The sequence below is a fragment of the Gossypium hirsutum genome, chromosome A06 (genome assembly GCF_007990345.1).
Source record: "Gossypium hirsutum isolate 1008001.06 chromosome A06, Gossypium_hirsutum_v2.1, whole genome shotgun sequence".
Classification (NCBI taxonomy): domain Eukaryota; kingdom Viridiplantae; phylum Streptophyta; class Magnoliopsida; order Malvales; family Malvaceae; genus Gossypium; species Gossypium hirsutum.
Genome location: NC_053429.1, coordinates 111,177,966 through 111,250,054, shown reverse-complemented (window position 1 = coordinate 111,250,054; position 72,089 = coordinate 111,177,966). Strand labels below are relative to the sequence as shown.

Genomic DNA, 72,089 nt, shown 5'->3' with positions numbered 1-72,089 from the left:
CCAAAGGACAATTTTCCTTTGCCACACATCGATACTTTAGTAGACAACACGGCAGGATATTCGTTGTTCTCTTTCATGGATGGTTTCTCGGGGTACAATCAGATAAAGATGCATCCAGAGGACATGGATAAAACTACCTTCATAACCTTGTGGGGTACCTTTTGCTACAAAGTGATGCCGTTTGGGTTGAAGAATGTGGGGGCAACATACCAACGGACCATGGTGAACTTGTTCCACGACATGATGCATAAGGATATTGAGGTGTATGTTGATGATATGATTGTCAAGTCGTGAACAGAAAAAGAGCACATTGAGGTCTTGAGAAGATTGTTTTTGAGATTGAGAAAGTTTCAGTTGAAGCTCAATCTAGCAAAGTGTACCTTTGGAACTAGATCAGGAAAATTATTAGGCTTCGTAGTCAGTGAAAAGGGAATTGAAGTTGACTCAGACAAGGTCAGAGCCATATGAGAATTACCTCCACCACAAACTCAGGAGGAAGTTCGAGGATTTCTAGGAAGACTGAATTACATTGCTCGGTTTATTTCACAACTAACTGAGAAGTGTGATCCCATCTTTCGCCTCCTTAGAAAGCATAATCAAGGTACTTGGGATGAGGAATGCCAGAATGCTTTTGAAAAGGTCAAACAATACTTGTTGAATGCTCCGGTGTTATCTCTGCCCAGTCTAGATAGACCACTAATACTGTACTTATCAGTATTCAACAATTCCATGAGATGTGTGCTTGGTCAACATGACGAGTCGGGAAGAAAGGAGAAGGTGATATACTACCTTAGTAAGAAATTTACAGAGTGTGAGATGAAATATTCACCAATTGAGAAATTGTGTTGTGCTTTAATCTAGACGACTCGAAGGTTAAGACAGTACATGCTATATCATACTACGTGGCTTATTTCAAAACTTGACCCTTTGAAGTATATGATGGAGTCAACAGCGTTGAATGGGAGAATGACGAGATGGCAAATTCTGCTTTCAGAGTTTGACATAGTCTATGTGAGTCAAAAGGCTACAAAAGGAAGTGCGATAGCAGAATTTCTGGCTAGTAGAGCTCTAGAAGACTATGAGCCATTGAATTTTGATTTCCCAAATGAGGAGTTGATGTGTGTAGCAACTACAAAGGATTGTCCTTGGAAGTTGAGCTTTGATGGGGCATCCAATGCAGTAGGAAATGGAATTGGGGCAGTCCTGATATCTCCAAATGGTGATTATTATCCATTCACATGCAAGTTGGATTTTGATTGCACAAACAATATGGCCGAGTATGAAGCGTGCATCATGGGACTCCGAGCAGCTATAGAGCGAGGAATAAGAACCTTGGAAGTATATGGAGACTCTGCATTGGTAATTTACCAGCTTAGAGGTGAATGGGAGACCAGGGATCCTAGATTGATCAATTATCAAAAGATAGTTTTGGGATTACTTGAGGAGTTCGACGACATCATTTTCAATTATATCCCGCGAGATGAAAACCAAATGGCAGATGCTCTAGCAACCTTGGCTTCAATGATTAAAGTGCATAAATAGGAAGAGATGAGACCCATTCAGATGAGTATCTTTGAAGGTGTAGCTCACTATTGTAACATTGAGGAAGAAGAAAAGGATGATAATCCTTGGTATCAGGATATATTGCGATATGTGAGGGATCGTAAATACCCAGAACAAGCAATTGAAAACGATAAGCGAACTTTAAGGAGAGTGGCCTGCGATTACGTTTTGGATGGGGACATCTTGTACAAAAGAAGAAAAGACCAAGTACTGTTGAGATGTGTTGACGCTGTGGAGGCTAAGTTAATCTTGGAAGAAGTTCACGAGGGTGTTTGTGGGAAGCACGCTAATGGTTTTACAATGGCTAGACAAATCATGAGGTTTGGATACTATTGGTCTACTATGGAAGGGGATTGTATCAACTACACCAAGAAATGCCATAAATGCCAGATCTATGGAGACAGGATTCACATACCACCTTCACCTCTACATGTTATGACTTCTCCATAGCCTTTTTCCATGTGGGGTATGGATGTCATTGGGCCAATATCACCAAAAGCTTCGAATGGACATCGCTTTATTTTTGTGGTCATTGATTACTTCACAAAGTGGGTAGAGGCTGCTTCTTATGCGAATGTTACTAAGTCGGCTGTAAGTCGGTTCTTGAAGAAAGAGATCATTTGTCGGTATGGGATGTGAGAGGATCATATCAAACAATACATTGAACTTGAACAATAAAACGATAGCAGAAGTTTGTAGTCATTTCAAGATTAAGCATCATAATTCATCTCCATATCGCCCAAAGATAAATGGAGCAGTAGAAGCTGCTAACAAAAACATCAAGAAGATAGTGGGGAAAATGACTGAAACCTACAGAGATTGGCATGAGAAGTTACCATTTGCACTCTTAGCTTATCGAACGTCCGTCAGAACTTCTTCAGGGGCAACTCCTTTCTTATTGGTTTATGGGATGCAGGCAGTATTACCCATTGAAGTGGAAATACCGTCTCTTCGAGTCTTGTCAGAGATAAAGTTGAATGAAGCTGAATGGATACAATCGCGATATGATCAGTTGAACTTGATTGAGGAAAAGAGGCTAAAGGTCATTTTCATGGTCAGATGTATCAGAAGCGAATGATGCGAGCTTACGACAAGAAAGTCCGACCAAGAGAATTCCACGAGGGGGATCTTGTGCTGAAAAAGATCCTTCCTATTCAGAAGGACTTTAGAGGAAAATGGACGCCGAATTGGGAAGGGCCGTATGTCGTAAAGAAGGCTTTCTCTAGGGGTGCATTGATCTTAATGGAAATGGATGGGAAGAGTTTACCCAATCCAGTGAATTCAGACTCAGTCAAAAAGTACTTTGTCTAAAGGAGAGGAGAATTCAATGTGAAAACCCGCAAAGGGCGCCTTGAGTTTTCAAAAAAAAATGGAGAGGCCAAGGTGAAAACCCGCAAAGGGCGTATTGCGACCAAAGGGGTGTTGAGTTGAAAACCCGAAAGGGCAGCTCAAATTTTGAAGAGCACATGGTAATCTTGCTATATCTGATTCAATGAAGAGTGAAGCGCGTTACATATCGGGGCGTCAACAAAGTACTTTGGATCTTTTAAACACATGTTGAACTCAAGAAAGTCTTCATGGAGCTGGCGTATAAACGCTCAAGCGGCGATATTTAGGGTATCTAACTTTTGTCCTGTTTGCTATCTTTAGATTCTCTTTCTTCTCAAAGATAGGCTTTCAGATTAATTTCCTTTGTATTTTGTGACAAATTTATTCAAATCTAATTATTCTCAAGATTAAATTCATCTTCCATTATTCTTAAAGGGTGTTGCATTAAATAATGATAGATGAACTAAATAATTTTCACAAATGAAGTGTTACTTATTACTCTGAAAATTTCTAGATAATACAAGAAACTAAAACGGAACAATTGTTCAAGGAATTCACATAAGTGAGGTTCGAAAGAACTCGAGGAAATTCTTTCTTTAGTCCAAAATGATGATTGGGCAAATCAAACAATTTGATCCTAAGAGAGGATTATCTTACAGACAGTTTTGGTGGGTCATAGCATTTGAAGAATGGTACAAACCCACAGGTTGAGTAGGAATGATACTTTGAGAAAAATAAGGATAAACTTCAACAAAAGAATGAGTGGTGACGTCTGGAATAGGGGTCATGTTCATAAACATTTTGCATTATAACAGGTTTAATTAGGAGCATTTGATTCACTTCAATCATAGCATCCTAATCATTAAGCATGAACTCATACACATTATACAAGTTATGTCCTTCAAGGGACAATGAAGATTGATGCGCCTTAACCCTCAAAGCAGTAGGGTAACAGGTTAAGACATAGCAGATCTGACCTTCATTAAAGCAGATCCAAAATGATTTGGCGTCTCTGTATTAGATGGGGAGCAGATCGAAGAAACAGCAGATCTGACCTTTATTGAAGCAGATCCAAGATAATTTGGCATCTTCATATTCGACGGGGAGCAGATCGAAGACATAGCAGATCTGACCTTCATTGAAGCAGATCTAAGATGATTTGGCATCTCTGTATTAGATGGGGAGCAGATCGAAGAAATAGCAGATCTGGCCTTCATTGAAGCAGATCCAAGATGATTTGGCATCTCAATATTCGACGGAGAGCAGATCGAAGACATAGCAGATCTGACCTTCATTGAAGTAGATCCAAGATGATTTGGCATCTCTGTATTAGACGGGGAGCAGGTCGAAGACATAGCAGATCTGACCTTCATTGAAGCAGATCCAAGATGATTTGGCATCTCTGTATTAGACAGGGAGCAGATCGAAGACACAGCAGATCCGACCTTTTTTGAAGCAGATCCAAGATGATTTGGCATCTCTGTATTAGATGGGGAGCAGATCAAAGACATAACAGATTAGACCTTCATTAAAGCAGATCCAAGATGATTTGGCATTTCTGTATTAGACGGGGAGCAGATCAAAGATAGTAGATATCGCCTTCCTGAATTGCAGTGAAGCAGATTGAAGCTGTCAAGATGCCATTTAAAAAAGGATCATGGATCAAGAACTCAAGACTCGGCGAGCCCGGGCAAAATTGGTCCTTTTATAGTCTTTGCTCTATTACCGTTACATGACAATGAGCAAAGAGGGGCAGCTGTAGTAACCCATTTATGCCCGGGCCCATAATTAAATAAATAAAACAAAAAAAATAAAAAAAAATTTATTTTAAACCGTCCATTTACAATAAAACAGGCCTCAAGGCCTGATAAGCCCAAATACCTAAACCCTATGTCCCTTTGTAACCTGATACACCCTTAGCCCAAAATATACAAGGCCCGGATGGCCCAAATGGTTAGCAGAACACGGAAAGACCTAGGGTTTCTGAAACCCTAAGCGCCGTAGGAACACCAAAGGTCACAACCTCTCTTTTGGGCGTCGTTCCAGCTACCCTCCATCGGCTCCACAAGCCAGTGCGCAGTCAGTGCCTGGTCCGTCGCCACCATCGTCAAGCCTTCATCATCACCGAGATTCTCGCATTACCTGCAAAAGAAGGAAAGAAACAAGAGCAAACAAACAAAACAAATATGGAAAGAAATAAAAGATTTCTTCCCAAAATATGTAATAAAAACAATGGCCATAAAAGCCTCTTTTGTAACCTGTAAAGGGAGAGGATGGTTGACACAGAGATTCAATAAAAAAACAGAACGCATTTTTACATTAAAAATCAACAGTCAACGAAAGAATACTGAGGTGATTATATTTTTTTCTTTTTTTTCTCTTTAAATACGTACTAATTTGTAGAAAAATAAAAGAAAAAGAACGTACCTTTAATTTGCGTTGGAAAGCAAGGTTTTTTAAACCTCTAGCCACCGTATGCGGTAGGGTCGGTGACGGCGCGTGGGCACATGAGTCTGATGACCGGTGCTCGGCTCGACGGAGACCGGAGCCCGGAGGACTGCCCTCTACTCTCTTTCAGAGAGTTTTCAGAGTTTTTTTTTTTTAAAACTACTAACAAAATGAATTTTGGGCTTAAGTTTTAACATATATAGCATTACAAAAATGGTGTCGTTTTGGCTTAGTTCAATAAGCACTAAAACGACACCGTTTCAACAGAGGATCCACGTGTTGATCCGATGACCCGGGGAGGATCTGCGCGTTTTCGATAAATGGGCAATTTGCTCGATCGATCCTTCCGCATTTTTTAATTTTATAATTACATTTTATTTTCATTTTAAATTAACCTTAACCTTTTATGTTTGTTTCAATTTAGTCCCTCGGGTCATTATAAGGCTTATTCTGAAAACGGTGTCGTTTTGGGATTAGGGTCGAATTACCCAATGAGTCCCTCGACTTCCAGTGTGCGTTTTAATTAGGTCCAAATTTTTTATTATTTTGCAATTAACCCCAGATTCTTCAATTAAATTCAACTTTAATCCTTTTATTTTCAATACTTTATTTTTTTTTAATATTAGTTATAAAATAGTACATATTATTTTATTATTACATTTTTTATCATATATATATATTTGTTTTGTATATTATTTATTCTGTTATATTTATATTTTTATTATATGTTATATATTTTTATTATATATCATTTATTGTACTATATTTTTATATGTAAAATACTTGTTATATCATTATTATTCTATATATCCCTTATCATACTATATTTCATTATATTTTATCTACATATTTTTATTACATATTATATTTTATTATATATTATTCATTATAATATCTTTCTTTCTTTTATATATATTATATACATTTTATTATATATATTTATATATTATTTATTATATGATTTATATATTTATATATTTTATTTGTAAATTATGTTATACACTATATATATTTTACCATATTTCCTTGCATTACCTTTATTTTATTTCAAAATATATATTATTTTATTACTTATTAATCATATACATTCTTAATTTTTTTTATATAAATAAATGTAATATCAATATTTAGTACATTTTTATAGTTATTATACCCGATAGTCTAACCTATATATGTATATATATCATTTTAAAAAAAAAATAGATTCTCTTTTATCATTCTTATATTATTCAACATATTTTTAAATATCTTATTTCTATTTAATTTTTATACATTTTAATTTACTTATTTATCTTTGGTTTTCTCTTATTTTGATATTGTTTAGTTGGTTAAATGTTACATATCATTTATTTTGTATATTAGCATGAAATTGATTATTTATAGTGATTTGCATAAGACATTATCATATATGTATATTGCAATTTATATTTGTTGTATTTATTATGCATTATATAGTGTTTAGCATGGAATAATAATACATGAACATTTATGTTGTTTATGATGATATATGCATAGAGTGATAATGTATATTGTGTAATTTATGCCATTATTACTATTTTTTATACTTTATTTGCATGAAATGATAAAACATGTATATTGTAATTAGATTTATTTAATTCCTTGTGATATACAAAACACATCATTATTTTTAAAACCAAAAGATATATTTCACTTAATTCAAAAAAGAATTTTAAAAGTAAGGTAATGTTTTGATGTTTGGAAACTTCGAGAAAGGTAGTGCCCTAACTTACTGGGTTGCGATTTTTCTTGTTGAGTTCGAATAGTCAAGCACCCTTCTAAGTTTTAAGGTTTTCAAAATACAAGCAACCGTCTTGGAATTTCAAAGCGTTGTGTCCTAACTTACTGGATATGGCGTTTTGTCGTTTCGAGATAGGGATTTTCAAAAAGGGCTAGCTTAGCTTCGAATGTCTTAAAAATATTGCTTCCTAACTTATTGGATGTAATATTTTGATTCATTTGATACAAGTGAACCCTAATTTTCAAAATTAAAATATTCTTAAGAGGTTTGCATCTTAAAACTTTCAAATTTTCGACATTAAAGACACTTGATAATCAATTAGGTACCAATTTTTGGGCGTTACAAGGGTGCTAACCCTTCCTCGTACGTAACCGACTCTTGAATCCATTTTCTCGACTTCGTAGACCAAAATTAATGTTTTAAAACAAAACATTTTATAAGGTGATCCAATCACACCTAAAAAGATTGGTGGCGACTCCCGTTTTCGTTTTTCTTAAAGTCGATTCCCATTTTCCAAAACTCGATTTAAAAATGGTCTCTACAATTAAGTTTTACAGCATGATAGAATTATTATATGAAAGTTTCATTAAGAAATTTTACTGTTAAAATGCTTAATTCGGTAAAAATGACTAAATCGCATAAAGCAAAAAATATGAGTTCTATAAGTTAAAGGAACCAAATAGCTATAGAAATGAATTGAATAAGCCTTTCATGGTAATTATACCATTATTAGAATGGATGGACATATTTATACATTGTTTAAATGATTTTTACATGTTTTAGTTAAGGTTAATTTTGTAAATTAGTAAATTATATTATATTAAGTAAAACAAAATGAAAATTATAGTTCTTTTCATCATCTTGACCAAAATTAAAGAGAAGAAATCAGCTATGGTTAGATTTTACATTCAGCCAAGCTTGAATCCTTGATTAAGGTACGGTTTTGACTAAGTTTTTAAAGATTTTTACGTTTTCGAGCTCATTGCAGCTTAATTTAGCTAGCCCGTCCCTTAATTTTTGAATTCGTTCATGATTATCAAAATTTTCCATTGTTGAATATTTGAGTTCTTTTATGTTTAATCATAGATTATGGAAGCTTGATGATAGTTAAACTAGTTTTGTAAAGTGATTTTTGACAAAAATGCAAAATAGGGATTAAATTGTGAAATTGTAAAATTTTGTGGTTAAAAGTGTGAAATAATGAACGATTTCAACTGCTATTAGCATATTAGAAATTCGGCTGTCATGGGTTATGGTCTAATTGTGTAATTTTGCATTTTTATGTGTTAAGGACTAAATTGCAAAGTAGTCAAAAGTCTAGGGTAAAATTGTAAATTAGACAAAATGAATGTTTTAGGCTAAATTGAATTGAATGAAAGTTTGAATGATTTAATTTGATATAATATAGATCAAGATAAGCCAAGATCGAGTTTAGATCGAGGAAAGGAAAGATCGACGAGTAGCCGATAGTTTTATCCGAGATTTCGAGGTAATTTGGTATAATTAGAATCAAACTTTTCTATACTTGTATTTGCTGAAATGAATGTATATAATTGAAATACTTGAAATATGAATGCCTTAATGATATATTGTATTCGTTACCGATCCCCGTTTGAACTATATGAATTTATTGGATACGAGTGACATGTTATTGGGATTATCGTATTAGTTGAGCTCCTTCATTTGTTGTAGACTCACCACAGCTCGTATGAGCTTACTAATTCAGCTCGTAAAAGCTTACTATTTCAGCTCATTGCAGCTTACAGATTCAGCTCAAAAAAGCTTACTGTTCAACTCAATAGAGCTTACCGTTTTCAACTCAATAGAGCATACTGTTTATTGGCTCAGGAGGAGCTTACTGACCATGACTCGAAAGAGCATGTATGATGATGAATTGATGGATTACTGACTTTGTTCACTCGACTATCCTTTGAAGTTTTAATAAGTTCAACAGGCCAAAATACTGTTTATACGGATAAGTTATGGGTTATACGTGATATTAATTTTATATGTATGATAGGTGAATTTTGAGTTAATACAGAGTATTGTATTAACGGATGATTTATGTCTATGTTAAATGACTAACATGTGATGACTATGTGTGAATAGGTGATGGTTAAATTGAGTTGTTGGTTTGATTATGTATACATGGTAAGTTTAATTCTAAATTATATGGGCTTACTAAGCTATAAAGCTTACTCTGTTTCTTTTCTATGTTTTATAGAGGCTCGTTGCTCGCTTGTTTTAGACAAGTCAGAGTTGCGTGTCACACTATCCACTTTCCGATTGGTATTTTGAACTTGTGAATTTATGTAAATATAGCATGTAAAAGCTAGTTTAATAGAAGTAGTTATGTTTTGGTGTCATGATTTGAGAATGATTTTGTATATAAGTTAAACCATATGATTTGGCTTATTTTGGTATCATGTTTTGATTGCATATATGTGCTTAAAGATGGTATGTTTTGGTATGGTAATGTTTGAGTGAAAATATGCAAGTGAGGTATTGATATGAATTTGATGGGTGAATGGATTATACATGAAGATGGATAGGTATTTGGATATGAATTTGCTATGTTTTGATATGTTAAATATTGTGCAATGAAATGGTTATTTTAGTTGTCAATTGGGTTGCATAATGATAGTAAATGCTTGCGTTTTAGGGTGGCAATATGGCTTTGTAAATGACCTATTTTTGTCCACACGGGTAGAGACACAGGCGTGTGTCTCAGCCGTGTGCAACACACGGTTAAGTTACATGGTCGTGCATCCCCTACGGTACCCTACAAATTAAGTCAATATACCCTACAGGTTTGACACGGCTTAGACACACGGGTGTGTCCATTGGCTGTGTGTGTCACACGAATTCATACACGGGCATGTGATTGACCGTGTGACATAAGTTTGTATGCCCCCTAAATGGCACATGGCCTAGTACACAGGCTTGTGAGGCCATTTTGAAAGGCATACGGCCTAAACACACGGGTGTGTGGCTGGCCGTGTGACCCAAATCAGTATCATCTCCAATTTTTACAGGGCCTGGCATACAGGCGTGTCCTCGGCCGTGTGACACAAGTTAGTATGTATGCCCTGTTTCCACACAGTTTATGGCACGGGCGTATCTATTAGCCGTGTGAGGCATACGGCCTGTTCACATGGGGGTGTGATATTTGAAATGTTGAAAATTTTATAAGTTTCTGAAATTTTTTATATGTTATCAATTTAGTCCTGAATGCATGATTAAGGCTTTGTATGCTTGATTTAAGTATATAATGAATATGAATAAGTGATGTTTATTGAAATGTAATGTTATTTGATAAATTATCATTCTAAACTAAGTTATAAGTCTGGTAATGCCTCTTAACGTATTCCGACAACGGTTACAGGCTAGAGGTGTTACATTTGTTGGTATCAGAGTTACGGTTTAATCGATTCTAGGACTAACATAGCATATGTGAATCTAGCTATACATGCCATATATAAAAATATGATAGTGTGATGTCTCCTGGCATTTCCAAATGTGTTTTTATATAGTAATGGATCCTGAACAAGCTGTAGCAAACGACGTAGAAAGTAATGCGCCAGCACCCGCTCAAGAGACAACGCCTTACTGAATCTAGACCTGTGACGAGTAGTCATGGTGGTGAAGTTAAAGAAGCCTTCTTTCAGATATTGAATGTGTGGTTCACACAGTATATTCGTACGAACCCAGCTATTCTACAACCTCCACCCTTGCCTATTCCCCAACCAATCCCTGTAGCTCCTCAAGGTATCGATCCTTTGCGATTAAATAAACCACCTATTGATAGAACACGGAAACACAAAGCTGAAGAATTTAGAGACACTATTAATGATGATTCTAAGAGAGTCGAGTTTTGGCTTGAGAACACTATTTGGGTATTCAGCGAATTATCTTGCACACCCAAAGAATGTATGAAGTGTGTTGAATCACTATTGAGAGATACTACGTATAGTGGTGGAATAACTTCATATTTGTAGTTCTGCTAGTTGGGATTTCTTTCAAGTCGAATTTAGAAAGAAATACATTAGCCAAAGGTTCATTGATCAGAAGAGAAAAGAATTCCTTGAATTGAAGCAAGGTTGTATGACAGTTACAAAGTATGAGAGGGAGTTTGTATGATTGAGCAAATATGCTCGTGAATGTGTTTCTTCTGAAGCTATAATGTGTAAAATATTTGAGGATGGATTGAATGTAGAAATCAGAGTGTTGGTTGGAATTCTTGAGCTGAAAGAATTAGTTGTTCTGTTTAACTGAGCCTGTAAAGCTGAAGAGATTTGTAAAGAGAAAAGAAAAACCAATTCAGAGGCTAGAGAGTCTAGAAAAAGATTTACGGGCAAATCACATCAGTTAACATCAAAGAAATTTAGAGACTATCATCCTCGTTCTACAGCCTCTATGGGAATTTTTATTAGAGATAGAAATGTGAGACAATCAAGTTCAAAACCTCAAGCGACATCTGTGGCCAGTGTGGGAAGTGTTAGAAATGCTAGATCTGAATGTAAACATTGCAATAAGTGACATTACGGTAAATACAGATTTGTGAGTGGAGCTTGTTTTAAATGTGGATCTTTTGATCATTTCCTCTATGATTGTCCAGAAAAGTTCGCCGCTGAAAAAGAACAACCAGTGAAAACAAGTAACACGACTACTAAAGGGAGACTGCCCTCAAATACTAAAAATGTGAGTGGTAATCGAGGTGCTACGAGAGATTCAACTGTTAGATTTGAGGCACGAGCACCTGCCAGGGCTTATGCTATACGTGCACGAGAGGAGGCATCAGCACCAGACGTTATTACCAGTACTTTTTCTCTTTTTGATACTGATATAGTAGCACTGATAGATCTTGGATCAACCCATTCATATATCTATATGAATTTAGTATTTTAAAAAATTTTACATGTCGAGTCTACATAGTTTGTAATAAAAGTATCGAACCCCTTAGGCAAGTTTGTTTTAGTTGATAAAATTTGTAAGAATTTTTCTCTGATGATCTGGGGTTACTGTTTTCATGCTGATTGGATGCTTCTACCATTTGATAAGTTTGATGTGATTCTGTGTATGGACTGGCTGACTATGCACGATGCAGTTGTGAATTGTAGATAGAAGACTATTGAATTGAAATGTCAAAATAGTGGGATTCTTCGGATTGAGTCTAATGATTCGACTGAATTATCTACTGTGATATCGTCTATGTTAGCTCAGAAATATTTGAGAAAGGGTTATGATGCATATCTTGCATATGTACTGGATACAGAAGTGTCAAAATCAAAGATTGAATCCGTATCTATTGTTTGTGAGTTTTCGAATGTATTTCCAGAAGAATTACTAGGTTTACCGCCAATCAGAGAGGTTGAATTTGGTATTGAATTAGTACTGGTAACAACTTCAATATCAATATATCCGTATAGAATGGCTCTAACAGAATTGAAAGAGTTGAAAGCTCAGTTGCAAGAATTGACAAACAGAGGTTTTGTACAACTGAGTTATTGTCCCTGGGGTGCACCGGTATTGTTTGTGAAAAAGAAAGATGGTACTATGAGAATGTGTATTGATTATAGACAGTTCAATAAAGTGACTGTAAAGAACAAATACCCTTTATCGCGAATTGATGACTTATTTGATCAGTTGAAGGGAGCGTCAGTATTTTCAAAGATTGATCTGAGATTGGGTTACTATCAGTTACGAGTCAAAGAGTCAAATGTGCTGAAAACTGCGTTCAGAACAAGGTATGGACATTATGAATTCTTTGTTATGCCTTTCGGTTTAACTAATGCTCCTGCCATTTTTATGGACTTGATGAATCAAATATTCAAACTGTATTTAGAAAGATTTGTTATTGTATTCATTGACGATATTCTGATCTATTCACGAGATGAATCTGAGCATACTGAGCACTTGAGAATTGTGTTACAAACTCTACGTGAAAAACAATTATTTGCAAAGTTTAGTAAATGTGAGTTCTGGCTCAAATAGGTTGGATTTTTGGGACATATTGTTTCAGCTGACGGTATTAGAGTTGATCCGTGCAAGATTTCTACTATTGTTGAATGGAAACCTCTGAGAAACATATCTGAAGTCTGTAGCTTTTTGGGCTTAGCGGGTTATTATCGAAGATTTGTGAAAGGATTCTCAATGATTGCGACACCAATGACTCGACTATTTCAAAAAGATGTGAAGTTTGGATGGTCAGAAAAGTGTCAGCAGAGTTTCGAACAGTTGCAAACACTATTAACAGAGGCACCAGTTTTGGTTCAACTTGAATCGAGTAAAGAGTTCATGATCTATAGTGATAAGTCATTAAACGGACTGGGGTGTGTTTTAATGCAAGATGGAAAAGTTGTTGCTTATGCTTCCTAACAGCTGAAATCACATGAAAAGAACTATCTGACACATGATTTAGAGTTGGCTGCAACTGCGTTCGCATTAAAGATTTGGCGACACTACTTATACGGTGAGAAATGCCATATTTATACGGATTACAAAAGCTTGAAATATCTGATGTCATAGAAGGATTTGAATTTGCGACAACGAAGATGGCTCGAGTTATTGAAAGATTATGACTTTGTGATTGATTATCACCAAGGAAAAGCTAATGTAGTTGCTGATGCCTTGAGCCAAAAATCATTGTTTGCATTACGAGCCATGAACACCCAGTTGATGATATTTGATGATGAGTCTATTTTAGCTAAATTAAGAGCTAAACCAATATTTCTTTAACAAATTTTTGAAGCTCAGAAAGATGATCATGAACTACAAGCTAAACGAATTCAATGTAAGTCTAATTTTGATTCAGAATTTCATATTGGAACTGATGACTGTTTAATGTTTCGAAATAGAATTTGTGTACCGAAAAATATAGAGTTTATTCAGAAAATCCTATTGATTTTCTGTTCATCCAGATAGTACCAAGATGTATAACGATCTGAAGCAAATGTATTGATGATCGGGAATGAAACGAAATATATCAGAGTTTTTATTGAAATGTTTGATTTGTCAACAAGTCAAAGCTGAACATCAATTTACTGCTGCCTGTATTGATTCCTGAGTGGAAATGGGATAGAGTCACTATGGATTTTGTATTGGGATTGCCCCTAACTCCGAAAAAGAAAGATGCTATCTGGGTTGTCATTGATCGACTAACAAAATCTGCTCATTTTATACTGGTACGTACAGATTACTCTCTGGATAGACTAGCTAAATTGTACTTGTTTGAAATCATATGATTACGTGGTGTACCACTATCTATTATCTTTGATAGAGACCCAATATTTATCTCAAGATTCTAGAAGAAATTACAAGAAGCTCTTGGAACGGAATTGAATTTCAGCATAACTTTTCATCCCCAAATTGACGGTTAGTCTAAAAGAATTATATAGATACTTGAGGATATGTTGCGTTGTTGCATTCTCTAGTTTGAAGGTAGCTGGGAGAAATACTTGCCTCTGATTGAATTTGCTTATAACAATTTCCAAACGAATATAAAAATGGTACCGTACGAAGCTTTATATGGTCACAAGTGTCAAACTCCGCTATACTGGACTGAACTGAGTAAGAAAAAGATTCACGGGGTTGAATTAATCAGAGAAACTGAAGAAAAAGTGAAAATGATTCAAGATAGTTTAAAAGTAGATTCGGATCGATAGGAATCCTATGCAGATTTGAAACGTAGAGAAATTGAATTTCAAGTCGGAGACAGAGTGTTTTTAAAAGTGTCACCATGAAAGAAGATTCTCCACTTTGGACGTAAAGAAAAATTAAGTCCGCGTTTCATCGGGCCGTATGAGATTGTTGAAAGAATAGGGCTTGTAGCATATCAACTAGCTTTACCATCAGAACTTGAAAAGATCCATAATGTTTTTCATGTTTCGATGCTACGTCATTACAGATTGGATCCTTCACATGTGATTTCTCCCATCGATGTAGAGATACAGTCTGATTTATCGTATAACGAAGAACCGATCAGGATTCTGGCTCATGAGATCAAAGAGTTGAGAAATAAACGTATAGCTCTAGTGAAGGTTCTTTGGCATAAACATGGGATCGAGGAAGCTATGTGGGAACTCGAAGAAGCTATGCAAAAACAGTACCCTAACCTTTTCACCGGTAAGATTTTTGGGGGCGAAAATTCCTAAGGAAGGAGAGTTGTAACAACCCATTTTTGAGTCAATTCAGAATAGTAGTTTTGAGACCACAAATCCGAAGTTCAAATATTTATTTTATTATTTTATTAAGGTTTACAGCATGATAGAATTATTCTATGAAAGTTCCGTTAAGAAATTTTACCGTTTAAATGCTTAATTCGGTAAAAAAGACTAAATTGCATAAAGCGAAAAATATGAGTTCTATAAGTTAAAGGAACCAAATAGCTATAGAAATGAATTGAATAAGCTTTTCATGGTAATTATACCATTATTAGAATGGATGGACATATTTAGACATTGTTTAAATGATTTTTACATGTTTTAGTTAAGGTTAGTCTTGTAAATTAGTAAATTTTGTCATATTAAGTAAAACAAAATGAAAATTATGGTTCTATTCATCATCTTGACCGAAATTAAAGAGGAGAAATCAGCCATAGATAGGTTTTACATTTGGCCAAGCTTGAATCCTTGATTAAGGTACGGTTTTGACTCGATTTTTAATGATTTTTACGTTTTTGAGCTCGTTCCAGCTTAATCTAGCTAGCCCGTACCTTAATTTTTGAATTTGTTCATGATTTTGAAATGTGCCATTGTTGAATATTTGAGTTCTTTGATGTTTAATGGTAGATTATGGAAGCTTGATGATAGTTGAACCAGTTTTGTAAAGTGATTTTTGACAAAAAATGTAAAATAGGGATTAAATTGTGAAATTGTAAAATTTTGTGGTTAAAAGTGTAAAATAAAGAAAGACTTCGGCTGTCATGGGTTATGGTCTAATTGTGTAATTTTGCGTTTTTATGTGTTAAGGACTAAATTGCAAAGTAGTCAAAAGTCTAGGGTAAAATGTAAATTAGCCAAAATGAATGTTTTAGGCTAAATTGAATTGAATGAAAGTTTGAATGATTTAATTTGATATAATATAGATCAAGATAAGCCGAGATCGAGTTTAGATCGGGGAAAAGGAAGGATCGACGAATAGCCGATAATTTTATCTGAGATTTTGAGGTAAGTTGGTATAATTAGAATCAAACTTTTCTATACTTGTATTTGCTGAAATGAATGTATATAATTGAAATACTTGAAATATGAATGCCTTAATGATATATTGTATTCGTTACTGAGCCCCGTTTGAACTATATGAATTCATTGGATACGAGTGACATGTTACTAGGATTACCGTATTGGTCGAGCTCCTGCATTTGTTACAGACTTACCACAGCTCGTATGAGCTTACTGATTCAGCTCGGAACTATTTAGCTCAATAGAGCTTACCGTTTTCAGCTCAATAGAGCTTACTTTTTTTTGGCTCAAGAGGAGCTTACCGACCATGACTAGAAAGAGCATGCATGGTGATGAATTGATAGATTACTAACATTGTTCACTCGACTATCCTTTGAAGTTCTAGTAGGTTCAACAGGCCTAAATACTGTTTATATGGATAAGTTACGGGTTATACGTGATATTAATGTTATATGTATGATAGGTGAATTTTGAGTTAATACAGAGTATTGTATTCACGAATGATTTATGTTTATGTTAAATGACTAACATGTGATGACTATGTGTGAATAGGTGATGGTTAAATTGAGATATTGGTATTTATATTTGTGTTGCTTTGATTATGTATAAATGGTAAGTTTAATTCTGAATTATATGGGTTTACTAAGCTATAAAGCTTACCCTTTTTCTTTCTATGTTTTATAGAGGCTCATTGCTTGCTCGTTTCAGACAAGTCGGAGTTGCACGTCACACTATCCAATTTCCAACTGGTATTTTGAACTTGTGAATTTATGTAAATATGGCATGTGTAGGCTAGTTTAATAGAAGTAGTTATGTTTGGGTATCATGATTTGAGAATGATTTTGTATATAAGTTAAGCCATGTGATTTGGCTTATTTTGGTATCATGTTTTGATTGCATATATGTGCTTAAAGATGGTATGTTTTGGTATGGTAATGTTTGAATGAAAATATGCAAGTGAGGTATTGATATGAATTTGATGGATGAATGGATTATACATGAAGATGGATAGGTATTTGGCTATGAATTTGCTATGTTTTCATATGTTAAATATTGTGTAATGAAATGGTTATTTTGGTTGTCAATTGGGTTGCATAATTGTGGTCAAATATGATTGTATATGCTTGTGTTTTAAGGTGGTAATATGGCTTTGCAAATGGCCTATTTTTGTCCACACGGGCAGAGATATAGGCGTGTGTCTCAGCCGTGTGCGACACACGGTTAAGTTACATGGTCGTGCATTCCCTAGGGTACCCTACAAATTAAGTCAGTATACCCTACAAGTTTGACACGGCTTAGACACACAGACGTGTCTATTTACCGTGTGTGTCACACAGATTCACATACGGGCGTGTGATTGACTGTGTGACATAAGTCTATATACCCCCCAAATGGCACATGGTCTAGTACACGGACGTGTGAGGCCATTTCGAAGGGCATACGGGCTAGACACATGGGCGCATGGTTGGTCGTGTGACCCAAGTCAGTATCCTCTCTAGTTTTCACACGGCCTGGCACACAAGCGTATCGTCGGCCGTGTGAGACAGGTTAGTATGTATGCCCTATTTCCACACGGTGTAACACCCCTTACTGGTGTCCGAGGCCGGGACAGGATATGAGGCATTACCAGACTTAAACATATATAATCACATAAAATCAACCATAAAATTTTGTCTAAATCAAAAATGTTCAAACATATTTATAACGTCCCTTAAACGGGCTTATGAGGCCCTATACACGCATCAAAGATGATTCAGGACTAAACCAGAAACTTTAAAAACTTCTAGGAAAACTTAGAAAATTTCTTCATGAAACAGGGTCACACACCCGTGCGGGTAGGCCGTGTGGTCACACATTCCCGTGTGGCTTGGGACACGCCCGTGTCCTCAGCCCATATAACTCTCTATTTATGACATCATCACCAAATTAGGGGCACACGGCCAAAGCACACGCCCATGTCCCAAGGCTATGTCCCTCACACGACTGAGACACACAACTGTGTCTCCACCTATGTGACCAATTCGAAGTTAAATTATAAGATGCAGGGGACACACGGTCGGACTACACGCCCATGGGGGCAGGCCATGTGTCACATACAGCTTTGACGCACGCCCGTGTGTCTATCCGTGTGGACAAATACAAGGCTATTTTCCAAGCCATTTGCCACCAATAGTTGTACACATACACTTATACATCTCTATAGCAATTAATATACTTAATTGAGAAATTATATATCCACAATCAAGGCTCAAGCATGGCAACCTCACAACAACACATGCATGCACATGACATTTCTCTTATTCAAGTCCAAACTTACCAAAACACATATAATATATATAATTGGTTTACCTCCAATTTATTCATTTATATCATGATTATCAACATGCCAAAAAATCTAATTTAAATCTTCAAGCATTCATGCCTTAAAACAAAATCTATGCCTTCAAAGCATTGGCGCATACATGTATACAAAATTTGATTTACGACCATTTAAGCCATATAAGCAAATTTGCATAGCTACCCACAACATCAATCTGTTAACTATTACAAGCCAATATATTTGGCTAACTTATAAAGACATATTCATAAAGTGACTTAGTCCCTATACATTCCATAAACTTAAGAGGGTTGCATCCATTTTTACCCAACGTGATAACTTGATAGTGTGATGACATCTCCGGCAATCTCCAACCTGAGCTAGCAAAAATTAACCTATAAGAGATGGGAAAGGGAGGGGAGTAAGCTATAAATTTTAGCAAGTTCATATGAAAATAATAAGAAATTTTATTAATATGCTTTTACCAAATTCTTACAACATACGCTCAAGGTATCACAATTATAATTGCATATTAATCCACAATTTGATCAAATTCCAGTCAAGCTGTCTACTCGAGTCATAAATACTAAATTATTTATATATGGATCTATGGAGATCCAATTTAATATCTGTTAATTTTCCCTAAAACTAGACTCACATATCTACACCATAAAATTTTCATGATTTTTTGTTTATCCAATTAGTACAGTTTATTCTTCAAAGTTACACCTTTTTCACTGTTTGACAATTATAACCCCTCTTCGCTAAAAATTAATTATCTTCTCATACGGGATTCGAATGATGTTCCCGTTTGATTAATTTGAAAATAGACTCATTAATTAGTCTAAGACTATAAATTATAACTCATAATTAGTTTTGGACAATTGTTTATGAATTTCCCAAATCAGAACAGGGGATGTCAAAAACATTCTGACTCTGTCTCATGAAAATTCAAATATCTCATAATATGATATTCTTTTTCTTATATCATTTCTTCTATGTGAAACTAGGCTCAATAAGATTTAATTCAATACTTTATTTGACCTTTAACTCATTTTCTATTATTTTTGGTGCATTTTCAAAGTCAGACTACTGCTGCTATCCAAAACTATTTTAGTATAAAATAATGATAACTAAGTCAATAACACTTTTACCAATTATTCCAACCATCATGGTATAAATACATATCTTACTCATTCGTATCCTTACCAATAATGCATCATAAACCGAATTCACTTCACATGAGTTATATGTAAATACCTGTACCACTCGTAATACGGTCACATACCTTCTCATTTTGAACGTACCCGTTCGATCATTCAGAATACCAAGGGTTACTTGGAAATCTCATACATATAGTATCGTTTCAATGTCATATCCCCGATATAGTCTTACATGAAATATTATATCAACGCCATGTCCCCGACAAGTTCTTATACAAAATCACATACCGAGGCCATATCCCGGATATGGTCTTACACAGAATCTTAATAACCTTATTGTTTTGACATTTGTACCATATTCATCTCTGAGATTCATTCGAGATTTCTCATTCATCGGAACTTCATCATAACCATCATTGATAAATTTCATGGAAAAAAATGTACAATTCATGCAATATCAAAACATAAAATACATAACATAAGATAGTATCATTTACATATGAACTTACCTCGACACCAAGGTTATCAAAAAAGCACCTAACCATCCATTCCTCGTTTTCCCCCCGTTCTAGGTCTGAACCTCAATTTTCTTGATCTATAATGTCACATTTAGTCTAATTATTGGTCACATTATTTAATGTGATCCAAATATCATATTTTAGAAAAATTACATTTTTGCCCCTAAACTTTGTCATAATTACATTTTTGCCCTTAGGCTCGTAAAATGAAATGCACTCAATTTATTTGTTACCCAAGCCTAGCCTAACCATTTCCATAACTATAGCATCTCAAAATTTTCATTAAAACACACTCTTACTACACTTTTTATAACTTTCTCAAAACGGTCCTTTTGGACGTTTTCATCGAAAATTACTTAAAAAAAGATGTTTATCTAACATCCAACATTCATTTTCTACCATTAGACATCAAAACACATGTATGTCATTCATGGGTAAATTTTTAGACATAAGCCCTAGCTTAAAATAATGGTAGAAATAGGTAAATCGAGTTACGGGAACTTCAAAAATGTAAAGAACTTTGAAAACGGGGCTAAGGATCACTTACTATTGAGTTTGGAAGTTTGAACAAAACCCTAGCCATGAATTCCATGGGGGTTTCGGCTGGAGCAAGAAGATGGAGGCCAATTTTGTCTATTTTGGGCTTTTAATTCATTTATTTACTAGATTAACTAAATGCCCCTAACTAAAAAAATTTATTCATTTCACCTATCTCATGCCCATTTTTGTCCAACAAATGTCCAATGGTCCAATTACTATATAAATACCTCTAATTTAAAGTCAATATCAATCTGACACCTTTAACATCTAGAACTCACATTTTGCACTTTTTACGATTTAGTCTTTTTGACCAAATTAAGTGCCTAAACGTTAAAATTTTTAAACGAAAATTTCATGATTTTATTTCGTGAAATCGTGGACCATAAAAATATAATAAAAATAAAGTTTCTTATGTCGGATTTGTGGTCACGAAACCACTGTTCTGACTAGGCAGAGAAATCGGGATGTTACACACGGTCTACGACACAGGCGGCCTGTTCACATAGGCATGTGATATTTGAAATGTTGAAAATTTTATAAGTTTCTAAAATTTTTATATGTTATCAATTTAGTCCCGAATGCATGATTAAGGCTTTGTATGCTTGATTTAAACAATGAATGTGAATGAGTGATGTTTACTGAAATGTAATGTTATTTGATAAATTATCATTCTGAACTGAGTTATAAGTCCGGTAATGCCTCTTAACCTATTCCAGAGACGGTTATGGGTTAGGGGTGTTACATTCATGACATAATACATGTGTATATTTAAATCATAATAATCTACTTAAACATACCAAAATGAACTATTACTAGCCATTCCAATGGCTAGGTTACAAAATGACATTTTCAAACCACTATTGGCTAAGTTTTCCTATACATTCCATTATACCAAAATGATTTTACTAAGTATACCTAAAATGATAGTTGATAGTGTGACGATGGTTCAATGATCTTCCAACCTTCACGAGCTTCCAAGCATTATAAAACAGGAGAAAATAAAATGGGGTAAGCATTACATGCTTAGTAAGTTCGTATAACGGAAACTAAATTTACCAATCTTGTTTATTAAAATCTAGGTATACAATGTTTTGTTTCTATCCATTTGGCTAATTTGCCTAATCACATACATCCAATCAAACATGTTGGTCACAAATTTTCCATAATTAGCTTATTAAGCAATATTCTTTCAAGTTATTAACTCAAGATTTTCACGCCATGTCAAGAGTTTGATATCCGTTGAATCATTGAAATTCTGATGGATGCTCAAGTAGTACACTCGTTGTGTATGATTCAATAATCTGTCAATTTCTTATTCAAGGGTACCCATTAGGGCACCTAACCAAGAAACACTCTCTCGAGCCACATAACATATAACAGGATTACCAGTCTAGGCTAAACCTGTAACAGCTTGATTTAGATCTTATTCGAAACGGTGGTTTTGAGACCACAAATCTGAGTCATAAAAATATTTCAAAATTATTTTATGTGTTTATTATGTGTGAATTTGCATGTGTGAAAGTTTCATATGAAAATTTGATCGTTTGTGTGCTTAATTCAATAAAAGGGCTTAATCGCGTAAATTGAAAACTTGATAGTTTAAAGCATAAGGGTTGAATTGTTAGTGGCTTTTTAAATTGGAGTATTTAAGTGGAAATTTGACCATATTTAAATAGATGGACGGTAGTGGCCATGTTTTATAATGGTTGAATATTTGTTAATAAAGGTTAAATAGGTAAATTAATAAACATGTTATATTATAATAAAACATAAAATAAGCAAACATGCTTTCATCTTTTTAATGGCATGACCGAAACACAAAAAGAAAGAAAAGAAAGAAATTTTTAGTTATTCGGCGATTTTTGTCCAAAATTAAGGTATGTAAATAGCTTGGTTTTTGTTAATTTTTACGTTTTTGAGATTGTTGCTTCGAATACTATCCGACCCATGCTAGAATTTCTGATTTTGATGAACATTTTGAGTTATGCAATTGATGAATATTTGTGTTTTGTGATGTTTGATGATAAATTATGAAAGATATGTTTTGTATTGGAATTTTTGATGAATTTGAGTAATTAGGGCTAAATTGCAATATAAATTAAGGGACTAAAATGTGAAATAAATGAAATATATGGATTTGTATGAATATAAGGAAGATTCGGCCTAGCTATTTGTTGTGAGATTTTGTGTATTTTGTGTTTTATGCAATTAGGACTAATTTGTAAAAGTATAAAATATCAGGGGTAAAATGGTAATTTTCCCATTTATGTGTTGTTGATTAAATTGAATGAAATTGTGTTTGAATGAGATTAATTTGAAATTTTATAGATCAAGAACAAAAGAAATTGAACTTGGATTGGAAAAAAAAACAAAAATAGTCGAATAGTCGATTTACATCGTTCATCGATATCCGAGGTAAGTCTATAAGCAATAAGCATCGTTAAATTTGAATGTATATGATCTTTATATGTTGAATTTAATTGTATGAATTTTTTATAGTTATAGTCGAATGCATAAATGTTTATGAGATTCGGAAATAAGTTCGGTTCAATTGATATATGAATTATAAGTAAAATCAACTTTGTAACAGTGATATAATATCAAGCTTATTACCTAGTAGGCTTTGATGCCGGTGTATGATATCAGGCTTATTGCCTAGTAGGCTTTGATGCCGGTGTATGATATCAGGCTTAATACCTAGCAGGCTTTATGCCGGTGTATTAACTCAGGTTTATTGCCTAGCAGGCTCTGTGCCGATGTATTATACTAGGCTTTATGCCTAACAAATTTTATGTGAGCAACGGTAAAAATAATCAAATGTATTAAATGAGCTAAAGTGATCAGGTACGTGAATGTGGTTTACCTATTTGAAATGAAAGTAAATTGATTGAAAGATATGTGATAAAAATGTTATGTGATGCTATTGAAAATGTATGTAATTATGAGTAGTGTATTCGGTTTTATGATAGGTATAAGTATGTGATTTAAAAACTTGATTCATGAGTATTTATATATGGATAAATATGTATAATTGATTATCTATGATATTATGACTTTGAAATTGGAGAATATATTGATAATTTATATATGTGTATATTCGGCTATGGAATATTTTGGGTATAAATATATGTTTGATTCGGGTCATTTTATTGATCTATTGAGGTTATTAATTTGCTTAAATTGCTTATAACTTACTAAGCTATGATAACTTATTGTGTATATGTTTATTCTTTGTTCTTATAGATTTTGGAAGTTAGTTACAGGCTCGGGGATCGTCAGTGAAGTCATCCACACTATCGTCAACCTTCAGTACTTTTAAAAGTCTTATTTCGAACTTATGGCATGTATAGGTTAATATGTATTTTATCCGATCTTGGATATGTATAATTTAAGCCATGTGAATATGGCTTAACTTTTAAGTTTGAATTTGGTTATGTTGGTCATGGTTTAATCCGTTTTGGTTATAATGTTATATGCTATGAATGAATGGTATATGTGATTGGTGTTATACGTTTTGAAAATGGCTTGATAATGGTTGGTGAACTTGATTGTGGTTGATGAGCCGGTCATGGTGAATATAAATTTTCATAAGTATGGTTAGATGATTTAGTTTTGTTGGACTATGTTTGAGTTCCTTTAGATTATTATGTTATATGTTTTGATTGAAAGTTACATGTGGTATATATATATTGAGTGTTGAAGATGCTTTGTAAGTTTGAATATGTGTATTGGGTTGGTTCGATTATGGTATTCATATATAAGTGATTATTTGTATTTTGGCTGTTGTATCTGGTCATAGTGTTGAATATAAGATAGCATTATAAGTAGTTTGGTTATGTCCGAACATGACATAAGATCATTTTGATATGTTCGTTATAAGATGAAAACTTTTGTAATGGTTTTGATTAACTTATGATTTGGCATTTGACTATATAAATAATTATGCACAAGGATTTGACTTGATATGTATTTTATCTTAAGTATATATATATAAACATGATGATGATTAATGATGTGTTTCAGTTATGTATGAATAGGGAAAGTATATGGTGTTATAATGAGTTATGCATTATTAAGCTAAAAATGCATGTTATTTATAGAATGATATTCAGTGTTTGCTTAATGTGCGTATTAAAATAGGTATTGATTTATAAAATGGATGGACAAGGTTGGAAGTGAACAATTGTCTAACATAATGGAGAATGCTTTATGTTCGGCTTGATGAAATGAAAATGAAAAAATGAATGGTTTATAAATGTGTACAAGTATATGCATGTGATTATTTCGAATATGTGTTCTGACTGGTAATACTTTGTAACCCAGTCCGGTGAAAGAAACGGGTTAGAGGTGTTACAAAATCCTAATCATAACATATGCTCAAAAAGTATTATATCGGGATTACTCGTCTGGACTAAATCTTTTCTATAACAAGGTTATTTGGATTACTCGTCTGAGCTAAATCCCGTCCGCAACAAATGCAGGACCTTATTAGTTTCGGGAAAGCGTATATAATCATTGGAATTCAATATTCAATCTAGACTTAACTCTTTTTCATCATTTCAAGCATGTATTCAATTTTTATTTATAGCAATCAAATAGTTCATATCAAATGATAATAACATTTCATACAATCACAACATTCAATTAAACATATTTACATGCCCGATTAAGTTACATGAACTTACCTCGACACTTGTTCGCGTAAAAGTCTACTAATCCGAAATCTTTTCTTTTCCTCAACCTAACCTTGCATTAGTGTTTTCCGAATCTATATTAATGAATTTAACCATCAATTTCATTCATTTCATATTTAAATGGACTCAATTTACGTCCTAGGCAAAATTATCATTTTGCCCCTAACTTTTTCATAAATTTCGATTTTGTCGCTAGGCCCGGAAAATGAAACTTGTACAAATTACTCCCTATTACAAGCCTAACCAAAGCTCCCTTACAAAATTTATAGCACATGTACATAAAATTTTAGAATATTTCCTTCAATTTCATAAGTTTACATTTTAGTCCCTAATTCAAGTTTTCATCAAAAATCACTTTGCAAAAGTTGTTTATCTATCAATAATCTTTGATTTCCTACCATAAATTTCTAATTTTCATCATAATACATCCATGAACCATTTTCATACCTTGATAACTTTTCAAATTAATCACTCAAATAGAGAGATTAAGCTATCCCGGTTTCAAAAATACCAAAATTACTACCCAATTAAGCCTTGAAAGTTTCCTGTCTCTCTCCTAGGGTTTCCATAAATTTTAGGTTGAAGATGACAATAATAAGATGATATTTTCTTTTATCATCTTTTAATTAATTAAGTATTTTGGTATTTCCAATTTAGTCCTTGCCATTTTTCTATAATTCCATGGATGAGTCACCAAGAAAAATCTACATACTTTTCTTAATGGTCTAATTACCTTATAAGGACCTTAATTTTTAAATTTCATAGCTATTTGATCCTTATAGCTACTAGAATTCAACTTTCACATTTTATGTGATTTAATCCTTCTCGTAATGAAGCATTTAATTGATAAAATTTTTGTTTCAAAATTTTCACATGACATGCCTATTATATTACGGACCATATAATGAAATAAAAATAAATCATGTTTTTAGGTCAGATTTTTGGTCCCAAATTACTGTTCCAATGTTGATGGTGAATTGGTATATTTTGGCTTATTTTGGCACATTTTGAATAAGATTGAAAGTTTTTTAATGCATAGCTTGGAGTCTAAGTTTTGGTATGCGAAATGGCTTGTGTTTGAAGGTCTTTTGGGGCACATACAACTGGTACACAATTTACCACACGACCGTGTGTCCCACGTCGTTGCATGACACGACCATGTGACCTCTTTGATTTTTGGTGCAGGTTTGTCCATAAGGTTTCAGAAAGTTACACGGCCTGGAGATACGGTCGTGTGACCTTGAGATACACAGGCACAAGTTATTACACGATTTGGCCACACGGCCATGTTCTTGAGCCACATGGGTTGAGCCTTGTCACACGGCCATGTAACCCCTATTTTCACTTTCTACTCAAAATTTTGTAAAAGTTTCATTTTATTCTAAAATTGTTCCCGGCTTGTTTTAAATGTTCAGTAAGCTCGATTTAGGTCCTGATTTGATTAAATAGCATGGAAATGAATGGATATGATTTATTTATTTGTTTTTGATTGATATTAAAAAATATATTCAAGGTTTAATGTCGTAACACCTTATAGCTCAAGTCGAACGGTCAGAATGCGAATAGGGTGTTATACTTGAGTTTGTAGAAATACAAGTTATTGGCTAGGAGCGTGTTAATTGGATTTTTTGAATAAATTAGAAATTTAGTTTGATAATAATTGATTCTAAATTTTCTAATTTTAGACTATTTAGTTCAATTCATTACATTGTGAATAGATTTAAGATGCTAAGCATACCACATGATAAATAAATATATAAATAGCATGCATGTTTAATTAACTTATAGGTTGTAGAAATCAATAGACTTTGCTAATATAATTCATGTATTGAATTACCTAGGGACAACCTAAGACATTGTTTGGTAGACAATTTTTTGAGCCAAAAAGTTATCCCGTGAATATTTCCTTAGTACCTATTTTGAGTCTGAATCCATTTTCTTAATGAACCAGAAATGAAACCGTAAGCCTAATAAATAATCTATTTTATCCTTTATTTCTTGGTCCTTGCATATATTTAGACGTTCGACCATTGATATTGAAGGGCTAGGTAAATATATCATGGAGACTTCAAAAGTGAAAAAAGTGAGTGAACTAAGGTATTGTATGGTAAGTATAAGATTTCTTAAGCTTGTAGAAAAATAAAACAAAATGCCAATAGAGAAAATCTCGAAGAAAAAAATAAAAGCAAAGTGAGTTGGAAAAAAAGTACACACATTTTTCAAAAAAATACGAGCTCGGATGATTGTACTCATGAACATTGTACTAGGCTTTAATAATGGAGAGAAAAGGAAGGTGAGATAAGTGGATATAAGGTGGTGATATTATTTGAAATTGGGGAGTATCGAGGACAATACAATGTGCCAAACTACTTTCATGCTTAGCTATTTTATCGAGCCTGTTCTTGAATTCTGAACCAACCTAAGGTGTAGAACGTTACAAGCCGAAAAGTCCTATGTGACTTAGGTAGTACTTTATATGGATGACATTGTGCCAATTTTTTATATTTTTACCACTTATATTCAATTGAACATAATTGCTTGTTTGTATATCTATTTTGATGGAAACCTATACTTAACATTCTTTTATTTGTTTGTTTTGTAATTTATTGAACTATATGTTTATTCTAGAATTATATGTTTATTTACATTAATCTTGTTAATATATTTCTATCCAATTTCCTGTATCAAGTTAATTTTCTTTTCTTGCATGTTTATTTTTCGTTTTCAATTTAGTTTGGTTTCAGTTTTTATTTTGTTTTTGCTTAGTTTATTTTAAGACAAGTAAAGACTTATGTGTGGGGTTATTTGACCTGACATCAAATGTAGTAGTTATTTCGGTCTATTTCTGCACTTAAAGAGCTTATTTTCTAGAACTTTTAGTATTTATTATTACATTTTTGGTATGTTTTTGTTAGTAGTAAAAGTTAGTAAAATAAGTGTTTTTCTAACACATTTTGTGAGTGTTGTAACTTATTAGGCCGACATAGGCCTTAGGTAGTGCTAATTTGTGTAATTGAGTGTGTAAGATGATGAATTATAGGCTCAATAGATATAGGAGCAAGGTTGAGTGATCCATAAGCTTCCCAAATTGTCAAAGCATGAAATTAACCAAGGAAGCCACAATTTCCTTAATGTGTCGCACCATAGATTGTGTATGCCGCGATATAGGGTCGATGTTGTACCCAAGTATTTTGGGGTTATTTTTTTCCACACAATAAATTTTATACAAAGACCTATGACGTGTCGAAGACATAATTCGAACTGGCAACACTCTTATAAAAAAACCTTAGGGTTTGATGTAACTAAGTCGTCTTCGACGCATCCAAAAACCCTAGTAGTTTAGTAGTAGGGTTAGATTAAGTTTTCTTTTAATTTTTATAAACTCTTTGTTCTTCTCTCTTTGAATCAATTTCGATCCAAAATTTCTTGTATTTCAGTTATTTTCCTTCTCAAGAGACGATATTTGTTATTTCAATTGATAGATTCACTACTCCATTCTTCAATCGATATCAAATCCAAGATTATTCTAATCTCTTTTCTCTTTCAATTCAATCTTGTTATTTAAATGTTTAATTCAATTGAGTTTGAGATTATGAATAATATGAGTGGAATCCTATAAGAGAGAGTAACGAGTGGATGGGGGTGTGATTAACAAAGGATTTAGGGTTTCCCAATAGGATTAGTTGGTTTAAGTTACGCGTTCCTAAACCCTAGGCTTAACAATCCTAGGAAGTAATCGAAGGTTAAACAAGGTCGAGAGATAAGTTTTGCCAAGTAAAACGTAATTTATCCTGGTTGAGAAAGTGAGGTCGGGAGATAAGCGAGTATCAACCAATTGATTAATCGATTAGAGGCTGAAAGGTAATATTTTGTTAATTGATAGCTAATCCCCCCTAAAACCCTGATATTAAATTAATTACAACCCCTTAAACGAGTTAATCTTTCGAATTGGTTTTATCTATTTAGTCATTTGTTTATTTTACTGTTTATTTATTTTATTTTATTTCTAATATTATATTTTATGATCTATCATAATATATGATTTAATTATTATTACTTAGTCTTATTATTGTAAAGAAGTTTTCAATAGATTTAATCCATACTCCCTTAGATATGATCCTTAGAATACTTCCCTGTGTTCCGTTGTAAACACAAATACTATATTACAATTTAACTCATATACTTGCGGACACCACCGATTTAATTTTATATATTTTTGGTGTGAGATTTATACAATAAGCAATAACAAACATAAGTTGGATGAGGAACTATATGAGGACAATTTCTACCGACTGCCTTAATAATCATCGGTTGATAGTTTTGCATTGGTCTATTCCTGATGTAGGCGAGATTAAACTCAATACAGATGGGGTAATATCACCAACTAGATCATATGCTTCCATTGGAGGAGTTTTTAGAGATGAGAATAGGACTTGGTTATATGGCTTTTCAATAAGGCTTGGGGATGACACAGTGTTCAAGGTCTAAGCAAGGGCGATACTTGAGGGTCTAAATTTAGCATAGGATAAGGGGTTTAGACAGTTGGAATTGAAATGTGACAATGTCCTATTAGTGGACACGATTTCAGCTGGTGGAGCTGCAAATAGTAGACTGGCGAAGCTTCGCCTAATTTATCGACTACTAAATCAGAATTGGAAGGTTCGTATTAGCCATGTTCCAAGAACTCAGAATGAAGTTGCGGATCACTTGGTCAAGTATACTGCTACATGTTTCATGAGATTACAACTGATTGAAGAGCCACCACCTTTAGTGAGGAATCTACTACTGGTTGATTATAATGGTCCTATGTTGCCTTAGTTTGATTTTCATTGTGTAATCCCTTAATGCTAGTTTATTCTACCAAAAAAAAAATCCAAAATAATATTTTAGTTAAAGTCCATATAAATTGTGTGGTCCACATTTGATCACACTAAAATAACCTAATCCAAAGGTTCATATTAATCCTAAATATCAATAACCTTATCAAAATAATACTTCCATAGTAAAATCCTTGAGAATGACCAAAATATCCTTTTATGGAAAAATGGTAATTTTACTATTTTTTTACTCTTTTGTACAATTTTTTCATAAGAAACAATTATTAATCAACCCAAATTCCTTAGTTATCATTTAATACTTGATACACATAATGGGATGCTTTACCCTTTTCTCAATTGAATTAGTATATTTACAATTTAATCTCTTTACTATCAAATCTTTTCAATCTAATCCCAAAAGATATTTGCATTTTACTCATACATATTCCAACTTATTCTTATATAAATTAAACAATAATTCGCATTCCTCATTTTATCAAATTTCAATTTTACCCTTAAACTTTTCAAAATTTACAATTTAATCTTTTCATCACATTTTAACTTCTATAATTCTTTTCATCCATATCAATCTCAAATATCAACTCTGTTTTCATAAAAATTCTTTAATTGACTAATTTTCCAAATTTCTAAATCTTAGCATATCAAATCACAAAACAATGTCTTCTCGAAAATTTCCAGATGTTACGTAGAACTTTCTATGCTATGTGAAATGTAGTTTTAATATTGGTTAAAAAAAAGTATATATAATATTATCATTATTTCAATAAAGCTTAGTTGGTCAAACACTCGAAGAATGTTTTGTATTTCCATCAAGCATTAGTTGATGAAGTTTTAAGATTCTCAACAAGCTTCAACCTGTCCAATGTGGCAAGCAAAAAGATGCAGGGATTGATTTTTCAGTAGATTTAGCTCTCCCTCTCTTCGAGTTTTCCTTTTCCCCTACTGGGGTTATAGCATTATTAGTGGTTGCTTCTTTTAGAAGTGCCAAGTTTTAATTTTAATTTATTTGAACCGAGCTTGGAGCTTTAAATTAATCTGTTGATGGGTATTTGTTAGATTCTAATTTGGAATCAAGAACTGGAAGATAAACTTTTGGTTTGTGGAACTTGTTTTTTTTTTTCTTGATTTCGGTTAGATTTTGGTGATTAAACCTGTAGTCTTGGTCAATTTCCGTGATGGGTTATTTAGGATTTTGTTTAAGTATATGAGCTGGAAAAGGTCACTGTTGGCTTCATCAAATTCGGTGATTGGTTTTGCTTAGCTTTGGTTATAAGTAATTACTTGAAGTCTAAAGAGTAGCAGAGATCGTTGCCACCATTTGGAGTTCAAAAAATGGAGGAAACTGATGAATCCATAGTTGGCGTAGAAGAAGATGAGGAAGACTTTCGTAGCTATTGTGAAGACGAGGATGTATGGAAGGAAACTGAAGGAGTGGTAAAAGAGGAAGTCGATAAATTTTCGGTGAAGATGTTCTTCAAGGGCATCTCTTTAGCTGAGTTTGGGGACTCTTTTTTTGGCTTTTCAGGAATTGGGGTCGTAATGGAGGGATCGGCCAATAGCCCGGTTATTCAAGTGCAGAAAAAGCTTGACTTTTATGTGGACGAATCCGTGGTTGATTATTTAGCTTTAATGGATGGTTTGACAGCGGCCATGCAGAACAAAATCCGCACTGTATATGCTTTTGCTGATTCCTATTGGAACAAAGACAGCAAAACAAGCCAAAAGCAAAATAAAAAACAAAAGCAAAAGAACCGAAGCAAAAATGAATTAAGAGTTTGAATGAAAATGAAAACCAGACAACAACTTAATTTTCATTGATAAATTTGAAATATATGTAAGTTACATAACAATTGGACAGTTACCTAATGATGTAACTGCTCCCACTAATACAAAGCAAATACAATCTTTGAATTACAAGCAAAAGTAAGCTGATATATCAGCTATTACATCAAGTACAAATCAAAAATCTAATCCTACTAACTTTGTGAACAAATTACAAAGAAACTAAACAAAGTTACATAGGAACAAAATAAACAAAATGAATCAAACTAGCTGCTGCACTCGGTTCTGCTCCATTACTGGTCTGCTTGGTGAGCTGCTGCTGTTTTTGCTGCTGGTCACATATTGCATTGCAGGCCAATGCTCAACAATTCCCCGTTGTTATATGATCAGGTCCGTGAACATTAATGATTATGTCGTTTTTATGACACCATTGTTCATCATATGATATCTCTGAACCTTCGTGTAATTTGAAGTTTCATTTTTCTTTCAATGTTTTGGAGTTACAGAAGATATGTATCTCTTGTTGATATTCACCCGCTAGGGAATATGGATTATAGATCAAGTAAGCTGAAATTTTGGTATCTTAAGTTTTGAAATTGGGTTCTTCAAAGCTAGTGCTGAAGCTCACTTTATTGCAACATTTATCTGTTTAATTATTAAATTGACTAAATGCAGAATTGTGTGTCCATTCATTCGGTTAACTAGGGCTAACTGTTAATAGTTGCTTTCATAGATAATAGCTTATTTGAAGTTCAATGTCTATAGTAACACAAATAACTTTCATGTTTTACCTTGAATTATGCTTTACTGACGTGAATTTCTGGCAGATAATGTACAAGAAAAAACTTGATAATCCACTTCTGTTGGCACTGAGGGAAAGGATCCTAGAACTGGCTCATAATTTGGAAGAGTTCGTTCTAAAACTTACCCCAAGCATCAACCTTTTGAGACCGTTGCAGCTAGCTCAAGTAGCAATAGGAGTCATTTCTTCTCCTGCCAATGGAGACAAATCACTTGAAAATTGTTCGATTTGCTGTGAGGACAAGCCAACATTGATGATGATTAACATTAAGTGTTCTCATAAATTCTGTTCCCATTGTATGAGAACTTATGTTTATGGTAAACTGCAGTCGTCCCAGTCCCAATCAGGTGCCCTCAGTTAAGATGCAAATATTACATCTCCACTGTCGAGTGTAGATCCTTTCTTCCACTGGCTTTCTACGAGTCTTTAGAAATGGAATCTACTGTCCTTATCGGAATTGTTCTATCTTGCTTCACCCTCGTGAATGCTTGTCAGCTGGGGCTAGTTTATCTACTCAATCGGATAATAGCTGTGTTGAGTGCCCAGCTTGTCGAAGGTTTATATGTGTGGAATGTGGAGTTCCATGGCGTTCGTCAACGAGTTGTGAAGAGTATCAAAACCTCCCTCTTGAGGAAAGAGATGCTGCAGACATTACCTTGCATCTATTGGCACAGAACAAGAGATGCAAACCTTTCCAGCGGTGCACTAGGATGATTGAACTTACTCAAGGTTGCTATCATATGACATGCCGGTAAGATCAGTAGTGCTCAGTATTACAAAGAACAATGCTTTCATTGATTAAATAATGAGCAGAATGAACTTTGAAAGATGAAAATTTTTATGTTGATTTCCTTCCTACTAGAGGTTAAACATTTGGTGCAGTTTTCTTGCTTTCTTCTGAGGCACATTCTTATTTGCTGCACTTGAATCTAGTAACAGGCCTGTTTACCAAGGACTATCTTTGAATGGTAACTTGGTTGGAATGCTGAAAAAGGGGGTTGTAGGAAAGTGGCCTTTTATGCTGAGATGGTCTCTTGGTGTTGGGACTTTATTTGGTGCATCATATGATATAAAGTTGTAACCAAGTCATCCATGACTTAACTACTTGGTTAATGGAGTTGGCCATCCTTTGAACTAATGAATTCTGTATGCTTGTGTTCAACTCTTGTTTGTTCACATTTGATGTTTTGAGCACGAACAATTTTTCAGTATATGGCTTCGTTTATTATATGGCTTGAAACCGACTTTGCTTCCATGCCTACTTTTCAGGTGCGGGCATGAGTTTTGTTATTCATGTGGTGCTGAGTACAGGGAAGGTCAACAGACCTGTCTATGTGCCCTTTGGGATGAAGATAACTCTGAAGACTTGGTCACCCATTGTGTCCAAGAATCAGAACAATGGGCATGGGAGACTTTCAATTCACTCCCTACGATCATGGATGCGAATTCAGACCAAGAAAGATCACATCGGGCTCTAATCCAAAGGTTCCTTGCTGGGGGTTTTAGTCCAACCGACCATCATCACTCACCTCTCTATACAGATTCTTATGTAGATACCATGAAGGACCTTCATCAGCTTCCTTGGCTCCAATGAAGTGAGTCCAATAAGGTTTACTGGGGCAAAGAATTTCTCACTCTATGGGCTTCATTTTCATTTACACACAATGAGATCATCACTCCTCAAAACTTATCTAGTTCTTGTTAGTTTGCAGGAAGATACTCTGCATGGTAGTTGCTTTCTTCTTGAAGGGAAAAGAAAGATGATAGGGTAAACATCTAGGTGATGTCATCAAATTGAATGGGAAGTTAATGAAACAAAATCTTTGCAATGATATTAATAGCAGTCATCTTATATTGGTTTTGTGGTTGTAAAGTGTTGTTATAAGTTTATTAACCATTCATTTTATGGGAAAAACCTAAACATGCACTGCCATTTTCAGTCTACATCAAGGCTCGCTCCGACACTTACCTATAACAGCAAATGGGATTTCTTTTTTGATTTCTCAGCAAGGACACTATAATATTTAGAATTTTTGGCAACAAGAAGTTATAATATAGGCTTTCTCATTAGAGTGAGGCTATGAAATGACCCTTCATTTTCTACCTTTATGTATGGCCAAAACATACATATATGTATCAAACAAAAAAAAGAAGTTATGAACCCTCTTTATGGGCTTGATGGCTGAGAGATGTTTATTTACTGACTATGCAAGCCTTTCATGAAAGTAAGTAAAAAATAAGTTAAATAAGGTATTAGAAAAAAATGAGGGACATGTTTTCACTTAACTACAACTCCTCCCATCATTTGTCATAATTGAACAGCGCTGCCAACGTTGGACCTACGTAATGATAATGAAACTAATTCTTTGATTCTAAGTGAAGGCAACAAACGGTGGTGATTCACTCCAACTTACCACTCGAATCCAATCTGGCGAAAAAAAATGACCCCAAAAAAGCTCTTAATTTTATCTATTAGTTGAGGGTGAAGATCATTAAGTTTGATTAAAACATGAACTAAGAGGACAATGGCTTCGTAATGAAATATAGTCTATGAAAATGTAAAAAGATAAAAGACTACCTATCTCAGTATTCAACTGTATCTTGATATTCTCTCATATTGCTATTCTTGATATGCAACCTGAAGGATGAAGTGGGTTAAAAATGGTGAACCTGCAGTGATGATAACACCCGCAGGCCACAACTTAGATAAACTTCAACATGAGATGGCATTAGAACCATAACTAATTGCCTTGAGATTTGAATCAGACATATTAGTCATCCACTTCTGCGGAGCATTTGATTCCCCTGGTATATTATATGCATAAGATGGCCATCGAACATCAATGCTACATGAGCTTGTGATGCCCATTCTAATCACCCTTTGTGTTCTCTCAAGAACAATGAGGCTAGAAAAAGTGGAAAAGCTGTTGCCTACAAATGTATCAGCTCTTGAGCACACCTCATAGTCGATTGCTGACTGAATCAGATATGGATGCTTCTTGTAAATTCCATCTACCCCTAATTTCTTCTTCTCGAAAGGAACCAACCCTATTTTCCAACCATCCAATATTGAAGAATCATTAAGGAGGCTATCGGCAACCGCGAGATAAACAATGGCCGTAGATTCTAAGCCCACAATATTTCCCACTCGTTCCATAATCTCTTGCTTGCTACTACAAATTTGGCTAATCCTTGATCGTTGCTCCAACTTCTTACAATGAATCATCCAGTCTATTTCTACCCTCATATGGATGGCTACATAAGGAGCATATGACAGTGAAGAACCCTCTGCTCCGAAATTGGTTTTGCTCCTAAGCTTTCTTCCAATCCGCCTAATCTTGGACACAACTTTATCTGCTTCTTTAGCAATCTCATCAACCAACACAAGGCACTCAAAGACCCTTGCATAGTCCTTAACGGGCCAATGATCATGCCAAAGAAACGGATTCTTTCCAGCTATACTAATCACTTGGTACTTATCAATAGGACCTCGGCTGCTTTGCTTCAGCTGCTCCAGGTCTCTCTCAACTGTCCACTTTCTTCCACTTCCCTTTCGGAGATCATATTTTCCTGTTTGATTCCCAAGGTCCGAGTAACGACCCAACCGTACAAATCGGTTACAAAGTGAATTAAACCTTTCATATTGGAAGACTTGATCAAAGGAAATAGGGTGCAAGAGGTCAATTTCCTTGTAGAAAAGTGAACCACTTAAGCTAGGCATCAAAAGAGTTCGGTTCAACACTCTAGCTGTTAGACAAGCTCTTGCAAATGATATCTTCTGATTGTTTAGTGTTGGATCTAAGTGCTACAGCAGCAAGCTTCAACAGAATGCTTGTCGAGCAAGTCTCGTGACTTGCAGCAGAAACAAAGCAGAAACCTCAAAAGATTTTGAAGCAAAACTAAAAATAGAGAGCATATAGATGAAAACTTGTTGAATTCATTCAAAAAACTGAATATGGCTCAAAGCCAATACATAAACAAGCTTACAACTTGACAAAACAGTAGGTTAACCTAAACTTCACCTACTACCACTAACAAACTTAGTAACTTGAGCTAATTAACTTGTACAAATCAACAAAGCTGATTAATCAGCTCAATCACCATCAGTTTTACATCAAATATAAACCTAACATAGTTGAAATACAACTAAGTTACATTGCATTAACTTAAAAATACAAATAAGTGAAAACACAGCTTGCTGGCTTGATGAACTTGCAGCTTCTGCATGTAGTGCCCTCGACAGTCTTGGTTGCTGCATGCTGACCATTGCTTCAACACTCCTCCTTGGTTAGCATGTTGCAAACTCCCATCTTAGTTCTTAGGTGTTGAAACTTGGAAACACTGAGTGTCTTTGTCAAAATGTCAGCAGTTTGCTCTTCAGAACTACAATGAACTAATTTGATAACATGAGCTTGCTCCATTTCTCGAACTGCATGAAGTTTGATGTTGAAATGCTTGGTCCTTCCATGAAAGACAGGGTTCTTTGCAATTGCAACAGCAGATAGGTTGTCACACATTATCTCTGTTGCTTCCTTTTGCTCATGGTTAAGATCAGCTAAGATTTTTCTAAGCCATATGGCTTGATTAACTGCTGCAGCAGCAGCTATATATTCAGCCTCTGCAGTAGATTGTGCTACTACTGCCTGTTTCTTTGAACTCCAGCAAATCATACCAGAGCCTAGGTTGAGTGCATAACCTGTTGTGCTCTTCATATCATCCAAAGAACCTGCCCAATCACTATCACAATAGCCAACTAACTTTAAGTTCTCAGCCTTGGTAAATTGCATTCCATAGGACAAAGTTCCCTTGATGTATCTTAGAACTCTTTTTGCAGCTCTAAAGTGACTTTCATTTGAGCAATGCATGAACCTTGAGAGTAGACTCACAGCATACATTATATCAGGTCTGGTAGCAGTCAAATACAACAAACATCCAACTAGACTTCGATAGGTTGTTTCACAGACCTTTTCATGCTTATCTTGGCTCGAGAGTTTTTCTCCAACAGCAATTGGTGTGCTGGTTGCTTTGCAATTCTCCATTGAGAATTTGTTGAGAACCTTCATAGCAAAGGTCTTTTGACTAAGCCAAATTCCATTTTCAGCTTGAGTTACTTCCATGCCTAAGAAGTAAGACATCAATCCGAAGTTAGACATCTCAAAGTGCTGTTGCATTTTAGCTTTAAAGCTGCTTAGCATCTCTCGATCTCCTCCTGTCACCAGTAAGTCATCGACATATATTGACACAATGAGCTGAATTTCAGTACTAGTCAATTTAACATAGAGAGTTGGCTCACTTAGACTTCTCTCGAATCCCAAACTGGTCAGATATCCATCAATTCTGCTATACCAGGCCCTTTGGAGCCTGTTTCAAGCCATACAAGGCTTTGTTGAGTTTGTACACCATTTCTTCCTTGCCAGACACCTTGAAACCTTGAGGTTGCTCCACATAAATCTCCTCTTCAAGGAATCCATTCAGAAATGCTGATTTTACATCAAGTTGGTGTATCAGCCACTGTTTTTGAGCTGCTAAGGCAACTAGCAGTCTGATGGTGTCTAGCCTGGCCACTGGTGCAAAGGTTTCCAGGTAGTCTGATCCATACCTTTGACTGAAGCCTTTCACAACCAATCTAGCCTTTAACTTGTTTAGGCTACCATCAGCATTGTTCTTGACTCGATAAACCCATTTGACACCAATAATCTTCCTGTTTGTTGGTCTATCAACCAGACTCCAGGTCTGATTCTTTTCAATCATCCCGATTTCTTCAATCATTACTTGCTTCCAGTCCTCCTGGCTTTCTGCTTCTTCAAAGCAACTTGGTTCAACAGTAGCCACTTGTGCTCTTTCATAAACATCAGCCAGTGATCGAGTGCCTCTGATTGGAACATCATCTACATCCATTTCAGGTGTGTTTTCATCATTTTCAACTTGGTCCAATGCCAGATCTTCAGCCACTGCCTCTGGTTCAGCCTTCTCCCAATTCCAGTGTCCTTTTTCATTGAAAACAACATCCCTGCTAACCAATATCTTATTTGTAGCAGGTTCTAGGATTCTGTAGCCCTTTTTAACCAAGCTATAGCCGATCAGGATCCCTGCTTGAGCTCTTTTATCTAGCTTGCTTCTCTTCTCAGCTGGAACTTGAGTGTAGCACAGACAACCAAAGGTTCTGAGATGAGCCAGTGATGGCTTAAACCCAAACCAGGCTTCAAATGGAGTCTTCTCAGCTAGAGCCTTGGTTGGGAGCCTGTTTTAGAGATAAACTGCTGTGTTAACAGCTTCAGCCCACAGAGTTTTGGGCAAATTCTTCTCAAACAGAAGACATCTTGCCATGTTCATCAAGCTTCTGTTTTTCCTTTCACTGACCCCATTCTGTTGGGGAGTATACATATTAGTCAACTGGTGTTTGATACCTGCTTCTTCACAGTAGGCTTGGAACTGAGCTGAGGTGTACTCAGTTCCATTATTTGACCTCATTGCTCTAAGTTTGCAACCAGACTCAGTTTCAACAGCAGCTTTATACTTCAGGAACACAAATGGAACTTCTGATTTCTGTTTTAGAAAATAAATCCAGCAGTATCTTGTAAAGTCATCAATAAATAGAATAAAGTACCTGCTTCCTTTGAGAAACTCAGTCTTCATTGGTCCACAGACATCTGTATGCACAAACTGGAGCTTCTCTGATGCTCTCCATGTTGTGCTTGTTGGAAATGGCAATCTTGCCAATTTTCCTTGCTGACATATCTCACAAAGCTCATCATTCTTCACTGAATCGATGAAATTTACTGCCAGACCTTCATTGACCATGCGGGCTATGGATTTGTAGTTTGTATGTCCAAGCCTCTGATGCCAGAGTCTAGAGTCATCAGTGGAGGCTATGCAGGCTGAATGTAAGTCATTTGGCCAGTCTACTTCAAAACATTTATCAGTCATGGTGACTGTTATGAGGTTTGATCCACTTGGATCAAAAATTTGACATTCTTTCTCCTTGAACACAACTGAGTAACCTTTCTCAAGTAGTTGAGTTATACTGAGAAGGTTCCTATCGATTTCAGGTACCAAAAGTACATTTGAAATGATTTTGCCACCTGTAGAGGTATGAATCAGCACATCTCCTCTTCCTTCAGCATTAATCAACTGACCATTTCCAATTTTTACCTTGGTTTTGCAGGTTCTGTCCAGGGTTTTGAAGATTGTTGCATCTGGTGACATGTGGTTTGTGCACCCACTATCTAGAAGCCAGCCCTTTGAACCCTTCTTCTGATTTGCTGCACATGACACAGCAAAAACATGTTCTTCTTGATCACTACTTTCTTCAGCTACTCGAGCTTCTACCTTTTGTTGCTGAAATTGATTCTGTCTTGGTTTGCTTCTATTCTTGCAAACTTTTTCAACATGGCCTTTTTTCTTGCAGTGTTGGCATACTGCATCTAGTCTAAGCCAGCATCTATCTTCTGGATGACCAGCTCTTTTACAATGTCTGCAGAGTTGGTCACTGCTCCTAGCAGCATCAAGCTTAGGCCTGTTTTTCCAGAACTTTTTGCCTTTGTGAGTTTTGATGCTCGAGGCTTCTTTGGCTTGAAAAGCCCCTTCCTGGTGCTCCTCTTGTCTGCTGGCTCTTCTTTGCTCTTGTGCATACAAGGCATTGATTAGCTCAGTTAAGGAGATAGTTGTCAAGTCCCTTGAGTCTTTGAGGGATGAAATTTTAGCTTCATACCTCTCTGGTAGAGTGGACATGACTTTCTCAACTATTCTAGCTTCACTGAATTGCTCTCCTAGGAGCCTTATGCTGTTTACAACAGCCATAATCCGATCTGAGTACTGCTTAACTATTTCTTCCTCTTTCATTTTGAGATTTTTGAAATCTCTTCTCAAGTTGAGCAGCTGTTGTTGCCTTGTTCTCTCAGTCCCATGAAATTCTTCTTTCAGCTTGTCCCAAGCCTCCTTTGGTGTTTCACAGGCCATGATCCTCATAAAGATCACATCTGTCACACAGTTTTGTATGCATGACATGGCCTTGTGCCTTTTTGTTCTTTCATCAGTGTGTTGCCTTATTTGAGCAACTATTGGATTAGCTCGAAGAGGTGCTGGCTCAGTATCTGAGTTAACAACTTCCCATAGGTCGAATGCCTGCAGGTAAGTCCTCATCTTAACTGCCCAAATGTTGAAGCCCTCTCCATTGAAGACAGGTGGTGAAGCTGGTGAAAAACCTGATGATGCCATGGTTTTGATACTGAACTACAACAGGTGCTCTAAGAATATGGCTCTAGATACCAATTGTTGGATCTAAGTGCTACAGCAGTAAGCTTCAACAGAATGCTTGTCGAGCAAGTCTCGTGACTTGCAGTAGAAACAAAGTAGAAAACTCAAATAGATTTTGAAGTAAAACTAAAAATAGAGAGCATATGGATGAAAACTTGTTGAATTCATTCAAAAAACTGAATATGGCTCAAAGCCAATACATAAACAAGCTTACAACTTGACAAAACAGTAGGTTAACCTAAACTTCACCTACTACCACTAACAAACTTAGTAACTTGAGCTAATTAACTTGTACAAATCAACAAAGCTGATTAATCAGCTCAATCACCATCAGTTTTACATCAAATATAAACCTAACATAGTTGAAATACAACTAAGTTACATTGCATTAACTTAAAAATACAAAATAAGTGAAAACACAGCTTGCTGGCTTAATGAACTTGCAGCTTCTGCATGTAGTGCCCTCGACAGTCTTGGTTGCTGCATGCTGACCATTGCTTCAACATTTAGTCCCCACACAATTTGAGGAACTTCCAAGAACTTATCTCCACGAATCCCTTCATGAGATTCCAAGTGTACAGAGGGGCTTAGAATCAAGCGTAGGTTATTCGATTTGATCACACCGTATCCAGAAAATGAATGAAGAAAGATAGCTCTAAAAAACAGAGCAATAGTGACCAAAGCAAGGCAACATTTGCATGTTAAAGGAGTGAAAAAGCAGCCGAATAACCTCGAAAGCTTACGGGTAGAGGACAAGTCCATTTATAATTCACAAAATTTTACATCCTTCTCATAACCAACCTCATTGAATAGGAGAATTTAACGACGGGTTTAGCACATACCGAGTCTTATAATCACTACAACCTTGGGAATTACAGGCATCTAGAGTTGAGAAGACATCAAAAAGGTCACTTGGATATCACAATCTGCATAATTCACAAAAGAAATTATCATCAGAATCTATTTAAGCAAGACGAAATAAGAGATTGGATGATGATGAACGCCAAAAGAAAACCCTATCTACCATATTTTTCAAAAAAAAAAAAGGAGAGACGGAAGAAGATGATGAAGTAGGCTAAAAAATTTACCTTGCTGTGGAATCTGCAAGTAGAGGCAAAAGGAACTTGAATTTCGAGCAAGATCCAGGATTGAAAAAGACAACAAAATTTAAACAAAGAACGAGAAAGTGATGATCATGCATGGGAAAGAAATACAGAAAAGGCTGAGTTCACATGAACCAAAATCAAGCCAATCCATGGCCATCACCATCATATGACAACCAAGAATGGATCAAGACATGATTAAAGACATGTCTATTTTCTTTTTAATATTAGATTAAAAAATAATATATAAAAGATTCAAAAGAACGAATTGAGGACAACAAAAAAGAATAAATGTTGGAAAATAGGATAGTATATGTTGGTTTAGTAAAGACTTAAATGCAATATAGAACTAAAGATGAAATGAAGGGATAATTTCATTGACAAACAAAGCAGCCCTTATATACAAGTCCCAAGTAACAACCTCAATAAAAATAAATTTAAATTGCTACTAATAAGCTTACAACTCCTACTCCTACTAACAAGCTAATAAATCCCCCTAAGACTTAGTCTTATTATTTTAAAAATAGCTGCAGCCTTGAGATACTAACATTCCCCTCCTAACTCAAGTGCTGCAGACACCAAATTTATTCTTAAGAAACTCAAAACGACTAACATGAAAAATGTAGTAAAATATCCGTCATCTGATCTCTGAAAACCAATTTCTTCAATATTCGCATTCTATGAATTCCTTCTCGACTAGTGTAGCTTTAAGAGTTGCCTCTAATTGTTTCCTAGCATGCAATGCCATCTAAATCAAAATTCCATAATTCAAAATCATCACAAGTTGCTCTAGAAAAGTCAAGAGAGTGGCCAGAGTGCTTTCCCTTCTTCCAAGATCTTGTGTTGTCACTATACTTGCGATTAATACGATTTATAGTTTGATTAACCAATCTTCTCGTAACTAATTATTCCTTTTTCAATTTTGTATTTTGCATTGAAAGCTTAATCACCTTACCAACTAAATTCTTAAACTCAACAACATCTACAGATGTCAATTATTTCGCATATGAAGCTTCTTTAGTCAGCTTTTGATTTTAGAAACATAACCCACTATTCTCTTCTAAAAGTTGCGCATTACTCTTGATCTCCTGAGATAGATTCTTTTTCTGCCGCTAATCAGCATGTTCTTAAGATATTTCATGTGCAAAAGATGATAGTTTATCAGAGAGAGATGTCATCTACTGCTCCAAGAAAGTTACCTTTGCATGCAACTCCTCATTCTCAAAACACTTGATTTGCAGTTGTTCTTGCATGATAGGATTATCTTCCTGACACTTGGATGCCACTTGCTCCTCCTCAAATGGATTCAATGAGAACCTCTTCTTCTGCATCTTGATCCTAAACAATTCATTGCCACTAGAGTCAAGGATCAGACACATTCCCTCTTCGAACATCACCTTGAATCTCTTCTCTACCAACTGCCCCACACTCAACAAGTTTTGATCAATCTCAGGTGCAAATAGAACATCTAAAATCAACTTAGTTCTAGCACGTTCTCTATTGCTACTGTGCCTCGTCCCTTCACTTCTAGGTATTCTCCATTTCCTATCCTGACTTTCCACTTCAATGACTTGTCAAGGTCTTTAAACAGCTTCTCATCATAAGTAATGTAATTGGTACAACCACTATCAACTAACCAACTGTCACATAAAATGTTTGATGGGACTGCAAGAGACGACAAACAAATGATCCTCTTCTTCTTCAACTACAGCATGTACTTCACCCTGCTGTTGATTTCTCCATTCCTTGCAAAACCTCTCAATGTGCCCCATCAAGTTACACCTTCTGCATTTCACATCTGGCCTTCTCCAACACATAAAATGGGGATAATTCTGTTTTCTACAATACTTATATGAAGAATACTTATTATACTTTTCAGTACTATTACCTTTTGCGACAGTTTTTGAACCACTATTACAATCACTCTTCTTCTCATTCCACTTCCGTTCATCTCCTTTTTTGCCTTGTTGCATCTTAGCCTTCAATGCTCCTTCTATACTTCTTTCTATGCTTCTTTCCTGCCTCATTAGCCTCTCTACTCTTGTTCTTGTAAAGCACTGATCAACTCCACTACTCTCAATTGAGTCAAGTCCTTAGTGTTCTCAAAAGAGGCAATTGTTGCTTCATATTTCTCAAGTATGGAGACAAGTATCTTCTGCACCAGTCTAGAATCAGAGAGATCAGCCCGAAGAACTCTTACCTTATTGGCAATATCTATCAGCTTGTCTGAGTATTCTTTGATTGACTCAGACTCATTCATTTGTAGCCTCTCGAATTCGCTGATCAAGTTCAACACCTTCATGCTCTTGATCCTCTCATCTCCTTGATACTCAGCTTTGAGGTAGTCTCATATTTCCTTCGTTGATCCAAAAGACATAATTCTATTGAATATGGCTGGCGAAACCGAAGCATAAAGACAAGACCTTGCCTTAGCCTTCCTGGTGGTTCTCTCCTTGTGCATTTTGATCTGATTCATAGTTGGATTATTAGGAAGTGGAGTCACCTCATAGTCTTCTTCGATAGCTTCCCAATAATCACAACCCTCCATGTATGCTTGCATTCTCACGGCCCATGCTTGATAATTCTCTCCATCAAACACAGGTGGGGCTAAGATGGATAGGTTACTCGATCCCGATTCCATTTTCCTCAAAAAAAAACCTCACAAGTGTATCTCTCAAAAAAAAATTTCTCAGAACTCTCACAAAACTTTTCTTACAAGTCCCTCAAGAAAAATGGCTCTGATATAGTAAAGACTTAAATGAAATATAGAACTAAAGATGAAATGAATGGATAATTTCATTAACTAACAAAGCAGCCCTTATATACAAGTCCCAAGTAACAACCTCAACAAAAATAAATTCAAATTGCTACTAACAAGCTAACAACTCCTACTCCTACTAACAAGCTAACAAATCCCCCTAAGACTTAGTCTTATTATTTTAAAAATAGTTGCAGCCTTGAGATACTAACAGTATAGCAACAGAATGGAAGTGCAAAGGAGTCAGAAGGCTGAGGAAATTGTTGGGTTTTAACAGCAAAGGAGGAAAACAGAAGCAAGTAATCCGGATGAAGTATGAAGCTCTGTCTGGAAATAGAGCAACAATGTAATTAACCCGGATGAAATATGAAAGAAGTTTGAACTTCAAAGACTTGAGACTTGCAGTGAAACTACCAACAAAGCAGAAATTTTTTGGAAGAAAATAAATTTTTCTTACTTTTTATTTCATCCGAGTAAAGTATATATGTTACAATAAAAATGACAGTTACCTAACATAACTACTCCCATAAATGCTTGTCAAAACTTAGCTAAAATTACAAACAAAATGTAGCAGACATACCAGCTATTAGATTCAAATCATTGACCAAATCCTACTAACTTAAAAGTTAGATTACAAATCAACCAAATCAAGTTACAAATAAACAAAATTATTTTGCTTCATTTGGTTCAGCTCCAATGCTGGTTTGCATGTTGCATTGCAGGCCAAAGCTTAACACTCCTCATTGGACTATATGTAACAATCTCCAATCTTTCTTCTCAAAGCTTCAAATCGTGTGGCACTGAGAGACTTAGTTAAAATATTAGCAAACTAATTTTCTAAGTTGCAGTGAACCAGATTTACCTCCTTCGATTGTTCAGCCTCTCGAACAAAATGGAATTTAATCTTAAAATGTTTGGTTTTACCATGAAAAACAGGATTTTTAGCTATAGCAACCACTGACTGATTATCAACCTGATCTCAGTTGCTTCAACTTGTTCTTCATTCAAATCACACAAAAGTTTCCTAAGCCAAATGGCTTGATTAACAGCTGCAGCAGTTGCAATGTATTCTGCTTCAGCTGTAGATTGAGCAACAGTTTGTTGCTTCTTTGAGCTCCAACAGAAAACTCCCAAGCCAAGAATAAAAAAATATCCAGAGATGCTTTTCATGTCATCAATGGACCCTGCCCAATCATTATCTGAATACCCTATCAATTTGAGCTCTTTTGCCTTATCAAAAATCACTCCATGATTCAAAGTTCCCTTCAAGTATCTAAGAACTCTCTTTGCTGCTTTAAAATGGACAACATCACAGCAATACATGAATCTGGACAGTAAGCTCACAGTATGTATAATATCAGGCCTAGTAGCTATTAAGTAAAGCAAACAACCTATCAAGCTTCGATATTCCTTCTCATAAACCCTTTATTGATCCTCATTACTAGTCAGCTTCTCCTCTTGAGCCACTGGTGTGCTGACTGTTTTGCATTTTGACATACAAAATCTATTGAGAATCTTCAAAGCAAAGGCATGTTGGCTAATGAAGATGCCTTGATCAGATTGATTCACTTTCATGCCAAGGAAGTATGTCATGACTCCCAAATCTGTCATCTCAAAAAACTTCTTGCATCTGCACTTTGAACTCATTAATCAACTCTTATTTGCTTCCAATTACAAGTAAGTCATCCACATAAAGTGAGACAATCAGAAGAGTTTCATTTTCTGACTTCTTTATAAATAGTGTAGGTTCACTAACACTTTTCTCAAACCCAAGCCTAGATAGGTACTCATCAACCCTATCGTACCAGGCCCTTGGTGCTTGTTTTAGGTCATACAAGGCCTTTTTCAGCTTGTAAACTTTGTCCTCCTCACTAGGAACCTTGAACCCCTCTGGTTGTTCAATAAAAATTTCTTCTTTTAGAAAGCCATTTAAGAATGCTGACTTGACATCGAGCTGGTGAATTCTCCATTGCTTCTGTGCAGCCAAGGCAAATAGAAGTTTAATTGCGTCTAGCCTTGCTACTGGAGCAAATATCTCCATGAAATCAATGCCATATTGCTGACTGTAGCCTTTCACCACAAGCCTTGCCTTGTGCTTGTTCAATGAGCCATCAACATTGTACTTGGCTCTAAACACCCACTTGACACCTATGACTTTCTTATGATCAGGTCTGTCAACCAAATCCCAAGTGTCATTCTTGTGGATCATATCTAATTCAGCTTCCATGGCCTTCTTCCAACATTTATCCCTTGTAGCCTCTTCAAAATCTGAAGGTTCAACTATTGCAATATCACATCTTTGGTAGATATCAGCGATAGTCTTTGTCCCTCTCACAGGTGCTTCATCAAAATTATCATCAACTGGTCCTTCTTCAGTTAGTTCCAAGCTGTTGTATAGCTGATCTTCTTCAATCAATCTTGCATCTGTATCATTCCAGCTCCAAACCTTCTCTTCATCAAGCCTTTCATCCCTACTCACCAAAATCTTCTTTGTTGGGGGATCAAATACCCTATAGCCCTTATTGATGCTGCTGTAACCAACAAAGATTCCAGGCATAGATCTTTTGTCAAGTTTGGTTCTCTTTTCAGTTGGTATAAGAGTGTAGCAGACACAACCAAACACCTTTAGGTGTAACACTGTTGGTTTGAGATTATGCCAAACTTAAAAAGGAGTTTTGTCCTTGACAGCAGTGGTAGGCAGCCTGTTGAGCAGATACATTGAAGTGTTTGCTGCTTCAGCCCAAAATTTGCTTGGCAATTTGCTTTCAAATAATAGACATCTGGCCATATTGAGCACTGTTTGATTTTTTCTTTCACAAACTCCATTTTGCTAAGGAGTATAAACTGTTGTTAGCTGATGATAAATTCCAGCTTGCTCACACAACTTCTGAAACTTCTCGAAAAAATACTCATCACCATTATTTGATCTCAAAGCTTTGATCTTGCAGCTTGATCGGTTCTCAACTAGAGCTCTAAATTTGTTGAATGCTTTAAACACCTCTGATTTTTGCTTTAAAAAATAGATCCAACAGAATCTACTGAAATCGTCAATAAACAGTACAAAGTATTTGCTGTCATTAAAGGAGGAAGACCTCATTGGTCTACAAATGCCAGTATGAACTAATTCGAGCTTGCCTCGAGCTCTCCATACCTTATTAACTGGAAAAGGCAATCTTGCCTGCTTACCAAGCTGGCAAACTTCACAAACATCATTACTGACCTCAATTTTGGACATGTCTTCAACCAAATTCAATCTATTCAGTAAACCAAGTGACTTGTAACTGACATGGCCTAACATTTTGTGCCATAAGCTAGCTAAGTCAGCAGCATTAGCATAGGCCTTTTTCTCTAACTGATTTACATCCAGCATAAAACACCTATTAGTCATAGCTACTATAACCAGTACTTGACCAAATGCATCCTCAACAACACAGGAGTTATTCTTGAAAACTAGTAAATAACCCTTCTCAATTAGTTGACCAACACTAAGTAGGTTTTGGTCTATGTCAGGCACATAAAGTACATCAGAAATAACTTTGTTACCTGAATGTATGTTGATCACTACATCTCATTTGCCTTTGGCCTCAATAAGGTTACCATTTCCAACTCTGCCTTTGGAAGTAAACCTTCTGTCAAGATTCTTGAACAGCCTTTCATCTGAAGCCATATGGTGAGAACAACCACTGTCAACTAACCAGTTCTTACTGATTTTGTTTGAGGTTGGATAACAAGATGTAGAGAAAACATGCTCCTCCTGAGCTTGAAGGTCTTCAGCAGCCTTAGCTTGTATTTTCTGCTGACCTTGTACCTTCTTTTTATTCTTGCATACCTTCTCAACATGACCAAACTGTTTACATCTCCAGCACTGAACATCTAGTCTATGCCAACAGTTCTTCTCTAAATGTGTAGTCTTTTTGCAGTGAATGCATGGTGGAAAGCTCTTTTTTTCAACATCCCTTTTTGATTTCTCCCATTTGTCAAGCCATGGTTTCTTCCCTTTCTGACTTGAACCTGAGCCTTCTTTAACTTTTGCTTGGAAAGCTCCTTGAGGATGCTCTTCCTGCCTATTGGCCCTCCTTTGCTCAAGTGCATACAAGGAATTTACCAACTCAAATAGTGAGATGGCTGATAAATCCCTCGAGTCCTCCAATAAAGAAATATTTGATTCAAATTTCTCAGGGAGAGTTGTAATGACCTTTTCAACAACTCTGCTCTCACTGAAATCATCACCAAGGAGCCTAATGTTGTTGACTATGGCCATTATCCTATCAGAGTACTGCTTGATGGTCTCTGACTCTTTCATCTTCAAGTTCTCAAAGTCTCTCTTAAGGTTGATCAACTCCTGCTGCCTTGTCTTTTCTGACCCTATAAACTCCTCTTTTAGCTTCTCCCATGCTTGCTTTGGTGATTCACATGCCATTATCCTAGTAAAAATCACATCAGATACTCCATTTTGCAGGTAAGCCATAACCTTATGCTTCTTGGCACAATCTTCACTATGTTGCCTTATTTGTGCAATGGTGGGATTGGCCCTCAGTGGAGGTGGTTCAGTATCATTCTCTACAACATTCCACAAATCATGTGCTTGGAGATATGTCTTCATCTTCACTACCCAGATGTGGTAGTTTTCTCCAGCAAACACGTGGTGGTGGTGGTGTAAAACTCATCTTGCAGCAACAAAAACAACTTCAACTTCTTTCTCTGTAAGTTTTCTCCACAAATAAAAATACCAACAATAGAGGCCCTCAAAGATGACAAGCTCTTGATACCATTTTTTGGGTTTTAACAGCAAAAGAGGAAAACAGAAGCAAGTAATCTGGATGAAGTATGAAGCTCTGTCTGGAAATAGAGCAACAACGTAATTAACCCGGATGAAATATGAAAGAAGTTTGAACTTCAAAAAGACTTGAGACTTGCAGTGAAACTACCAACAAAGCAGAAATTTTTTGGAAGAAAATGAATTTTTCTTACTTTTCATTTCATCCGGATAAAGTATATATGTTACAATAAAAATGACAGTTACCTAACATAACTGCTCCCATAAATACTTGTCAAAAGCTTAGCTAAAATTACAAACAAAATGTAGCTGACATACCAGCTATCACATTCAAATCTTGACCAAATCCTACTAACTTAAAAGTTAGATTACAAAGCAACCAAATCAAGTTACAAATAAACAAAATGATTTTGCTTCATTTGGTTTAGCTCCAATGCTGGTTTGCATGTTGCATTGCAGGCCAAAGCTTAACAGAAATAATATGATCATTGATATACGCCCTTTAACCGTCTCATTAGGTCAAATCCAAAACAAGGATTTACTAAGTTGATCGTTATCTATTAATCAAATTAATTGAGAAGTTATTTGGTTTATAAAATAATTTTATATTTACACACAAATATTAAAACTATATATAATATGCAATGTTATACAGAAACTTTAATTTTGTGTGATTTTATAAATAAAATTTTGATTTGATTCAGTTTTCAAAAATCACTAACAATATTATCGAATTAGCATCATTTTACGTTTATATATTGCATTCACAAACATTTATATTAATCCAATCTGAATATACATGTATGTATTCATTTCTTTAAATGTGTATAATTGAATCAAAATTAAATTTCATAAATACATATTAATCAAAATTCAAACTTCTTGTGTATAATTACTTCAAATCAAAATTCATGTATCAAATTGCACATTAAATCAACTTTTATGAATAATTTTGAGATTTATCCTAAAAATTTATCATATTTATAAATAAAAATTCTTATTCTTTCAAAAGACTTTTGTTATAATAAATTTATAATAAATAAAAATATTATATTTTGTAGAGAATTACTTCATATTTAAATTATTATTTTTTTCATTAACCAAAAAATTAATATAAATATATATAACACTTTAGTTTTAAATAGAAAAAAATAATGGGTTCAAAGAATCTTTTCAACAGACTAAAATATAATTTGTTGTTAATTTATATTGTTATATTGACATTAGAATAATATTATATTATAATTATTAAATTTTGAATATTAAAAATTATTTTATTAAAGATAAATTTGTATTACTTATCAACATTAAATTATATACTTTCATATTAGTTTAACTTTTAAGGGCATTTTAATAAGAAAAATTGATAGTGTTAGAGTTGTGTGACTCAAATTTTATTAAAGAAATAATACAATGATAAAATTAAGGTATCTGTAGAGGGCTTAAGGCCGAGGGCCGAAGTAGAATTTATATAGAACTGCACTTCGTCTATTTGACATTGATTAGAATAAGATTTTTCAACCTTTGAATAGATTTAGTTGAAACTCTTTTTGTATTATTCGATTTTCAACATTAGCAAATTTTATTCTCTTCTACTGTGGTTTTTTTGGGAAAATGTTTCCACATAAAATCTATATAGTTCTTAGTGCTTTGCGGTCATTCCATACTATCATTATCAACGTTCAGTTATTTCAATACAACAACATTTTTAAGTAACTAAAAATGAGTTAGAATTTAATTTTCATTGTTGTAATTTTTTAATTATTAAAATACTTTTATATTTAATTATGTTAAGCAATTATAATAATATTACTTTACATGTAAGTAATTAATAATAATCATGTAAAATCACGTTAAAAGTATATAACATTAGATGAAAACGAAAGCTCCAATTTTTTTTATGCCGTACAGATATGTTTTAAAAAAAACAATCAATATATATACTTGTAAAAGGAAGGATCTCTCTCTTTTATAAGAAAATAGTTAAATTTCAGTTTTGGTCTCTGTCATATTTAAATTTGAGATTTCATTTTTAACAATTTGATCATATTTTTATAAAGTTATTAATTAATTAAAATATATATATTGTTAATTTCTTTTACTAAAGTATCATGTGGTTATATATAATTCCAATGCATTAAAAGTCTTAGAGATTGACATATTGTTTTCTATTTCTTTTAAGTTTGCTTTTTTTAAAAAAAAATTATAAAATAATAGTCAAATTTTAATTTTATCCGCCCATTCTATGATGAAACTTAAGATTTAATCTATATACTTTAATTTTTTTATATAATTTGATTCTTCTACCTTTATAATGTTATTAGTTAGTCTAAATAGTTAATATTGTTGACTATTTCAATCAAAACGATTACGTCAATTTTTCTTAAGAACACAACTCCAATAAAAAAATTATTTTATCATGACGAGTTCAACAAGGTGTTTTTAAGAAAAATCCTAATCAGTATTTTCAACATTTTTTTTAATGTTACATGAATACCAAGTGTTAACCTGAAACAATTGTTAAATAACAAGTTAAGTGCTGGTAGAAGTGACCAGGGAAGTCGACACTTCTCCAAGCACTGCAAAACACAGAACAAAAAACATGGTACACAAAAATTGTTTATACAATTCGATTTCCCTATGTCTGCTAAGCCTAGCTCAGCGGGAAATATCCATTATTTTCAAATACTTATAACAAGTGAACCTAAACCTATCACGTCTCCAGTGACAATTTCCTCATTTAATTTGCACTTTTGAATACTAGAACTCTCACCACTAAATTCACTTCCAAAAACTTAGCTTTTAAAATCACAACACGAAGGTTTTATAATCAAATGCACTCACAAAAATAATGTTTCTCACTTGAAAATATTAAGTGATCTCTATACTCAATACATTACCTATACAAGTCTCTTAATTATATAGAGTTTTTCGAGACTTACTAACATAATAAATATCTATCACAATCTTTATTAAACAACAACTAAACTAGTTGAAAACAATATAATAATAACAAACAAGGTAAACATGGATTGTTGTAGAGCTAAGACTTCAACATTCCAATCCAATCCAATTTTCTCAATCCGAGAAATTAAATAGACACGATCTGATCTAATCATGTTTCTCCAAGTTATATGATCTTCATTGATGGATTAGATACTATCCATGATTTCATCTCAACCCAAAAACCCGATTCAATAAATTGTCAATCACATAAATATGGAAAGTTGTTTGTTGCAGTGAGTAAACAAGTGAGCACTTATGCATATATAAGCAAATTCATATTTTTGAAACACCAAATTAATATATATTATAATTTCAAAATGTTAAACAAATAAATTTAATAGAAGAATTTTAACAATGGTAATAATTGGACCTAATTTCTAAATCCAAAATGTAAATGAATTAAATTCCTAAAATAAAAATAAAAGTAGGAATTAAATTCTAAATGTATAAAATATATAGAAACTTAAAACATATTTTAATATTAAAATTTTTACTCTATAATTTATTATAAACAAATAATCAATTTAATACGAACGACACAATGGAACCATTTAAGAAGAGAAAAATAAATTTATATCTAATTTTATTTATTTGAAAAACAAGTACAAATAAATACTAATATTTATTTTTTACTTATATTTTAAGAAAAAAGGAGAACTTTACTTTTATGATTTATAAATAATTTAATCCAAAATATATAAAAAAAATCTGATTGACAGTTGGGACCCGGAGCAGGTGCCTGTGTAAATTCTCGTGACTTCCCAGTTGGCAAAAGTGAAAAAATTAAATTAGACATGTCTGCTTTTTAGTGAAAAAAAAATCAAATGCAATTATTCTCTTTATTTAAACGGTATAATAATTAATAATTTTTTAAAAAAATAGGTCATATTTTTTACAGTAATTAGTCTAACGATTTTTTTAGAGAAAAATTAATTAATGAATTTTATGAATAATTTTATTATAAGTTTTGATTATATTTATTTTTTTAGCACAAGGTTTAGAATAACTCATAGTTTCTCCCTAACACATAAATAATATGATAATACACTACAGTGCATTCGAACTTATGTCTTCTTACATTGATAATAATACTCATACCAATTAAGTTAAAACTCAATCTTAATAATTCTTAAATGAAAAGAAAATGGGTGAAAAATGTTTCACTGTTTTCAATTATTTTACACTAGAACTCGTCGTAAAATTATTTTTTTATAAAAAATTAATTATATAATAAATTGAAAATTAAAAAAAATGAAAAGAGGTGATTTTTAATTGAATGCTTATAGTAGTTATTTATTAAATTTTAGGAGTCATTGAAACTATTTAATAATTAGATTTAGGTGTAATTATTTGTAATTAGATAGAAGTGGTATATTTGGATAATTATTGTAATTGAAGTCTCCCATTAAATTGGGTATAATTGGAGGTGTTTAGTTTAAGGGTGAGATTGGTTCAATTCAATTTTTTTGAACTATATCGGAGTATTCGAATTTTTGTTTTCCTAATTGAAACTGAATCTGTGGGCATAAAAAATTGGTTATTACTAAATCGTACTAAACCGATTCGGTTTGAGTTTCTATTTATTTTTTGGGCTTTATTTAGACAAAATTATCTTTCAATTTGAACTTTTCAACTTTAATTATATAAATTTTTCTTTGCTTTATGTTTCTTAGACTCTATTTGACAAATTTAATTTGTTTTCAATTGTACATAAAATATTAATTAATATATTTATCTAAAAAATAATTTGTAAAATCTATAATTATAAATGTTTATTAAAAATCTAATTAATCCTTGTTTTAATCACGCTCAATCTTCACTGAACATAATCAAATATTAAATTATTTGTATTTTATAATTCTTAATGTGTAATGACAACAAAAAAACACCCAACTTGAACAGGTTAATAATGATAACCAAAATTTTAGAAGTTTTAACAAATATAATAATAGAAAAAAGAACACAATACATAATAAGTAAAAAAGAGATGAACACATGAATTCTTGGAAGTTTTAAGAACAACAATAAATAATAAATGCATTCGTGAGAAATAGACACTAAAATTAGATTTATGGTTTATTTTTTATTTTTTATTTAATTATAAAATATGTAAAAGTATAATGAAAGTTATATTTAAAATTTAGAAGCAATGAGTTTTGTTTTGGGTTTTAAATGGGTTTATATATTGGGATTATATGTTCAAAAAAATATTGGGTTTTTTTTGGAAATTTTAAACTTTTTTTTTGGACTTTTTAGTGTTCAATGGAATAAACCGAAACTTAATCGAATTGATGTGTTCAATGATATCATCTAATCGAAACTGAAAAGAATTATAAAAAAACTCGAAACAAACCGAATCCAATTACGGGTTTGACTCGGTTTGATCGTCTTCTTTCTTTTTTTTTTTACTTAGCCCTAATCCAATTATATTTTCGAATACTTATCAAGGAGGATGAGAATTGAAGTAATTACGTGAGTAATTACACTCAAATCAAATTATCTTATGGCTTTTCAAACACTAATACATAATTTAACTTTGAAAAATTATTTTTTATAAGAGTTTAAGTTATAAAAATAATAACTGAATCCACAGTAGTAGGTTGGATTAGATATATTTTGAGTTTGTATATAACTATTTCATTTTATAAAGATATAATAAAAAATATATATTAATTAAATCCTAAAAAAATTTAAAAGTTATGGCCAAACAATATATTGTAGGAAATAATTTATTTGTTATAAAACTGTTATAAAAATTGTCACAATATATTTATTTATAAAAAAGTGTGTCAAAAAATATGAACATAACTTATTTATGTGTCTAGACTATATATTATAAAAAATATCTTTCTAAAATTATGAAAAAAAAATTATTTATAGAAAGTGTTCTGAAAACTATTAGACATTTTATAAAACATTTTATAAAGCTTATATATATCATAAATTTTATATTACTTTTTACCCGATTTATATATTATAAAAGGTTAGAACCTAGCATAATTTTTCACACCAAATTAGGTTTATATAAATTCTTATAATCCAAGCCATAGATTATGTAACGCCTTCAACCCGACTAGATTCGTCGGGTTCCAATCTCGGGTGTTACTACACATATTATTTAGAAAAATCTATGGAACAGTTTACAATTCTTCTTTTGTCTAATTATTTTATTTATCGTTTTAACTGAAAAACTTATATGAAACAAATGAAGTATTTTAAAATAAATTGTTACATCAGATTTGATACAAATCTTTACAATATAAAAGTTTGTTATTAAAGACAGACACTGAAGGCGTATCCCCATACTATACCACTTTTTCGCTGTATACATTATAGCCCACTCCGCCACTACCTTGGTGTACTCCTAGCATTGTCCCTCTAGGCGAAGTCTATTTCCAAATAACTGAAAAACAATAACAAACCTTGTAAGTACAAATGTACTTAGTGAGCTTTATTACGACAATACCTTGATGAATACTTTACATTCTTATTTGAATTACTGTGCTCCAAACATTCTTCTGTACCATTATTTCTGACTGATACCACTACAATTTTATCATACTTTTATACGCCACCTATCATGCTCTTATCACACTCACATCTTCCTTATCTAACTAACTGAATATCCTTCTAAATTTTTCATAAATCTCTTTGTCACGTATTAATTTCTCAATAGAACATAACCTAAGAGTCCACTTCCTAAAAACCATGCCTTAACACATACACTTATCTCAAAATAGTTGTTCACTGACATTTATCACAGGTAAATATATATATGATTGACGAATACTTACGCAGAACTAAATAACATCAAATTCACACCCAGACATACCCTGGTTCAATACCACACATACTTATACTGAAAAAGTATTGCATAGACCATTTAGATGAATTTCATATAATTTTATTACGGAATATCATAAACTCAAGATAACACTAACTCAGTCTAAATAATTTTAGAAGAAGATACAATACAACTTAGACATAATGAATTTTGCATAACTCGGATTCAACCCTCACATAATACGAATTAGATCATTTAATAATTTCTTAAGTCTCTCATAACTATGAATACACTCAATTTCAATATTTACAGATTATCACGACGGATACTCTTCTTAACATACAGACACGCGTCTCTTTTCACGAAAACACTTAAGACTTATTCAGTTAAATTACAAATCTTATTCAACTCTTAACCCTAAGTATCATAATACATTATCTTAGCTAGAACTAACATAATTTATTCATATCTTACTATAAAGACAAACATTCAAATCTTACCAGAAATTCTTGATAGATCACGCCACATAGGCTAAACAAAACAAGCCATAAAGGCGTCATACAGAATATCGTGTTTACTGTCCCGGCGAACTTCACGAAAAATGCCATGGGTCTCACCCTCATGGTCTTATACAAAGTTTCATGTATCGTGATCTGCTATTTCAATTTAAACATTATCGAAGGCTACATCACGAACATATATACAATCATATCATATCATGCTATGGGTCTTGACCATATGGTTTTACACACATTCATGTATCGTGTTCTACCTACTAGAAGTGGCATCATGAATGGTTCCAAATCATTTCAAGCTGTCATATACCTCTACCTCATGGTCTTACACTCGTTTTCAATATGTGATATACCAGTCTTATAACTGCCTTACCAGAGGCTTCACAATGGGATATTTCTCATTACTTACTTACCCAGATGTGATCGTATTCCTGACTGACATTCTTTTTGCATCACAAATATATCTGCATTCTTGCCAATCAGAATTCTTCTCAACAGAACCTTACACATATCATCATAACCCTTACTTCATCTTTACTATGATCATACATTTACCGATTATTATAGATATCATCATCATTTATATATAAATACTTCTACTTAAAAAGTTTACACAAGCGAGTCAAGGTAAAGACTTACCTGATTCTCACCTACTGTAGTTCTAAGCTCCAGACCCAAACATCCCTCTCGAACCAACAACAACCACTTCTTAGAAACATAATTTCACTATTACAACTCTTATGCATACAATTGACTTATCATCTCAATCGTTGACAACCTCATGTAAAACCTTACACTTACAACTTATTTTTCAAAAACCACATACAAATTTACTCATTCATAACTTAGCATGTAAAGCTAAAACACTTACCCTGATATGAAATAACCACTAATTAAACTCAGAACCTTAGATTCCAGTTTAGTAAGGAAGAGATATCAAAGAGAATCAGGAAATAATATTTTGGGAAAAAAAAGAAGAAGAACCTCCTTCAAGACCCATCTCATACATATAAATATGACCCAACTTACTTAATATAACTTAACAAGTGCCACACATTTTCAAAACATGTCCATCTTAATGGCTTATGATGGTCACTAAACTAACTATAATTACGATAAAGGCAAGTGCACCTATCGAACAATAATATAGCTATGGTGAGTAAGGAATATCGTATCCACAGGACTAAAAGTACTAGTAATTACCGTTTTCCTATTATTTAGCCGATAAATTGAAATGATTGTTTTTAATCTAAATTTACTAATCTAATTTAACTACGAATGCAGCAGAGAATGAAATGGGAAAATAATTGAAGATAACCAATGAAAAAGACAATACCCCAGAAAGAATCCACCTAGATTTCACCTATTATTTTGAATCTGAATTAAACAATTTATTCACTTGTGTCTTGATCCGTAGAAATCCCTAAATTATGTTCATATCTCTTTCGAGAGTAAGAACAACTGACTCTAGGTTGATTAATTGAAATCTCTTTCTAATTAAAACCCCTATCTTCATATTAACTCGATCTATGAATTCCCCTATTAGATTTGACTCTAATCTGGTAGATTTATGTCATCCTATTTCTAGGATTGCATGCAACTCCACTTAATTGTGCTAGATCTACTCTTAAACAGTGACTTTTGCTCCACTAAAATAAACACATTAAACATGAATTAATATCCTAAAAATATTAAAACAAGAAATAAGCATACATAAATGAGAACAAGAATCAAGTATTTATCGTGTAAAAACAGAAATTAAATAATAAAATTCATCGTAGGTTTCATCTTCCCTAGGTATCTAGGGAATTTAGTTCATAATTCTGAATAGAAACATCTTCAAGTTAGGATAACCACAAGACATAAAGAAATTCAATAAAACTTCTAAAGAATTTAAAAGGAGATCTTCAATCTTGAAGGAGATCCACTTCTGAGTTGGCTCTTATGGTGTTCTTCGAGTGTTTTCTTTGATCTTCTCTGAGCGCCCCCTTAGGTTTTTCTGCATATCTAGGAAGCAGAGTGCGATATCGACGCGAGCTGGCTCATGGGCGTGTGGCCAACCCGTATGGAAATGCCTAGGCCGTGTAGGTCCTGGAAATAACCCTATTTGTCCAATTTTGGCTCGTTTTTCCCTCGTTTCACTCCCCTATGCTCACCTAAGTATAGAAACATGAATTTAGAGGATTAGGAGCATCAAATTCACTAATTTATATAATAAATCATCCAAAAATGCATCAAGAATAGGATTAAAAATATGTTACTTTTATAGCTTATCAGCCTACAATTCCGAGGGAAACATAATTAAGTTCCTTACATTTTTAATTATCAAGTTAAACTGTACAGTTGATTTTTAACCAAGTTACTTATAATCTAACAGCACAATATTCTAGACAAATCAAGTGTACTATACATTTGGCGATAACTTATTCCATACTTACCATTTTATCACCTAACACAAACTTCTCCTTAATATAGAAAAATTTATAACATGAAACCAAATCCTTCTTATGTGGCGGATACTGAACACCCATACGTATACACTAAAATAATCATTTGGGCAGATAACACTTCGCCAGATAGTCTGTTAACTACTATACGCCAAAACCTTAAATTTGCCAGACCTGAGATGCTATAGATTATTTGCACTATGAACCCAAATATTTTGTAGTAGATGCTATACTGCAAATAGAAAAGGTTTTCTTACACCATATTGTTGGATATAATACTATTTGGGAGAATAAAGCCAGACACAAACACCAGAAAAGCTTGTGGACTCTTTAAATTGAGACATTTCAAGCTTCAAAATATAATTGAGAGAACATTTGTTGTTACAACTTTTTTTTCTCATATTAACAACATTACCTCAATATAACATAAAAAGGTTGAATCATAGTAGTATATTGCATACTTTATTACTTCATTCATAGGTAAAATGGGGATAATCCACACTTTGAAGAGTACATGAAACAAGAATATGTTAATAATATTAATGATACAAATTCAAATTCAGATGATGAAAAACTCGGTTGAGGATCAATAGATCTTAATAAGGAATATAAGTTAAACTTTAAAGAGGGTGTGACACTTCACACTCGACCCAATCATTGGGTCCGAATACGAGGCATCACATTCATTGCCGGAACAATTCGAACAATGTTAATTATTAATCAAGTTGAGAAAAAATTTTTAATTTTTTTTATAGAATTATGAAAATTAATTAAAATCACTTATAGGCGTACAAAATCAACTTCAAAACACTTTAAAAATAGTTTTAAGGTGTTCGAAGGTGATCAAGACCAAGTAAGGGTCTTTAGGGGTTGAAACAACTCATAACAGGAGAGGCATCCCTATCTTGCAACTGTCTGTTACTGTACAATTTTGCACACTAAACTTACTTGTTACAGTACAACTAAATACTTATGTCGATACAACTATGAAAAAACCCAAAAATCACCCCGAAAACTTACCTAAATTGACCCCTAACACTATCATATCAAAACCAAGACTTGTAATACATAAAAACCAAGTTCAAAACACATACACTTAGCTTAAATACAACTTCAATAATGCAATCTATCCAAAATCAACAAAAATGGACTCGGTCAACTATTTATAACTTAGGTACAAGCAAAGACACTTCTATTAATTGAAATAAGCAAAACAAACTTTGGTGGAGTTGAGCTGTAAAACTTTGGTGTTAGTATAATTTGAATTCATTGTTGGGCCTAATGCCCTAAGTGTAGTATATTCGTTTGTAAACTTGTTATTTTTTCGAATAGATTGGTTAACAAAATATTTTATGGATTACATTTATATATTTTGTATAATGTTCTCATGTGGTTTTTGCATGCAAAGAAAAATAAAAACAAATATTGACTCACTAGTTGTATAATATTTAAACTAATATTAAGCGGTATTATGTGGTCAAATCATGATATAGAAAGGCAACTTATATTAATTGATGAACCTAAACATGTCCTTAGTCTAATCGAAATGACCAAACCGATTGAAAGACTAATATGTTGCCTATCAAGTCCAATCGAGGAGATGTCTTATCATGGGCATCGGATGTAACCTCCCTAACACGACCTAGACATTATGACTGGATTCTGAAGGCTATCTTAGCCACCAAAATGCCTAGTAAAATTATCAGAGTTTTTAAAACAATCTTTTGAAAAAAGTTATTTACCTTAGAAGAACTCGTCCATCCCTAAACACCACGTTGTGGATAAACCACCAGTAATTTGCAAATAAACTGCCAATAAAAATTATAGGTAAACCACCATTATTTTCAAATAAAAAGTTTGAAAATAAATTGCCAATAAGTTATAGATGAACCACCAATGTTTGCAGATTATTAAACTGCCAATACTTACTTCATTCATATCGTTCCACCCTATGCAATGTAATATGACATGTTTGTAACAGAACAATGCGGATACAGTAGACATGCTTAACATGTATTCGATTCAACAATAGTAGTAGACATGCTTAACATGCACTCAGTATAACAGAAGCAATAATAATAGAATCGAATTATCAAAAATACAATGACAGTAGGCATGTAACGATTACATATCATACATTATAACAATAACAATTTAGCCATTAAATCATAGGTTTTAGAATAAACATAATATCGGGGACTCAATTTAGTGAATAAGAACTAAAAAGAAAAAACAATTCTGGGAGTTACAAGGACTAACTTGAACAATTCAAAAAATTTTGGGCAATATTGTAAAATAAAGGCACACGGCATTGTGGAAGGCTGTCGCTATGTGGGACGGGGTACATGGTTGTATAATAGCTTAAGGTCATGTGAAAAATGATAAATTACCCTACAATAAGGACACGGTCATGTAGCAGGTCGTGTAATAGGATAAGGTCGTAAGGTTTACGAACTACCTTAAAATTTATAGGTGCACATGATCGTGTGGTCCACACACCCAATGGGAGACCATGTGGCCCTAAAACTGCACACGATTGCCACCAATTCACTTGGAAAAGACATATTTCACAACGGGTTTGATGGGCGCTCCTCACGATCGATTTTGATCTGATTCATTTAGATCCAATCCTTTAAATGACAACCATAGAAGTATTCATATATTAAATTCGTCGGTTGGGATTTCGACGAAATCCAAAAGAAATTGATTTACGAGTTGAAAAGATTTACGTCGAATTATGATATTATAAAAATACGGGATCTAATCATTGAAACAAAGTGTACTTACCAATTCTTGGTAAATGTAATGGTTGTTATCGATGACAATTCTAAATATTGATAGAAAACGATTGAACGGGGGACGATTTAGCATGGGAAAGAAAATAATTAACAACATAAAAAAGGAAAATATGGTGCAAGATTGAGAGAAAAGAAGAGGAAAAAGAAAGTGGAAGGCAAATTCTATTAGATTTATGAAAATAGGTAATATGCAAGGTCTAATTAGGAAAATAAAGTGATTAAATACCTAGGGTTTGTAAACCCTAAGGGCTACACATGTAATTTTCCCAAAGGCTCGTAAAATTCACAAAAATAAAAGGGAAAGAGAAGACTCGAACTTGGGTCTCTAGGGAAGGGTACTAACACTTAACCGTTGAGCCTATAGCTTATTTCTTATTTAATCTTAATTCCTAACCATATATATTTCAAGGTGTGACATCGAAGAAGATGACTTCAGAAGATAGGGACACAGATGTGATTGATTGGACTGACAATACATCGGTTTGAACCCAAGAAGAATAAATCTTGAATCCATTTATGGATTTATTCACTTTTGATGTTCAAAGTGTGGCATACCTTAATCTTAAGTGGATGATGGATTATGTATGTGTGATTCATGAGTTCAAATAGATAAGGAACCAAAAGCTGATGCATTGGGTATACGACTTTTACAGTATGTAGCGTCATTCACAATAGTGGAATTCATGGCTTGAGATATGGGTAAAGGATATCCTCTCATTGGTATTACATGGTTGATGAAAAGTAAAAGTGGCCACAAGTCGTTCGTCTTTGTGATGAATGACTTGATTACTATTTGATCGTAATTGATTTTGCATGAAAGAAAATGTAATGATTACCATGAGATAAAATAGGATCATATTGGGAGAACATATTTATTCCAAAGAGATTAAGGATATCCTATGAGGGTAACACACCTATGACAAGGTCATTGAACGAGCACTGGTCGAGTTACTTTCGAAATAGTATGCCATTAGGGAGAGCTCATTCATGATAATATAGTGGAATGAATTCATGACTAAATGAAGTTGAAACTTAATTATAAATCGTTTGAGCCCTAATCACATATGTCCAATTAACCCCTCTACTAGCTCGTTGAAATAAAAAATGAATTACATGATGAATCAAATGAACAAAAATGAATAGAAATGGTGAAGTTAGAGAAACGAGAAACATTTGGAAATGAATGTGATTTTCTCTAAGTGGAAATGACCTGGAAAATTAAATTTATGGTTTTTCAAATTATTATTTAATTAAGTGATTAAATGATGCGGTCGTTGAGAGCACCAAAAATATCTTATTCCCTATAAAATAATGAAAAAGAACAGTAAAGGGAAAGTAGGGTCGAATCCTCAGGGATCGAATTATACGAATGCCTGTTTGTCGAAATCCTGAGCAGAATCGTGCCCAAGAAAACTTGCGTGACAGAAAAATAAAAAAAATAACAAAATTAAAGATTTGATTTGGAAAAAATAAAAAACAGAATCTAAAGTTGACTGAAATTGTTATTACAAAAATAATAAAAATAATAAAGAGAGTTGAAGGAAAAGAAATTCTTATTGGTAGATTCCAGCCTCCAGTTGTCTCATTCCGCCTTGGGTTCGATCCTCAGTTTTTAAATGACCCTTCTCAACTCAAGTAAGCCAGTTATAGTGGACGAGGACGCCTACGACCACCAGCTCCAAAGATTAGACTTACGATTTTTAGGGAACCTGACTCTAGCCAGTAATCTATGCTAGATCAACGCTTCTCAATGACGAATACCACGCCATTTCGTCTCTTTGGCTCGCCAACCTCTGACGCAGTAAGTTAACGAACCGACTATACAATCCTTCCAAAACATACAAAGCGGTCGCCTTTGCATATGCTGAAAAGTAAGGATTCTAGGCCTCAAGAACCCTTTTTGGGGAATATTGACAACTTTCGACTAGATAGGTTTTAGTGGCTCATGATAATGGTGGAAAAAGAAATAAATATAAAAATGGAAAAGGGAATTTTATTGAAAGAAAATATGAAGAAACAAAAGCCTAGACTTTCAGGGGGAGAGTGTTTACAGAAAAAGATGAACACCAAATAGAGTCACTTCAACCCTTATTTATAGTGCTAGAGAGATAGTCTAATTTAACTTAAATTCTAAAAAGATAAATACATTTTGTAACATTCCGAAATAGGGCCTAAACGGAACAATGGTTGCGAAACCACAAATTTGAGGTAGAAAAAAATTTATTTTATTATTATTTTGAGGTTCATGGTATGATTACATGATTGTGCAAAAATTTCGTGATAAAATTCTATGCATAAAGTGCTTAAGTTGAGGTTAGGGACTAAATCGAATAATTTGCAAAACTTGCATTCTAGAAGTTTTTAGTATGAAATTATTTTGGAATATTAATTAGGAGATATTAAATGGTAATTTGACCAATTTTAAGTTCATGGACAAAATTAGGACATGGAAGGAATTTTTGAAAGTTTAGTAAGAAGGGGTATTTTGGTCATTTGGTTATTAACATTAATAAAAAGGTAAAAAGATGATAAAATTGTATCATCTTCTTCAAGTTACCAGCCGAACCTTACCTCTCTCCATAGCTGGGGTTTCTTCAACTTTCAAGCTTTATAGTAAGTGATTCCAAGCCCCGTTTTTAATGATCTTTACGTTTTTAAGTCCCGATAGCTCGATAAAGCTTATGCTAGCAATAATTTAAGTTAGGAATCAAATTTGGAAAAATACCCATAGGTGAAATTTGTGTATTTTGATGTTTTATGATGGAATATGAGGCTTTAAATTATGTTAGACAACTTGTGCTACTTGGTTTTAAGTGAAAACGAGTAAAAAGGCTTAATCGGTAAAAATACCTAATAGTCATAAGTACATGTTAGTGTGTGAATTTGATGTTGTCATAGAAGGGAAAAATGATCAGTATGTAATAAAACATAAGAAAATAGGATGAAGTTTAATTTTACGAGCCTTGGGGCAAAAGTGCAAATATGTGAAAGTTTAGGGGCAAAAATGTGATTTTTCCAAAGTTTGAGTAAAGGGTTGTTTTGATAAATGTTGATATTAAATAAGCTAAATTTGCTATTATAGATCAAGAAGAGAGAAATTGGGGAGTAGATCGGGGAAAAGAAAAAGTAAAGGACTAAATTGTAAACTTTAGTCACATTTTGTATCGAGGTAAGTTTACAGTAAATAAATGCAATATTCTTTTATTTTACATTATTATTGTCAATTTCCAGCATTTATATATTTATGTTATGAAAATATTTAAAGTCAAATTTAAGGTGAAGTGATAGAGGAAAAGTGTTAGAAAGCCCCGGTTGAACCCTAGGAATGTTAGGATATTAGGGTTGACAGGACAGAACAGAAATGAGCCATGTAAGTCTATATTAGAAATATGGCTTTGGAGACAGGATTGAGCAATGTAAGTCTATATTAGAAATATGGCTTTGGAGACAGGATTGAGCAATGTAAGTCCATATTATATATGGCATTAGAGACAGGAATAATTCATGTAAGTCCATGTCAAAGACATGGCATTGGCAGGGTATTGATAGACAGGAATGACCCTAGTATCCTTAGTATTCCGAGAGGTTCAACGGGTCAGAATACGAGTTAAATTACAGTGAATTAACAGCAAAGGAAAAGTAGATTATATTTATGAAAAAGGAAAGGTCAGGTAAGAAAGAAGGTAAGGGAATAAAGAAGAAGATAGAAATTGAGAAGTAAAGAAATTTATGATGTTAGATGATATTATGCATAATTATCCATTATGTTGAATGTTGTGATTTATTTGCTTGTAAGCTTACTAAGCCTAGTGCTTAATCTCTTTATTTTCTTCTTCTTATAGTACTTATCTAGCCACTCGGGGATCGAAGGAAACGTCGGAGGCCGATCACACTATCAAAGAAATAACTCGGTATAATTAGACGTTTTGTTTTGTGTATGGCATGTATAGAAACTTAGCTACTTTTGGTATAATATGAACAATGAATGATGTGTAAATACTTGCTAGTGATTAGCTAATAAAAATGGCCGATGATATGCATGTTTATTAATATGTATGATTGAATGGTGATTATCACATGAAAATTATGAAAAATGTGAAAGTGACCTAAAAACAGATTCAAGTAACAGAAATGACGTAACTTTGAAAAATCACTAAAAATTGTAGAAACATAGTTTGAAGATGAATAATATATTAAATTAAATCTTATTATGTCTATTTTCTTATGGAATAAGAAAAACAGGTAAAGGTATTATATTATATGATATATCTGAGTTTTAGTGAAACAGGGTCAGAGCAATTTCTGGATCCCCTGTTTCAACTTTGGAAATTCACCATAAATTGTAAAAAACTAATTAGAAGGTTTACTTTATATGGTTATAATCCTTGTTGAGTATAGTTTTAATATAAACAAACGGCTTAGTGATATGTATTTTGTACAGGAAGAAACATGGTCCGTAGTAAGAAGAGGTTAGTGCAGTCGAGTTTTGAACCAAGGGAAATTTTAACTAATAAACTGTACTAATTGGCCAAGTAAAAAATCTATGAAAAAAATTAGTGGATAGATATATGAGTCTAGTTTCAGGAAAAATTTACGGATCTTAATTTTGAGTTTTAGAACTCAAGATATGAATTTTTAGGCGACTACGACGCAGAATGGCAGCACATTCCGAAAAGCTTAAATAAACAATTTAAAACTATTTAAGTGATAGATTAAGTTTAGTAATGCCTCGTGCTCGATTCTGGCAACAGTCTCGGCTAAGGAGTGTTACATTTATTGGTATCAGAGCAGTTTTAGTCGGTTCTCGGAACAGTTAGTGTGAGAAAAAGTCTAGCTATACATGCCATACTTGTATTTTGATAGTGTGACGACTCCTGACAATTTTTTTAATAAACATTTTGTTTTATAGTAATGGATCCCGGGCGAGCTGGTGATGATGATGTAGAAAGTAATGCGCCTGCTTCCACAGAAGGGGCAGCGCCATCTGAGAATAGGCCAGTAATAGTTGATCAGGGAGGAGTGACTCAAGAAGCTCTCTTCCGAGCTTTGAATGATTTGTTTGCCGAGTTCGTTCGTACGAATCCGGCAGTTAGACCTCCACCCCCTCATGATTCTCAGGCTACCCATGCAGCTCAAGCTTCCCCAGTCACAGGTACAGTGGTAAGAGAAAAGCCACCAGTTGATAGAATCAGGAAACAAGGGGCAGAAGAGTTCCAAGCAACAAAAGATGATGATGCAGAAAGAGCAGAATTTTGGTTAGAAAATACTATCAGAGTCTTTGACGAATTATCTTGTACACCCGAGGATTGTATGAAATGTGTAGTATCACTTCTTAGAGACTCAGCCTACTACTGGTGGAAGACACTTGTATCAGTTGTACCGAAAGAGAGGGTCACTTGGGATTTCTTTTAGGAAGAATTTCGTAAAAAGTACATCAATCAGAGGTTTATTGACCAAGAAAGAAAGGAATTCCTGGAATTGAAACAAGGCAATATGACGGTGACCGATTATGAGCGTGAATTTGTCAGGCTCAGTAAATATGCTCAAGAATGTGTGTCCACAGAGGCTATCATGTGTAAAAGGTTTGAGGATGGGTTAAATGATGATATCTGACTGTCAGTGGGAATCCTAGAAATAAAAGAGTTCGTTATATTAGTTGAGAGAGCCTGTAAGGCAGAGGAGCTATTAAAAAGAAAAGGCAAAGTTGAGACAGAGACACAAGATACAAAGAAGAGGTAGATGAGCAGATCATTTCAGGCTACATCCAAGAGGCCCAAAGAGTTTTCTACCAGATCTAGCTTTTTGGCAGGGCAATCTAGTCAGAATAGAGGTAGCAGATTTAAGGATCCGAAGGCTCAGACCACCTCGACTACGAGTGTAGGTAATGTCAGACAGGGTAGATCAGGGTGTCCATGGTGTGGTAGACTTCATTATGGTCCTTGTCGGGCAGGCGAAAATGTTTGCTATAAATGTGGTGCTCTAGATCATTTTGTACGAGAATGTCCAGAAGTGGCTAGCCGAGAGGTAACACAGAGTGCTAGATCCGGAAATGCTCCTACTAGAGGTAGATCACCGAGGCAACTAGAAGTAGGAGCAAGTAACAGAGGTACCTCTAGAGATTCGGCTGTGAGACCAGATGTTAGAGCCCCTGCAAGGACTTATGCTATTCGTGCACGCGAAGAGGCATCCTCCCCCGATGTGATTACGGGTACATTTTCTCTACATGATATTAATGTCATTGCTCTGATTGATCCGGGTTCGACTCATTCTTATGTTTGTATGAAATTGATGCCTAGTATAAGTATGCCTATAGAATCTACAAAATTTGTGATTAAAGTATCGAATCCATTAGGCAAGCATGTATTAGTAGATAAAGTATGTAGAAATTGTCCTTTAATGATTAGAGGCTACTGTTTTCTGGTCGATCTCATGCTATTGCCATTTGATGAGTTTGATGTGATTCTTGGTATGGATTGTTTGACTACTCATGATGTGATAGTGAATTGTGGAAAGAAATTCATTGAGTTGAAGTGTGAAAATGGTGAAATTCTTCGGGTTAATTCAGAAGAGTCAGATGTTCATTTCCCATAATTTCTGTTATGTCTGCTCAGAAATACTTGAGAAAAGGGTATGAAGCTTATCTTGCTTTTGTGTTGAACACTAAAGATCCAGAATTGAAAATTGAATCAGTGCCTATGGTATGTGAGTTTTCCGATGTGTTTCCTGAAGAACTACCAGGTTTGCCTCCTGTTAGAGAAGTTGAGTTTGGTATTGAGTTGATTCCAGGTACCACGCCCATTTCTATTGCTCCTTATAGAATGGCTCTATTGGAATTGAAAGAATTGAAAGCTCAGTTGCAGGAATTAACAGATAAAGGCTTTGTAAGACCCAGTAGTTCACTATGGGGTGCACCAGTGCTATTTGTGAAAAAAAAGATAGATCGATGAGATTGTGCATAGATTATCGGCAACTTAACAAGGTAACAGTAAAGAACAAGTATCCATTGCCTAGAATTCATGATTTGTTTGATCAATTGAAGGGAGCTACTGTGTTTTCCAAGATAGATTTGAGATCCGGATACTATCAGTTGCGAGTTAAAGAGTCAGATGTCCTGAAGACTGCTTTCCGGACTAGGTATGGTCATTATGAGTTCCTTATGATGCCATTTGGCTTAACTAATGCTCCTGCCATTTTCATGGACTTAATGAACCGAATTTTTAGACCATACTTAGATAAGTTTGTAGTTGTGTTCATTGATGATATTTTGATTTATTTTCATGATGAGACTGAGCATGCAGAGCATTTGAGAACAGTTTTACAAATTCTGAGAGATAATCAGTTGTATGCCAAGTTCAGCAAAAGTGAGTTCTGGTTACGAGAAGTTGGATTTCTTGGACATATTGTCTCAGGTGAAGGTATTAAGGTTGATACGAGTAAGATTTCAGCCATTGTTGATTGGAAGCCTCCTAGAAATGTATCAGAAGTTAGAAGTTTTCTTGGTCTTGCTGGATATTATAAGACGATTTGTGGAGGGATTTTCCATGATAGCTACCCCGTTGACGAGACTGCTACGGAAGGATGTTAAATTTGAATGGACTGAGAAGTGCCAACAAAGTTTTGACAAGTTAAAGGCATTGTTGACGGAAGCTCCTATCTTAGTACAGCCGGAACCGGGTAAAGAATTTATGATTTACAGTGATGCATCCTTGAATGGGCTCGGTTGTGTACTCATGCAGGAAGGAAAGGTAATTGCTTATGCCTCTAGACAATTGAAGCCACATGAGAAAAATTATCCGACACATGATTTAGAGCTAGCTGCTATTGTATTTGCATTGAAGATTTGAAGACATTATTTGTATGGTGAAAGGTGCCGGATATTTACCGATCATAAAAGCTTGAAATACTTGATGACTCAAAAAGACTTGAATTTGAGGCAAAGAAGATGGTTGGGATTGCTTAAAGATTATGAGTTAGTGATTGATTATCACCCAGGTAAGGCAAATGTAGTTGCTGACGCTTTAAGCAGGAAACTTTTATTTACATTGCGAGCTTTGAATACCAATTTAGCCATGTCAGATGATGGTTCTATTTTAGCTGAATTTAGAGCTAAACCGGTATTTCTTGAAGAGATTTGTGAAGCTCAGAAAGATGATAATGTGTTACAAGCTAAAAGAGTTCAATGTGAGTCAGGCATAGAATCAGATTTCTGGATTGGTTCTGATGGTTGTTTGATGTTTAGAGACAGAATTTGTGTACCAAAGAATGATGAGCTTATTCGAAAGATTTTACAGGAAGCACATAGCAGTTCTTTATCTATTCATCCAGGCAGTACAAAAATGTATAATGATTTGAAGAAATTGTATTGGTGGGTAGGAATGAAAAGAGATATTTTAGAGTTTGTTTCTAGATGCTTGATTTGTCAACAGGTAAAGGCCGAACATCAGGTACCCTCAAGATTATTGCAACCTGTGCTAGTTCCGGAATGGAAATGGGACAGAGTTACTATGGATTTTGTGACAGGATTGCCGTTAACACTGAAAAAGAAAGATGCAGTATGGGTTGTGATTGATAAGCTAACTAAGTCGGCTCATTTTATCCCAATCCGTATGGATTATTCACTTGACAAGTTGGCCGAGTTATACATTTCAGAGATAGTTAGACTACATGGAGTGCCATTATCGATCATTTCAGACAGAGATCCAAGATTTACTTCACGGTTCTGGAAGAAGTTACAAGAGGCTTTAGGTACGAAGTTGAGTTTTAGTACGGCTTTTCACCCTCAGACCGATGGTCAGTCAGAGAGAGTTATTCAGGTACTTGAAGATATGCTTAGATGTTGTGTATTAGAATTTCAAGGTAGTTGGGAAAAATACTTACCATTGGTAGAGTTTGCCTACAATAATAGTTATCAGTCAAGTTTGAAGATGGCACCTTATGAAGCTTTGTATGGACGTAAATGCCACACACCTTTATATTGGACAGAGCTTAAAGAAAGCCAGATTTACGAGGTTGATCTAGTTAAAGAAACAGAAGAAAAAGTGAAAGTTATCAGAAATTGTTTAAAAGCAGCTTCAGACAGGCAGAAGTCGTATGCAGATTTAAAAAGAAAAGAGATCGAATATCAAGTTGGTGACAAAGTTTTTTTGAAAGTATCCCAGTGGAAGAAAGTTCTCAGATTTGGCAAGAAAGGCAAACTAAGTCCACGTTTTATTGGACCGTTTGAAGTGATTGAGAGAGTCGGACCATTAGCATATCGGTTAGCTTTGCCGATTGAGTTAGAGAAGATTCATAATGTATTTCATGTGTCTATGCTACGTCGTTATCGTTTAGATCCGTCACATGTGATTTCTCAGACAGAGGTTGAGATTCAGCCAGACATGACTTACGGTGAACAACCGGTAAAGATTCTAGCTCGAGAGGTAAAGCAATTAAGGAACAAAAGTATTGTACTTGTGAAAGTACTATGGAATAGACATGGGGTAGACGAGGCTACATGGGAACCCGAAGAGGCTATGCAAAAACAGTACCCATATCTCTTCACAGGTATGATTTTCGGGATGAAAATCCCTAAAGGGGGGAGAAATGTAACATTCCGAAATAGGGCCTAAACGGAACATTGGTTGCGAAACCACAAATTCGAGGTAGAAAAAAAATTATTTTATTATTATTTTGAGGTTCATGGTATGATTACATGATTGTGCAAAAATTTC

At 34.1% G+C, this 72,089-nt stretch overlaps 1 protein-coding gene and 1 pseudogene across 1 annotated transcript; one reads left to right on the top strand and one right to left on the bottom strand.

Moving 5' to 3' along the window:
- Positions 1-31,673: 31,673 nt before the first annotated feature.
- On the top strand, positions 31,674-34,529 carry LOC107963060 (uncharacterized; annotated as a pseudogene).
- A 998-nt stretch (positions 34,530-35,527) lies between these two features.
- Positions 35,528-41,881, bottom strand: LOC107963059 (O-fucosyltransferase 23; the record flags this gene model as incomplete). The annotated part of the gene is made up of 2 exons (XM_016899658.2): positions 35,528-36,740; positions 41,696-41,881. Coding segments are annotated over 2 exons (1,278 nt in total), but the record flags the coding sequence as incomplete, so codon positions are not given.
- Between the last annotated feature and the right edge of the window lie 30,208 nt (positions 41,882-72,089).